The following is a 72,089-nucleotide window of genomic DNA, read 5'->3' as shown; positions in this document are numbered from 1 at the left end:
AATTTCATCAAAGGATTTTTTCTCACTTGGGTAACTTGTTCTAAGAAAGACTCCTGTGTTAATGGCGATCACAATATTTTTGTGTCGTTTAGTAAAACGTTCTTATTTCTGGTTAGATCTTAATATTATTTTTCGCTTTTAATTTTTTTCTCTGGACACTTTTAGAATTGTATAATATATTATATTACGATTATCTAATATTTGTATTGCATTGTCCTGATTTACTATAAATATTACACATCGCCTTTGTTAAATCTAGATAGGTATACTAATAAAATAAGCAAAATTATGAATATCAATCAATTTTATAGAATAATATGATTAGATTCAATAATTTCTTCACTCCCGTTGAATTATCAGTATTATTAACTCTTGTAAAATTATTTCATATATCCATCTGTAACAAAAAAAACCATCCATTTGTTCTGTTGGGTATTTACAATATATAATTAATTCGAAAAAAATAAGCCCGTATAAGGGCTTCCGGTCTCGTCACAAATTTGATTCTTGATACAAAAACGAGACTCGCAGATCATAAATCGAAATTTCGAGACTTTTCTTGACTTTTCGATACCAACTCGTGTAAAAAAATAGTACGTGTAGTAAATACATCACACCATAGCGTAATTTCCATTCAAATGAATACAAAATATACCAACCAACTATCATTATATCACCAAACATAAATCACAATATACCAGGGGCGAATCGTCTAAATAAGCGATCATGCACAGCTTATCATTTTATTTGACTTTCGATTATAATATTTTATAGTAACCATGTTTATGGGAAAGTAAATAAAATCATTGTTATTTATTATAAATCACTACAACCGTTTTTAACTTCCTACAGAAAAATTATATCTATAAAGTGCGTCCAGCGCCCAGCCCGTTCTCAGTGAACGATGAAAATATCCGACTACTTCAGCTTATTCCCCATACAAAAAAGTACACTTTATTTTACGTCTTTAATCCAGTCGCGTTTTTTGAGTACTAAAACAAGCTTGCAGATTACAAATATTATTTGAAGATTCTCCATTTGGAAACTAGTATTTTGAACATTATTTCCGAGGGACAATTTTAATATGTGGCATTTGCGGTGTCAATACATTTAAAAAAATCGTATTCCTATATAAGTGCGCCCCTGTTGATGAGAAGAGCGGCGTTTGACATTTCCAAAAAGAATTCTATTTTTGAAAAATACTTATTTCATGTTTTGGAATTCAACCATAAACTAGTACCTAGGTACCTACTTGAATTAAATATTTGAATGTTATATGTCTTTACATGTGATCATAGAATTATAATATACCAGAAGACGCGCATAACCAAGTTTGCATACATCGCACTGTGTCCAAAAGTTTCCAATATTACCCTTGCCCCCCCCTGCACGACATCCTGCGTAATGTTGCCAGACCGCAAAAAATACATTATCATAACACAAATTTAAGTTAATTTTGTTTTATGCTATGTTATGTTTTACGACAAAAAATATTTTACCAACTGGACAGCAAACATAAAACAAAACATTAAATAATCATATAGTAATGTAAATTAATACCGTTTAATATTATACTTAGGAAAACCGGGTAAAAAATTAGACTCCTGTGCAATACTAACAAAATGTCCACCTTGTTTTATTTATCAAACTCACAGACGGTAAAATAATCGAATTATTAAATTATGTTATTTGTAATTTAGCTACTTACTTATAAAATGTAGTCCCACCCTATTCCCTTTTAATCCCAGTAGTATTTTGACATTTGAAAACGACACATCACGGCATATTTGAATTTAAATTGGCAGTTGCGTACTAAGCTACGCCTATAGAGTAACTTATTATACTTATTTATGAGTACTTTAGTCGGCTTTAGTTTAGTAACTAAATAATTTAGTTATTAAATAAATATTTATTGTATTGGCGTTTGATATTATACTAAGGTTTATTAATAGAAAGCCGGGTAAAAAAATCGACTTCCCTGGCAAAACTAACGAAACGTCCACCTTGTTTTATTTAACAATCTGACAGACGGTCAAATAATCAAATTATTTAAAAATATCATTTGTGAATTCACTACTTACACACGAAATTATCCCACCGCATTCCCTTTCATACCAGCAGTGTTTTGACTCTTAAAAACGACACAATACGGCGTAGTTTAATTTCAATTAGCAGTTGCGTACTGAGCGACGTCAACAGAGTAATTAATGGGTAAAACGTAAAACTACACATTTATGAGTAGTTTTGTCAGCTTCAGTTTTGTGTACGTACGCAGTTTCTGGGCCATTATAATTCTATGTGTGTGATATTTGTAAATTGTAATATATTGAAACATAAGGTTACTTTCTGTAGCTCAATTTTTAAAATCTTATTTCATTATCAAGATACTTGTAATTTTAATGCACTTTTGTGATCTTTAAATAATATTATATAGTATTTTAAAATAATATGTACAACTGCTTATATTTATAATAGTATGGCGTATTTCAGTACAAATCTACGCGGCACAATAAAATTAGGAAGTTCAGTGATGCGGAAATTTGATAAAAAAATATTTTCTTGCACGCGGTAAAAATTCGTTATTTGTACGCCGAAGTTTCTCGAAAATGTATGAAAAAATTGAACAAAAATACCTTGTAATAAAACTAGCTACTTTAAAACGTCATAGGTTCTGGTGAACAGCTGTTTAGAATAGCCAATCAATTGTGTTGTGATACATTTTCCGTAATCCGGTAAGCCATTTTTAGCGTGTTTTCATACGTGCGGGGTTTTGTTTTTGCCAAACACAAAAGCCTTACTCTTTTTGGCAAGTTCAACCAGAATTGCTATTTTTTTTTAAGTATATTTTCATGCTAAATATGGTTGACTAATAAAAAAATGTCAAAACAACTCACCGACTTGAACTCGTGACGTCACGGGTGGTGTAATTTCAAAATCACAAAATTTAAAAAAAATCTTGGCAATGATAATACGATAAAGTAATTTTAAAAACCTTTGAACTTCCTAATAAAATCGAGTAGATTAACTTTTATTGTACTATTTTTATTTATTTATTTAATGGTCAGTAGGAACACCATGAGGCCGACGAATCGCCGCTCGATTTCCATATCGTCGCCTTAATTTGAAAACAACGTACGTCATTTTTTATGTACTACTTGTGATTATGATTGAATATTTTTTACCGTACAAAATAACATATATCTCTGTCAACAACGTGTTGAGTTTGTCCAAATTTTTTTAAACATGAACTGGATTCAAACCCCTAGGGAGCTGATAATATTAAAATACTACAACAGAGACAAATAACATTTTAGAGAAGGAAATTTATAAGTCTAGGCATCTACAAGGCTTATGACCTGTCATTGGCTGGTTTAAGTGGCCACTTTACACACTGTGTAACATTAATCATTCTGCCCATATTTGAACATATACATTCCTTCAATTCTTTCATCTGTTAACGTTTTTGAAGTTAAATAGCTCAAACCTTAATTTACGCGGGTGAGATTCATCTGATTGAAATATATCCCCTACATACTAGGCGCCGCCTGAAAATATATTTTTTTTCAATTTCTGTACTTCTTCATGGACCAGGTGGATTTATCGAAGGAATGTAGATGTTCAAATATGGGCAGAATAGTGATAGTTTCACAGTATGGAAAGTGCCCACTTAAACCAGCAAATGACAGGTCACAAGCCCTGTAGATGCCTAGACTTCTATATTACCTTTTCTATAATAAAAATACAAAACAAACATAGAAAGGATTGAAAATGTTCGACGAAAATTTTTTATATTCCTAGATTATAAAAACAATAAAACGATTTGTACTTACAGGCAATCTGCCAAACAAAATGGATTTTTTACCCTTGAAAATAGATGCACTGTATCTGAATTATTTTATTTACATAAATTATCAAATAATAAAGTAAACTCGTTTAACCTACTCTCCAAAATTTTTAATGCCCCCTTTCGCGTGACAAGAAATAAGTATTTATTCCATCTGGCAGTCTGTAGCACTAACTATGCACAACACTATTTTCTCTATCGTTCTTGCTCTAACTATAATGCTTTTTATTCATCTATTGATATATTTTACTTGCCCCTTAATTTATTTTTAGACTCATTCTTTCTGGCTGCGATACGATCCCACTTACTATTTTATGATGCTCACACTTACGCACACCTGAACACTTTCTCTCACACTAATACACATAAACACGCCTCTACACTTACTCTCATACAAATACACATAAACACACCCTTTTGTTGTAACATTATTTAATAAGATGTATGATTCTTATTTAGAAATTTTGCTGGTCTGTCTTCAAACCATATTTTTTTAATGGTAATATATCATTGTCAACTGTTTGTTGCTTTAAAAAAGAAGTATTTGCGTCTGCCGGTTTTCGCCTCCCTGAAAACTTATCAATTAATTATATTCAAATTAAGGCGACGATAGCCAGGATTTTTACCTGAGAAAAGTCACAGTAATATTAATGATAAATAATTTAGTATTTCTTAGTTTACGATATTTGATTATACGAATTGATTACATTATATAAAATAATTATGAATTTGATAATTTAAAAGAATAATAATTAGTACTTTTTAAATAATAAAAATTAATTATCTTAATACATGCACGAGACAATTGTAAAATACATTTTCACTTCCACAAAATATACTATTGATAATACAAAGATTTTACTCGAGTATAATATTTTAGCAATTGTATAACAAATCAAAATGATTCAATAAAATGTGAGATTTTAGTCTTTGGGAAAATTCCTAATGTAACAAAATAATTATATCCTTATACAAATAAATTAAATATTCAATTTAATCATTCATTTTCATTTTACTATGTAGCTATTTATTACAAATAGTTTTGTATTGTAAACTAAAATTAATTTAGATTTTGGTATAATATCATTTATGAATTGAATATTAATTAGCTAATTAAAAACTGTATTGTATAAATAAACTTTGATTTTCACTTGCCGCTTTGAACTAACAGCTTTAATGGTTTTTCAACAATGTTTTGAATATGTCCAAATCCAGCTAGTCTGCAAGCTTTTGGACATACTCAAACATTGTTGAATTAACTACCTGGTAAAAAAAGAAGTTTACAAAATCGGAAAATTGTTTTTAGGTGTTGCCTAGTAGGTGAATTGGTTCAGCCGGATGAATCTCACCCACATGATAAAGGTTTCAGCTCTTTTACTCTCAAAAGTTAACAGATGGAAGAGTTGAGGAAATTTGGATGTTCAGACATAGGCAGAATGGTGAATGTTACACAGTGAGTGAAGTGGCCACTTGAACCAGCCAATGACAGGTCATAAGCCCTGTAAGTGCCTAGACTCTCATATCCCCTTCCCAAAAATGTTTTCCTTCTCTTTTGCAACAAATTTTAATGGTTTTTCGTTATAAAATTCATCTTAAACTTTATTAATTATTCAATGTAAATTATAAAACAAAAATGAATTATTTTAGTTTTTAAAAATATAAAATCTCTTATGAATGAAATTCAAGCGTGTCATACTGCAGTGTAGTGGTTAAGACGCTTGCTTTAAGCGTGATTACCTACATTAGCTGTAATGTATCCCAAATTCCATGAGACCAAAAGTTATCTGTAGAGTTGTGATTTAACATAATGGAAGTAGTAATTAAAAAAACAACAAAAAAAATAAATATCTGAACATCACGCGGCATTACGTGTGAACCTTTCTTTCCTGTCATTCCTCAGTTCTGAGGGTCGTGATGATGATGAGTTATGGTACTTTTCCCAGCCATTCCATCGACAATGCGTCTCCAGCCTTTACGGCTCGGCGCCCTCTCCACAGCTCCATGGAGGGTCCCCGTGACATGGTTTTCACCTGGCCGATCGCTGGCTCTGTGACATGAACGCTATCTCCATCTTTACATATCGAGACGGTACACTTAACTTCTGTACTATCTCTATCTACCTCGGTATGTTCTACCGACTTGTCATTTCAACGTCATATGATCGAATCCAACCAATGAATAACCTCGAAAATTTAGTCCGCGTTCCTAACTTCGTTAACATTTAAAATAGTTTTCAGTTATATTTCAAATAGGCTTCTGCAATAAAAAGTGGCCACTTTAAAGCGATTATAAACTTCAATAAATCCCAAAAAAGCTCGCTTGAACACGATTTTATATGACTTTTAACAATTACCAAGACCGTATACTTAACGATCAGCTGTATTTATCTAATGAGCGATAGATGGAAAAAATTAAAAAACTAAATATTTTTTTATAGTAGCAACTTTCTTACGCCCAGATACTCTTATATGGTAACAGGGAAAAATCTAGCGACATTATTTTTTGCATCTAGGCATTCGTTTTACGAATTTAATTCGACTTCAAAATTTAAAAAGTAACTTTTACACTTTTACAAAATATTTTCTTTTATCTTTCTTATATTACACCAAAATATTATACCTGTCTATTTATTAAAGGAGCGAAAAATTTATAAATATTTCTTGTGTACCCACAAACGGGCCATGCCTTTGTGGAATTTTTTTAATTACTATTTTTACTGTTAATTTGTATTTCATTGATATATAATTATCCTAAATTTTTTTAACACTGTTTTACCTCTTCTGTATATTGTAAAAAATAACAAAATAATTCAAAAAATTAAAAAATTAAAATAAATTTGCGTACCAAGCTACGTCTACAGAGTCATTTAAAGCCAAAACGCAATTTAGTCGGCTTTAGTTTGATACGCGTACGCGGTTTCTGGACTTTTATAACTCTATGTTGGAGACCTTATTTTACGGACAGCCCTCGTTTTTATATTTAATTAGTGAAATCGTGATCGAACTAATGATCTAGCCCTCGACCTTGCAACTCTTGCCTTAGACTTGAGACCAAATTAAATTAATAAGCCTTAACTTTATCTCGAACTGTAAATACTCAAGTGGTCTTCTAAAATAGCTCTCTATCGTAATAAAATGTATGTAGATATAAAAAACACGATTTGTAATAAATTAGTTTGTTTTCTAAGGGTACGCCGAAAAAACCTGAATGTTTTAATCCTGAATAATAGTCAGAAAAAGTGACGACATCACTTTGTAGTAACGTCAAAGGAATTATTTATATTGATACACGAAAAATCATTTTTATCTGACGTGTTAATTTATTTTTTTAAATCAGCTTTAAAACTAAATTAAACCTAATTATTAACGACGTTCTTACAATGTTACATCATTTTGCAAAAACGTTGGAGATGGGACAAATTGATAAATATAAATTGATCGAATAAAAAATTATTCATTTGATGTTGTTCATGAAAAAAGTATAAATGTCTCATTTTTTGGTGAATAGTTGTGTTAAACACACTATAATAGGCTTATTGCGTTTTTTATATCAATTTTCGGAAACAGAGTTTCATAATTGCATGAAATAAGTGATAAAATCGATTTGATCAGTGATCAGTAATATCCCATCACTAGTGAAATTAGTTTGACAGCTGTCATTCTAATCAAGCTATATTTTAAGGACTATATTTCAATAGATTCCACTGTCAAAAATGTTAATACAGTATCTCTGTTTAAATCACGTCTGATAAAACATCTCCTTTCAACAGAAAAATTGCTTTGACAACAGTCAAAGCAATTTTTTTGTCAGAAGTATTCTTAAAAACGTTTTTTTATAACTATTGTATATAAAAACGTTTATTATATTATAACCTGTTTTACAAAATATAAAACCCTAGTGTCCCACAAACAAACAACAAACAAAAAATCGTCTTTTTGCTCTCCTGTGGAATTAATTATTTGTTTATGAGTGTTTTTTCCGTGTACCCTACAATTAATGTTTTTGATCCTATATAATATTTGTGGTATATGTCTCTGTTGACTAATTACTCGTCCCAATTAACGCAGGACTTTAGTCCCATGGAGTTGGGACTTATGTCTCAAAAAATGTGTAATAAACTGTTTCTAAGTAAATAAGTAAATAAATTGTGAAAGCGCATGGCAGTAAATAGTTATTTCAAAAGTATAAACAGTTAAAGAGGTCTATAAATACTTGACTACATTATTAATTCAGCTGACTTGCTTCTAGCAAAATTCTCTTTCTGATTGATATTTTCTCAATAATCTTTTAGGTATGTTTATTCTGTAGATATATTCTGGATGTTTCACTGGCGGCATTGAAATATCAATACTTATCTCATTATTATTATTAGGATTCCCTGACAAAACGCTTTCTTGTTTTCGATACAAAACTTATCTACAAAATTCAGATTTGTTTTTGTTGCATCAAAACAACATTCATCACGGTTCTCTTTCCGTACCTGATGGTGCATAGGGCACTGCATTGATACACCAACCGCACCGTATCTTGATCATTTTTGCTACATGAAAATAAGATGATCAGGCTTACGCTTCAGGTGCCAGGGACTGTGAAATGTTCTAATGTACAAACACCGCTTTAAGTAAATATTTTGTGTCGAACTATGCGGGAATTGAACCCAAAACTTCTTTCGTGGTAGGCAAACACGCTGACCACTACACTACGAGGCCGACAATAATAACATTATAAGTAAAAAAATATATTTAAGGCTTTTAGGATGGACATATCATACCAGGAACCCTAGGGCAATAGCTTGATATTATAAAGCCATAATACTGTCCAATAGTTCACTGATGTGAAAGATGTCGATCTCCGTGATCATGTTTAACTGCCCGACTACTTTTGCTGTCGACATGGTCAGAGTCAGGTCGGTTCCGGGAGCCAGAAGGTAGAACAGTTTGCGCTGACGTCGGAGATATCCGTCAGGAATAAAAAAATCAATACTCTTCAAATGGCCTCGATACAGCCATTATCATCAGCCGTTTCTTATCCAATTGTGAAAATAGGCCTCCCCCTTCAGTTTTCAGGCCCCCCTATCTTGAGCCAATCACATCCAACCGCTTCCCGCAACCTGTCTCATATCAGACCACCTTGTCTGAGGCCTGCCGACCCTTCTTCTGTCTGTTCTAGGTCACCGTACCAGGACGTTTTTAGCCTATCAGAGTCTGTGGTTCTGGCTATATGATCAGCCCAGCTCCATTTCCTGTTAGCAACTTTTTGGACCATATCGGTGATCTTTGATCTCGCTCTTATCTATGTGTTGCTTCTTCTGTCTCTCGACAAAATACCCTGCGTTCTTCTTTCTGTAGCTCTTTATGTCACTGAAAATTTGTGTTTTTTTTTCGTGAAACAAAAGTTTCACAGCCTCATCATTAATACAACGTGTATGGGGAGAACATCATCATTATCAGTGGCGCTACAGCCCGTTGTGGGCCCTGGCCTCCTCCGGAATCTGTCTCCATTCCTCCCTGCACTCTGCAGCTCTTCTTCACTTTGTCAGGCCGATTAGTCTAATGTCACATTCCACATTATCCAACCATCTTAATTTTGGTCTGCCTCTGCTTCGTCTGCCTTCCGGAGTGGTATAAATAATATTTTTTTGGGGTACGGTTATCATGTATTCTGTGCACGTGGCCCAACTATTGTAATCTTCTTATTTTTATGAATTGTGCATTGTAAGGTTCGCCATACAGTGCCTCTAATTCATAATTAATCCGTCTCCTCCACACTCCGTTTTGGTTGACTGCACCAAACACTTTTCCTAAATATTTTGTTGTTAAATGCTAAGACCATGTTTTCATCTCTTTTGGTCTTAACCCGACATTCGGCACAATACGCAAGGACCGGTCTGAAGAGATTTTTGTAAATAATGGTCTTAGTTTTTTTAGTGAGCAACAAATTGCTAGATCCAAAGATCTCAGGTGTTTAAACAAGCCATAATAACATCTGTTTGCTGCCGATAGCCGTGCTCTAATTTCGGTACTATAATTGTTATCACTAGTCATTTCAGCTCCTAAATATTTAAAGGAGTGAACATTGTCTATGTGGTTTGATCCAACGTCAATTGCCTGCAGTGCACAGTTTATTTGTGACTTTCTTGTTAACGTTTATTTAGTCTTAGATGAATTTATTTTAATGCAGTACAGGGAGAACGCAAGCTTCTAAAAGTTTATTTTTTAAGTCATTACTTCGGAGACTTCAGGATATACGAGACCTTACCAAAGGCAGCCTATGTTAGTCCTCGCCTTCTTTCCTACAATCATGTAAGCCTGAAAAAAATGGTCAGTTTGAACTTATAATGTAGATCGACTTCCTTAATAAAATTCAAATAAATACGGGATTGAGAACACTCAGATATTGAGATATATTTAAACTGCCTTCATTTTCAATCGATGCAACATACCATACATCTCTGGCCTGCATGTCTGGAATATAACGAAGACTGCCGAAACAGCGAGATAGACATAATTAAGGATCCTTTCCCAACTTTTTGGAATAATCTCTAAGAAGTCAATTTTAATTAACAATAGTGTACAACTTACTTTGCACTATTTATATTAAATTAGTCCAGCACACTTAAACTTGTCAAATGCCAAATGCAATTCTATGTATTCATATTTAAAACCTTCGCAGTACATTTACCCGGCGACGCAAGGAAAAAATAAAAATACCGTTACTATTGTAATTTTTTGCCTATTTAACAAATTAAAAGAAAAACTTGAAAATACCCTATTAATTAGTAATAAGAAATAAAGGTCTGCTAATTCTTTATTTGTAATAATTAATAATTAAAGACAAGTTTCATCGCTTCCTCGCGGAAGCTTCGACAATCTTTGTTATAAAATATAAATATTTATAAAATGTATATTTGGAGCGCTAACTTTGTGGTTATCCATTTTAATAAAATAAATAAAACAACTTTGTTTTTAACGACTTATTTTTTATGTTTTCTGACAACCGTTTTCAAAGATATACAAGCCTCTTTCTCAAGCTTTATGAGTACATTCAGGAATTCAATCCTATTTTGTTTTATCAATTTTTCTTAATATTACATATGGACTAAATAAATCAACTCTTTTGGTCTTGTAAGGATAGGAATCGTAATGTGAGATGGATACGATCTTTAAAACGAGACAAGGAAATATTGTTTGTTTGGTTATAAATTACTTTTTTCTTATTAGCGCTTGAAAAAGAGGCTTGTATAGCATTGAAACTGTTTGGGGGAAAAAAGGATTACAAACAAAGTTGTTTTATTCATTTACTATATAAATGTCATTTTAACAAAATAATTTGTAATAAAATGTTTAATCTTTTGAAAGTCCACCAAGGAAGTTTCTTGGTGGAATTGCATTAAAAATTCACATGCAATTCCACCAAGAAATTTTCTTTCCAAATTTTTAATCATTGTTAAAAAAGCAATTATTGAATTTTTTGAACGTGTAACTACAAATGAATACCTTGTATTATAAATATTATTATAATAAATATAGTTTTAAGTAAATGTATTCTTAACAACGTGAACTTATTAGTATTAACTGTGTTTAAGGCGTCCATATTTTCTTTACTAATGGACAGTATAGTAGATTTAAGCGTAGTTTTCTAGAAAATTCTAAACTTTGTATAATTCTTATATTACTCTTACATTCCCCGATGTTTTAATCATTCCCGAGCTGCAATTAAATCATAATTAATATTTCAAATAAATGCATGAAAATATTTTGATTCTGACTTTTCTTTCATTAATCGTTCTATTCTTATCCACATCCGTCGGTGCAGAGGCAACTGACAGGTCAGTGCCGACCGGAACTTCAGACGCTGCATATCTCGAGCACCTTCTACTCGAAGGTAAGAGAAGCACACCCTCGCCTACGCTTCAGGTGCCAATCCAGGGCCCCGATTACAATAGGAAGTTATCATTTATCTTCAATTGTATCTACAAAGTAAAAATTACGTTTTCTGTATGAAAAGCAGAATATGCGTACTATTTTTTCTTCAAAATATGTTCAATTATAGGTAACCGACGAAGATATTTTAACACTTTGAGCTCCGGCCGAATACACATAGAATTTACCCTGTGCCCGGACCATTTCTGTGAAATTTCATGTTTTGTGAAGGGTTTCTTAAACGTGTCATAATTATGAATATACTGGGTTAAATCAATTCTAACTTCTCATATTTATTTGAAACAATTTAATAAGTCATTTTTGTATAATAGTTTTGCCAACATTGGCCTTTATGGAGAGCCACATTGCAATGTTCGCACATATACCCACAGCGCCGCATTCCTTTTTTTGTGATTTGTATCCCGGAGCCGCGTAAACACGTGATATAATAACCACGCGTTGTGTCCCGGTCCCGTGTTTTCACGTAGTTCACCAGTGGTGAAAAAGTACTAATAAAAATCACTAGATGTCAATAAAATGCACTTTTTTGAATAACTGGTAAATCACGTAAAAACACGGGACCGGGACACAACGCGTGGTTATGTAATCACGTGTTTACACGGCTCCGGGATACAAAGTGTTAAATGTTTATGCAAATATACTCATTTTCGTACACAAATATCGGTTGTTCTTTAAAGACAGTCGAAGATAACTCTGTTAACTTCCCATGGTAATCGGGGCCCTGATAGGTCCATCGATTGGTTGTTCTTCCTCTCCCTCTCAGGACCTCCACACCACCGACCAGCATTTGTGCCAGTTGCATGCCAATAACCTTCCACGTTGTCATATTTTTGCAATTTTAAATGGAACTACAATCATTGGGCTCAGAAGCTTCTCGGGAGAAATATAAAAATTATTAGATGACGAGAAGCTGCCTATGGTTTTATTCACCTCAGTAGAATGCAAGCTACCTGGAGTCACTGATAAGAAAGACTTAAGCGCCGATCAGCTATACTTAATGGACTTTGTGAAGCTATCAACATTGGGCATTGCAATCAAAGTCGGTCGAAGAGAACCCCTAGAAAAAGTTGGCACTCGAGTTGGCCTTCAACCGCAAACAGGAATCATTAGCTGTATGCATCTCACAATAATCCACTCGAGATTTAAGTGACATTTACGGCTTTTATTATTAATGTTCATGTACTTATGAGGTTCAATATAAAAACAACCACATCAAACATTTATGTTGCGCAGCATTTGTACAAGTCACATCAGCAGCATTTGTACAAGTCATCACTTTATCTCGTTATTTGTCCAGTAAAATGAAATTAGTAATAATGACCCATTTTTTTCATTTTGATTATTTACTGACGATTCTTGATGGAATTCCATTGTAATGATGTATTAACTTGTAACGGAGAGTATTTTTCTTTATATTCCTAATGACTACCTTAGACAAGACAGCTTAAGCTGTTTTATCTTCCTGCTTGCAGAACCAACCTGCCGATGGTAATGCCAGTAGAAAGAGCAATGTCTTTACTCAACCGTATCTCTTCGGATAGTGACATCTTTCATATTAGTGAAAAAAAGTTCAGAGAGGATAGCATTCTGTCTCTATAATCGCTGGGTAATTTTATTTTAATTTTAGTATTAATTTTTTCGTGTTATGTATGCATTCAAATATTTTGCAATGTACATAAACGTTTATAAAATAAATAAATTGAAATTGAAACTTTTATTTACATATAAGTTATTAATTTAAAAAAATACTTGGTAGACTTCCACTTATTTATTTTGACCAATTAGCGCTTTCGCCCTCTAATGGGCATCTTCAGACTGGTGAATATTAAACAGTGTAAGGATAATTTATATAAAACTAAATATTATCTTAAGTGTAGGTAAATTTAAAAATAAGATGAAAAAGATACAATACGCAATATTTCAATGGAACAGAGTGAGACAAATTATTTAAACATGTGTTGGCGGTGTACTTTAAGAGAAGATTCTATTATATGAAAAATATTTATTGTTTTATTACAATGTACAGGGTCCAACTAAGGGGGCTAATAAGGGTGAGTTTTTGAATTATATCTGCTGATTTATTAAAATTCTATCGCTATTATTTCTTATCCTATTTATTTCTAAAATTTCCACTCTATCTAACTTTTGACCTTTATGTCCTACATGTAAAATTTTTATGTTTTTTATTTATTATTGGCGATGCGTGAGCTGGTTCTCGGCAGTAGGTATATAAAATTTTGCAAATGTCACAGCGCAAATGGATGCAAGGAAATGGAGTGAATGGACTGACCTTTTTAGTTGATTTTCTTGTTTTCTCCAAACTTAGCTGAGGCGGCGATAAGGCGGAGCGAGCGGCAAAACTTCAAACCGAACATGCACTTCGATCGCGGTCAAATCGGACACTGACCCCAGGTGGCAAAATCATCAACTCAATAGTTATTAGAACTATAAAGGTGCAAAAGGGACAGGATTCAAGTGGGCGAGAGAAAAGGAGACAGGCATAGGAATTTATTTACGCTGTGACACATTTTCAATCGGCCTAACCAATTATTTATTTATGCTTTATTAAGTTAGTTCATAACATCTTAAGAACTAATATAAACTTTTAATAATATCACAATTTTTTTATCAAAATTTCTCAATAACAAATTTTTTCAAATTAATTTTAAATATTTAAATTTTTTCTATTTCCTTAATTTCTTCAGGTAACTCATTGTACAGCTCCAATCCCTTGTACAATGAGTTTTGAGATTCTGTTTTTCTCCTCATTAGTAATCTTATCCTTTTTTTACTCTTGTTTCATATGTATGACATTTTTGGTTAAATTTTATTATTGTTTTTATTTTATTCATCCCCTTAATTATTTTATGTATAAAAATTGCCACATTATATTTAATTTGTTGCTTTACTGTGAGCAAGACAATTTTTTGTGCATTCTTTCTACATTAGAATAGATATTTCTTTTGAGTATTTTTTGATTTGTCAAAATTATGTTTTAATTCATTTAAATGTGATGCATAGTTTGATATGTCGTTATTTAATCTATGTGAAGCTAAGTGTTCTTTTAGTCTATATTTAATTTCCCTCCCGCTTTGTCCTATATATGAACCAGGACAAGTACATGTTAAGATGCCCATTTGAGGGTGAAAGCGCTAATTGGTTAAAATAAATAAGTGGAAGTGTACCAAGTATTTTTAAAATTAATAACTGATATGTAAATAATAATAATGGAAAACAAAATCCAATTCCGAAATAAATACTTTATACACCTGAACAATGTTAATCATGACGTCACAGTGGAGGTGGAAGGAAGAATAAAAATAAACATTTTTAATATTTACATAATTGTTTTATTATATTTATATTTTAATTAAAAAGATTGCACGCACTTAAAAGAGGAAACAGTAAAATTAAAGCTGTTAAAACACAGTTATTAACGTGTTATGCATTTTTATTGTATGAATATTATATGTAAATATAATTAGAGCCTATTTGATAATCAAGTCTTTGGCAGTGATTCTTACATTTTAACGAATTGAGTATTTAAAAATGAGTAAGCTCTTTACAAGTAAATGAAAATAGTAACCAAACAATCAATTTTAAAACTATTAATTTTTACGTTTACTCCGAAAAAGCTCTTTTATGGATTTTAATTATTTTTAACAATAAAGAAAGTGTCAATTATTTTGATAGTACATTTTATTAATTTGGCATTGACATTTTTAATGTGCAAATTTATCACAAAATGTTGATGTAAAATATTTGTTTACCATCTTAATAAATATCGTGGTTGCTTTTCTGTGCGATGGTTATATCCCACGTATATTTATGCGTGAAACTTTGATCTGAAAAACTTTTAAATTGGAAGAGGCGTGGACTCGTCAAGTTAATATTATAAACCGCCTTGAAGCATTTAAAATGTGGATTCACCGTAGAATGTTAAGAAAATCTTGGACCGATATGATAACTAACAATGAAGTATTACGTAGTACCAATAATAGATAACTATTCACTACTGTTAAGCTCCGTAAGATTTCATAATTTGGCCATGTGTTGAGAGGTGATAAATATGCCATACTTCAGCTTGTCACGAAGGGGAAGATCGAGGGACGTTGAGGGGTCGGAAGAAAACAGCTTTCTTGGCTTCGAAACATCCGAGCATGGACCAGGATTAGGACTGTGGGGAGCTGTTTCGCACTGCTCGGGATAGGGAAGCTTTCTGCCGAGTGATCGTCAACGTCGGGGGGACCCGACATGACAGTATTTCATTACTTGACAGTATTTCATACTTAAAAATTGTAATAAAAAAAGGTGATATTTATCTTTTGCTGGTTTAACAAAACGCTGTATTTTAAACGGTGAATTTGAGGTTCCTACGATATTTTTAGAAATATTTGGAAAGAACATTTGAGGTTCTCAGTATCAAAGATGGCCCAACGACCCCATATCTATTTTTAAGAAAATTTTAAAAATCTGAAAACTTTTTCATTGAAATATTTACAATTTTTTTAAAAATAATATTTGGTGCCATTAACACTTTGTAACAATTAACCTAAGGGTTAACATACCAAGAAACGCGATCATTAATAAGTATTCAATATGCAGTTGGCCGCTTTTGATACTATTTTTAGCGTTTGGCCATTGTTAAGTACTGATTTTACATTTTCTATACTGACAACTCAGATAAGACTGTAAATATTCCGTTTCTTCCCAAATTCTTCCTATTTCAAAACTCTTGTGCTTCTACCGTCCTGTGAGCAATTCACATGTGAAAAGTTGTCACTCTGATAAATTTTTATCATATACTGCGTCAGCATATTTCGTACAAAGTGAAGTGAGTGTTATATAAACAGCTAAATTATATAGTTCATCGTTATCTAAACGATACCGGTATCCATGCTACAGCAATAGTGAAGTGCTTTATATAAGAAAAATTTGGAAGAACTTTAAAAGTGAGTAACAATTTCCATACAGTCCACTAAACTCTAAATTCCGCTGTTTATCAGAATGCCGCATGCCTTTCAGGCATTGAACTAACCAAACAGCCACCTTTCATACTGAGGGCCTCAATTGTATGGGCGCACAGACAGAATAATTAGATCCAATAATATCATTTTTGATTTTTTCAGTGTTTTAAGAGCCAAGTCTTAAACTGATAGAGCTGACGAAAATGAGGTAACACTCTGAATGCAAGAATAAAAGGATTCGAGAGAAATCTATAATTTTTTTGATTTAACAACAGATTGCATAATTAAAATAAAATCATCTGGATGTAAGATAGCATATTACAATTATTTGCACAAATAACAGTTGATTAGAATTTAATTTTGCATTAAAAAATTTAATTAATCATAACCTTGTTATTAATTTTATATACAACACAATTGATTCAATTTTTTAAATAAATATTATTCTTAGGTTCTTAGATAAATTATTAAAATGTCTGATTTATGTACTTAATAAATGCATCATTTGATAAAGCAGAATATTTGATGTCCAGAAAATGTTGCATTAAAACGTACAGGTACACTTAAACCTATTTACCGATTTATAACCTGGAGCTCAATCACAGATGGCTATCGACATGCTAAAAAACGTGCTAAGTATTTGAGCAATCACCACGAACAATCATGAACACGCTGAAGTTAAAGCGGTCGCGTTGCAAAACGCCATAGATAAGTTCCTGTGCGAGATTCAACCAATCCTCTTGAACTGACCGAAGTTGAATTTCGTTTTGCAACGCGACCGCTTTAACTTCAGCCTGTTCATGATTGTTCGTGGTGATCGCTCAAATACTTAGCACGTTTTTTAGCATGTCGATAGTTATCTGTGATTGAGCTCCTGGAGGTGAAGGTATAAATCACATAAATTATAGCACCGTAAATTGTATAAATAAATGCACTTCGTCTAATTGTCTCGTCCTAACAAATAACTAATTGCACAGTCCTCACTACACTTGGCTATACTGCCCTCTTCACGGAGATCATAGAAATTGGCTCCTAGAAATAATGTCTTCAGCACGCGGTGGTGTCTATCGAGGCCAGTCCGCGTGCACGGGGGGCGAGGGCGTCGGGAGTCCCTGGCCTTGCGCGCCCTCGGGCTCCTGGATGGCCCCCGGGAGGTAGTCCTTCCAACTCCTGAACAGATATCTCGTGAATTTCCTCAACTGTCTGAACTTGCAGTACGTGGCCCCCTCCGCCGATTCCAGTTGCTGCGTCTGGATGAGGAACCCCTTTTCTTTGAACGTCTGCTCCAATTTTTCTCTCTGAAGGGACTTCCTCGACTTCCTCTTCTTGCGAGAGGGGTCCTCAGAGAGGTGCGCGGGGGCCGGGGAGGGGGCCGCGCCCCCTGCCCCGCCCCCCGCGCCCGCCCCTACCGACTGCTGCAAGCTCTCCCGCGGAAAAAACTCGTACCCGCGGTTTGCCTTGTCCCCCGTTCCGCTATAGTACCGGAAGTTGCCGCCGGAGTCGACGGACAGCATCTTCTTTTCCTGCAGACTCGGCCGCGCCCCGCCGGTAAACTTGAACTTGCAAATGCTGACTTCCGTCGCCGGACTGGAGCCGGCGTCGCTCGGCATGGGAGGGATAAAGATGGCGGAGCGCTTCCTTTTGGTCGGAGCTGACGCGCCGCGACTCGCCGCGAGACCTCTTTTCAGTCTAGTTCCCGCGGCGGAACTCTCCGAGCTCCCGCCCGGACTGGACCGCTGCTCGAACTCGGGGGGCAAAGGAGTATTCCTATCTAACCTTATTGAAAGGGGGCTCTCCGGAGATCCCGTATCGGGCGGAAGGGTGTAGGAGTTACCAGCCGCCAAGCCTTGATAGTAAAGAAGCTGTGACTGCAGAGCCAACGGATGGACGAATACTCCGGCATTGGGCCAATAAACGTATCCACCGGGTAAAGGACTCTCGGACCCTATTTCTGCCTTCCCTAAAGTACTTATATCACTCTCACCAGAAGACGTCGCATCCTGAAGCGCCTTTTTGAAATCCGGCATATTCATTCTCGGCGCTGGACTAACGGAATCTGCAACACTGGTACTCGGAAGCGAGTCGATATTTGGCTTGTCTTCAGTGCCATTCTCTGTTTCTTGGTCACTTTTGTCAGGCTCTGTTTTAGTTTCTACATTCGCCTTGGCATATACATTACCGTGTTTACGCAGTAGCCGTATTTTAAGGTTGTTCAAATCCCTGACGCATAGGTTGAGAGGTTCGGAAAGAGGAGTTGCGATTTCGGAAGCGGATGGTGAATCGGCATCTAAACTGGGCGGCATATTTGAAATTTCCTCATTTTTTTCAATTTGAATACTTTTGTGCTTTTTGACTTTACTGTCTTTCTGTTTCTTACTCTCTTGCGAGAGTCTTTTTTCTAGTAAACTGGAAATAATCCTATTTTGTAAATCTGTCTTTTGTTTGCTAGGAACAGAAAGGGATTCATTTTTTTCGCCCTTTTCTCTCTTAATTTGTACATTTTTATCAAACCCGGTATTCGTTCCGTTGAGCCGCTCATCTACCAGATGCCCCGGGGTTCCCGGAAAGATGGTGCCGTAGTTTTTATAAATTAAATGGCAGATGTCTGCCTTTTTTGGTTTGCGTCCTCTACGAGGTTTTGAATTATTAAGAGTCATTTCTCCCATGTAAGGAAGATCGCGGTAATTGACGACTTTGGGAGCTATAGGGATGACACTGGTTTCAGTTTGAACAGGTGGAGCTCTGCGGCGTTTGGATGCAGAGGAAAATGAGGTGTTTGGAGCGATTGGTGTGCTAGACCTTTCCAGGTCGTTTTGTAAGTTCGTTATTCTCTGCAACCAGTTTTGTATGGACTCGCTGGGGATGTTGTTGATGTCGTAGAACGGTGGAGGGGTGAGACAAGAATCTGTCTGCGCCGCGGAGGAGGTGGTGTGCGGGGGAGGGGCCGCCATGGGGCGCGCCTTGCTGAGGCTGGCCTCGTAGTGGTCCAGGTACTCGGGGGGCAGCGCCTGGTGGTGGAACTTGAGCTTCCACTGCGGCTTGCGACGGCCTCTGGCGGGCTTGGCGGCCTGCTCTCCGCTCGGCTCTCCGCTCGGCCTGTCGCCTCGGTCACTGTTCGGATCCGGTGTGAGGCAAACTACGCCCTTACCTTCGAGTAGAGTCGATCTGAAAATATCAAAATATGCATTTTAAAATACGTATTAAATAATCTAAATTTAGGTGTAATCAAATCAATGGATACAACTTTGGTTTGGAAAGTAACTTACTGCAGGAAGTGTTCTGGTGTCCAGGGCGGTGGAGAAGGGGCTGAGGGCTCCGGGGGGCCCTCTAGGGGGGGGCTCGCTGCCTCGCACTGCCGCTCCACACATGGCTCCTGCATACCTCCAACTGAAAACAATTCCTATCACATTAGTATATCTTAAATCGTAAACACATATGTCAGCGCTATGATTTTTTTAAGTTTGTATTTCTGAGATAACTCCGCGTGCGACGTCAGAGGTTCTTCTCTGTCAGTTATCCCGATTGGTTCGATTACGGTAAGCAAACCGGATATCCTTCACAGCTCTCATATCATTTGTTGGTTCATATGAACCAGTGACGTCTTTCAAAGTAGTGCGTTTTTAACATGATATTTTTTTCGTTCATTTTCAAGAAACTTTGCCAAAAAATTAAATGCTCAAATTTTTACCGAGCGCAAAAAAACCTTTTTGGTATTCAATTTCCCGATGCGAATTTGATAATACCTTAGTCAAGTAAGGTTAACAGTCGTACGCTTTAAGCCAGACCCTGGACAGTTCCTGAATAATTCAATATCGTGTAAGGCCACCTTTAAATTCAATATTTTACGTCCACCCCGGGGTACTATTATGTATCTTATCGCGGGAGTAGAGAAGATCTAAATTTCGGGATTTTTATTTTTGGCATGCGAATCACTTTGCTTCATATATGGCCACACTGATGATTAAATATTAAACGATGTTTATTTTTTTTTAAACGAATACGGTTTGGTCAATTAAACCTAATGAGGAACTTCAGTCCTACGAGGAATCGGAAACAAAAAATGTTTTCTTGCGCGGGGTAAAAATTAGAGCACTCAATTGTGCGGCAAAGTTTCTTGAAAATGTACGGAAAAATAATCAAAAATATTTTAATAAAAACGCACTCCTTTGAATGACGTCACTGGTTCATATGAATCAACCTATGATCTGAGAGCTATGGAAGATTTCCGGTCTGCTTGTCGCTTCTGGACCAATGGGAAGAACTGAATGAGAATAAGCGGAAATGAACCTCTGACGTTACACGTGGAGTTGTTTCAGAAACACAAAACTTTAAAAAATCGTTACGCTGATAAAACAATATATAAAAATAGAAAAAAAATATTTTGGCTTAGTTTAATAGTCTATTAACAAATAAAAAAACTACTGAACTTCGTCATTAAGTGTTTAGGGTAATGCTTAATGTGCAATAATGTTTTTAATTAAAATCATAATGTTTGATTATGTTTATATCTGTGCCATGGTCATAAAGGATAAAATACGGGTGTCCGTTTTTTGTCGTTTTAAAAATTGAAAAGGAAGAAATTATTGCAATAAGCTATTTTATATGTGAATCTGCGAAGGCCACAAAAAATGCCTTTTTAAGTTGAAATAAAAATGTGATGCCCACTATGTCGTAATACAAAAACATCAGTGGTCCCAGATATACTATTTTAATGTGTACTTTTATTATCAATGTAGAAATAAGATAACGGACGCAGCAAACTTCGGTGACAGCTGTCAACAAGTGGAGGCAATATACGGTTGGCCGGGCCATATTTATTTATTTATTTTAAAGATACAAACAGTTGACAATGATCTAATAACTTTTTTTTAAAATACAGTTTAAAGACAGACCAGCAAAGTTTCTAAATAAATATTTCAAACCAAGGAAAATTTCAATCTGTAAAGAATTTTCAGTATAAAATAATCATCATACATACTGCGGAAGCCTCCTGAGAGCCTTAACCACGCTTGCCTACTTTACAAGGCTTTAGGTTCTTGACGTCCTGGACATCCACTGCAGATTGTTTGTCGGCAGTTTATGTCAGAACTTCGGGACGACAACCTGAGTTGGGAGGACGCACAGGAGCTGGCAGCCGATAGAGATGCATGAAGGCTCTTTGCGGATACCATATGCTTCCAACTAGGGAGCACGCATGGAATAATGATGATGATTATTTTATACTGAAAATTCTTTGCAGATTGAAATTTTCTTTGGTTTGAAAATCTCATTTGGTTCAAAAGTTACGATGTTTTGGAAGGCGTCGAAATAAAACTTTAGTAAAAATATGAATAAAATCGCCTCGAATAACATGTTAAATTTTTAAAAAATTTTAAAAATACAAGTTAGCGTTCTTTTAATTTACTCAAATATTTCAATTTTGGTGACCATTTTCAACGAGTTGTAAATAACTCGCTATTAGAAAATGGAAATCAAGTTGGGGTAAAGTGGGGATCGAACTTCGGACCTCTGATCCGTGAGTCCACAATACTAGCCACGAGACCACAACCCGATTTAAATAAAATAGTAAAACTTAACAAAAGAGATTTTAACGATCGAAACATTATTTAGATTTAGCGAGTACTCTCGGGTAAAAATCCTGCAAAAGGAAGTCAGCTGGAGATTAATCAGTCGCGTTGTGTACTGGTTATTGCGTTTGCCTGGCATTAAATAAATAATAATTGTAAAACAATAAATATCAACCGTGTTGTATTTTATCGCGCAGTGTAGATTTTCGCCGTGGTGTGAATGGGTGGGCTCGTGGATTGCGCGTACACATCGCGCAGCGGTCCGGGCTCCGTGAATGTACGGTAGAACCCGCAGCGTGGTATGAAAACGCGCGCAGGGAAAATAAAGACGTCATACCTTCACCTTGACAATATAGTTGAAGATAAATTCCCTCTAGCGATTATAAAGATATACTACCGACCCCCCACCTTTAAGTTTTGGGTAGGTAGATCGATATGAATCAAGGGAAGCGCACGTCACGGTACACATATCTACGCTCTAAAATGACATAGCTTCCGTATGACGTCACAGTTGAATATAAAGGTCTCCCGACCGACTACAAAGGTATAGTATCGATACCCCCACCATCAAGTTGTGATGTAAGTACATCATTTTATACCGACGAGTCTAGAACCCCTCGATACGTTTATCTACGCATTAAAAGTGTCAAAAATATTGTTCCACCGAGCAATTTTTCCTTTCATTATGATTTTTTTTAAATTTTGATCGTTTTGAGGTTGGCACTTTTTTCTTCAAAGTTTTTTAAAAATATGCGAGAGAAATAAGTAAGTTTTGAATTTGAATTAAATTCTGACATAACTGTATGTCTGTCATAATATAACGAACACCTAGATGTGGAAATAATTGTATCGAGACGTTATAGGAGCCGGCTTTGTAGTCGATCAGTACAGATCGGTAGATGCATACAGACGATCGTTAAGTGTACCGTCTTGGTGATTTCCAAAAGTCACGCAAAATTCATGTTCAAGAGAGCATTTTTTGCTTGAATTGGGATTTATCGGAGTTTATAATCGCTTTGAAGCGAGCACTTTTTATTACAGAAGCCAATTTAAAATAAAAATGAGAACTTATTTAAATGTTAATGACGTAAGGAACGCGGACTAATTGTTTGCGGTCATTCCATTGGCTTGTTTCGATCATGCGATGTCGATATGACAAGTAGGTAGAACAAACCGAGGTAAGATACAGATAGTACAGAAGTTAAGTATACCGTCTCGATATATACAGATGAAGATAGTGTTCATAATCGAGGCACTGGGAAGGCTGACTGAAATATTTCATTGTCTTTGGAGCGGCGCGGCGCGGCACTCAGGCCCCAGTGATAATAATTTACCATAGCGGACGAATGAATGATAATCTAGTTGAATTATGCAGTCTTGTTTACAGTTCGCGGAGTGTTTTCCGCGATGTGTTCGGTCGGTATTACGCATAATGGCTGCACTTAATGTGGAGAAAACACATTTGTCTCAATCTAACGATAAATAACTCGGATTGGCTATTAAACTGACAAAGGCGGAACCCGCAGGTGAGGGCGGGTACTGAACAAACCAAAACTGCCGCCTACTTCTGGAATTTACCTACTAGGAGAATTTACAAAGCCGGCTTCTATAATGATTTTATTCTTTTTTTAAATTTTAAATTTCATTGATAAACCCTTACGGGTAAAAATTAACAAAATATTTTTACTTTTAAAATTCACATTCTACTGTTAAAGATAATATTGTTAACGTTTTTTGTAAAGGTTGGCTGAGTCTTTTGTTTAGTTTTGTCTGGTAGTTTATTGTATAATTTCAGTCCATGGTTTATTAGTCTCGACTGTCCTAATCTCGTTTTAGAAGGTTGTGTATAATATTTTTCTGATATTCTCGTATTATTTTTTTATTTAATTTTTTTAATTTTATTTTTTTTTGTTTTTTTTTACAATAAACATAAAAGGTAAAACAAAGTATTAAAAAAATAAACGATAATTACATAGCAATGAAATACATATAAATAGTAAAAATATTAAACAATAATCCGACAAAGGCATGGCCTGTTCGTGGGTATACAAAAAAATGACAAATAATTTTTGCTCCTATAATAAATAGACAGTTATAATATTTTTGTGTAACATAAGAAAGAGAGAATAAAATATTCTGTAAAAGATTATGTGGTATTTTTTTATAATAGTTAAAAAAGGAAATAAAAAATATTTTTCAAAAACATAAAAATATTCCTTAAAAGGGCAACAAAATATATCATAGAAAAAAAGAGTTCATTTCTTTAGTTTGTATCCAGGATAGAGCGTGTTTTTAAAAAAAGGAAAATTTTGAAAGTTTAGAATCAATGAAATATTATCAGTATTGTGTTCATGTTTACTACATTTTTTTTCAAGTTTTGGTTCTTCGTCTACAATTACATCAGTGGCTAATTTATGAATAAAATATATGGATTCTATTAACATATTACAACAGAGATGAAGAACATTTAAGATAAGGTAATATGGAAGTCCAGGCATCTACAGGGCTTATGACCTGTCATTGGCTGGTTTAAGTGACCAATGTACACACTGTGTAACATTCACAATTCTGCCCATACTTGAACATCTATATTCCTTCAATCCTTTCATCTGTTGATGTTTGTGAAGTTAAAGAGCTGAAACGTTTATTTATGCAGGTGAGATTCGTGTAATTGAATTATTTCACCTACATACTAGGCAACGCCTAAAAATCTTATTTTTTCAATTTCTATAATTCTTCATGGACCAGGTGGATTTATCAACAGTATTTTGAGTTTGTTTAAATTTTGTAGACAATGACTGGATTCAACTACCTGGGGAGCTGTTAATATTTACATATTACAACAGAGATGAAGAACATTTTAGCGAAGGTAATATAGCAGTCTAGGCATCTACAGGGCTTATGACCATTTTACACACTGTGTAACATTCACCATTCTGCCCATATTTCTTGCCTTTCCGCCTTGTCTAACAAAGTTTGGACAAACTAAAAACATTGTTGATAAATCCACCTGGTCCATGAAGAAGTATAAAAATTTAAAAAATAAGATTTTCAGGCGTTGCCTAGTATGTAGGTGAAATAATTATATTAGATGAATCTCACCCGCATTAATAAAGGTTTCTGCTCTTTAACTTCACAAACATCAACATATGAAAGGATTGAAGGAATATAGATGTTCAAGTATGGGCAGAATGGTGAATGTTACACAGTGTGTAAAGTGGCCACTTAAGCCAGCCAATGAAAGGTCATAAGCCCTGTGGATTCCTTGTCTTCTATATTCCCTTCTCTAAAGAGTTCTTCATCTCTGTTGAAATATGTTTTTATTAACAGCTCTCTAGGTGGTTGAATCCAGTCCTTGTCTACCAAAATTTGGACAAACTGTAAACACTGTTGAAAGTACATTTTGTTATACATATTAAAGTATGAGGAACGTGGAATCAGATAATGAGTTTGGAAGAAGAGAGATATAGGAACCAAGGGAAGAAAAGGGATTAAAATATATCTTTTAAAAAAAAACAGTAAAGTACGGGGAGTTCAGGATTCTGAGGATATATGTATAGTAATGATTCAGGCGTTTCTTAAAAAAAAAATGTTGTGCTATGTCGAGGAATGGAAATAGTTCTCTCCTGCAAAGAGCGAAGCGAAAGACCACGATCAGAAAGGTTAATAAAATTCTAACCAAGATATTTTGGAGCGCAAGGGTTGTGAAGAATATTATGAAGAAGTGAGAGAGGTTGAAAATTTATGCGCTGATAAAAAGGAAGCCACTTGAGTTCGGAGCAAAAGGATGATACATGGTCATACTTTTTGAGGTTGAAAATAAAGCGGATGCTCTGATTCTGCAAACGCTCCAGACGATCTATGAGTTCCGTATTGGCGTCAAGATAGCAAATATTAGCATAGCACGGGAAAAGCAATAGAATAGATTGGGACGGACTTTTTTGGTTGTGGTTGGAAGAAAATTTTGAAGGCTTTTCAGTGAATGGAGGGGGCGATAAAATTTTCTCCCGACATCTGTAATCTGTTTTTGCCACGTTAAGTGTTGGTCCATAACCATGCAAATTTTTTAACTGTTTTTGTGAAAGGATCCCATTTCGGTCGATCACTGAGGTATGAAAGGTTGAAAAATTTTGAAAGTAGATTTGTCAATGGCTACCGATTATAATCGCCTGGGATTTTTTCTAACTGATCAGTAAGCCGTTATCTTTGGACCAACAAGAAATCTAATTTAGATAGGAGTTTTAATAGCATTCCTGATATTTCCATATTAGTATGTACGTATGTAATTAGTATGTAAACTGGCAGTGCACAACAGAGTTTTAGTCCCAACACTTATGTATGGAAGTGAAACATGGAACTGGCAGAGGAAGGATGAAAGCCGAGTGAACGCGGTTGAAATGCGATCTCTTAGACGAATGTGTGGGAAATCAATGTATGACAGGGTTACGAATGATGAAATCAGGCGAGAGTGTTAATCTAAGATAAGTATAATTCATAAGATTAAGAAAGGGTCTCTGAGATTGTTCGGTCACGTAGAATGAATGGACGACGAAAGAATGGTAAAACAAGTAAATATGGCGAAAATGAACGGCAACGTTAGACGAGGACGACCAAGGAAGACGTGGCATGATCAGATAAACCAAAATCTTAAGTCTGGTCATGTCAAAAGCAGACAGAACCGAAGGGCATGTATGGCAAGATGTATGAATATGGAAGAGGCTAGGATTGTATGCCAGGATAGACGTGTGTGGCGCTCCATTCTCTCTGCCTAGTAGAAATGGCGTGATGGTAGTAGTAGTAGTAGTAGTAGTAGTATGTAAGTATATCTGGAGATCATCGGCATAGAGATGAAACAAACTATCTAAATGTGAAGATATTGAATTTATAAAGACGGAAAATAGATCTGGAGACAGTACATTACCCTGAGGAACTCCCATGCATGAAGGTACTCTTTTTTTAAATTTTTGTTTTTTAAAATATGTTTTGGTTTTTAAACGCCAAATGTAGCTACCATTTAGGAAAATATAAATCAAGTTATGGCACATAAGGAACCGGACCGCAAATCTCTGACAGCGTCAGTGATTGCATCATAGTCTTTTTTTGTAGAAGTAGTTTTGATAGGAGACTAAACGTCTCTTTAATTTTAGGCCGAGTTTTTAGGTACGTAATTTAGAAAGTATTTAATCAAATGTTTTGGGGTTTTTTTAAAACACATTCTGATGTATTCAAATATGATTCTACGCTCTTTCTGGACTATTCTTCTATTCCCTGATTCCCTCTCCTGACTTCCCAAAGGCAGGATTTTAGTCTGCTATAATTTGTTAGGCCGCAGACTGTTTTTATCTGCATCTACCGCGCACCGCATTTTTCTTACCCCGCAAAATAAACACAGATCAACAAATCTATCAAATAATCCCTCGCAAAATATAAATCGCCACCCCAACATTATCGACAATTTTTTTGTGTCTCTTCATTTCGAAAAAACGAAAAAAACTTATGATAACACCAAAATATTAAACAAAGTTGTTTCGACAAATAATATTGTTATTTTCTTGGCTAATTGTTTTCTGTGTGTGTAGTCACTATTTTTTCACCGCGCCGCGACACGAAGCAATAAATTGCGTTAATTTCGTGTTATTTTTCGCAGCGCAAGATTTGTCCTCACGAGATTACCTGTCCGTGTAAAGCCTCCCGAATCACGTCAAACACGGATCAGAAAACTAACCCAGAAATTAATCAGAATTATGACTATTTTGCAAACGTCACAAGTATTACACTAACCATTTCACACGTGTCGACGAAATCCGCACTGCACGGTAAAATTATGGTGGATTGACATGTATTATATATTTTTTAATATGTTTGAAACTCGTTTATTTATCGTAGCTGTTCCAGATTGAACTTACTTTGTCCCCATTTAGAAATTTTAAATGCAAAATTTTGTGAATTTTGAAACTTTTTGAAACACTGTAAAATCAAACATTTGTCAGTGTGTAATAAGTTTATATACCTTTAATTTTGTTCATGTTATTGTTTTATCAAAATTTTGAATCGGTCAACTATAATATGAAAATCCCTCTCCTCCACTCTATTTTCTCATCCCTTAACCTTCTTACGTGCTCTCTTTTGTCTTATATAATATGTATTTTATTTTTTTTACTGAGTAACATGTTCTCTCATTATATTTTTGAAAAACTTTAAATGGATGTTTTTACAATTTTTTATATTTTGTATTCTTCTTACATCACAACAGTGTTTTTCCAAAATAAATACAATAATATAATAAAATTAATTAGATATATTATTGTCTTATTTATTTATTTCATTTTATTTTAAAAGGTAATTTAACAAAAATATATACTTGAAAACATACTATTTATTCGTACAATTTCACAGGCACATAAATTCAACTATAAAATTACACAAAATAAACAATTACATTGAATTTTTTTTTCAAATGCATATATTCTTATTTCCCTCCAGTGGGTGAAGAATTCAGTTCTGAGGTGAAATAGAACCAGAACCCTGGCCTGCAGCCTTTACCTGGCATGCATGTCCCAGATTCGATTCCTGGTTGGGTAATCGTGAAATATTTGTTTATTTGATGGTTTCCACTGCAATATCTCACTGCCCTGAATTTGAATCTGAAGCGTGAGACTAATTGTCTTATTTCCCTATAAAACATGATCTAAAAAAAAACAATATTATTTCTTTGCATCCCCTTTTTAACTCTGCGTGTAATTTATGTATTTTTTTCGTAAAACTGTGTATAATGTCTTGGGCGTTTGCGGCGAACTGTAAAGGATTTTAATTCTATCACTACCCTCAAAGTACTATGTACTGCCATAGTTAGAAGTAATTTATTATTTCATTTAACAATTTGGTCACCTTATTAAGGTACATTGTTCATATGTTAAAGTTAGAAAGAGTACAACGTAAATTCTACACACTTAATATACCCACAGAAAATATTGATTACAATTACTTGTTGTGTACTAAATATGGCAACCCTTTACAAAAGAAGAATTATATATGATTTATTAAATTTATATAACATGGCAAATGGCGTATTGGACGTCCCGGAATCAACTAGTAATATCAGAATAAAAGCACCTGTTCAAAATACTCGGCAGCCAACGCAATTTTTTAATCTCCAATACCTAAACCACACCGGCTAGGTAACGAATATGGCGAAATTGATATGTTTCGTTTGACTTTATATAAGTATAGGTTAAATATTCTAAAGGATTAATTTCAAATTTATAATATATCTTAATACTATTCTTTATTTAGTAAATTTTACTCAATGTCTCTTTTTTTGTGTATGTATGTATATGTAAATATATTTTATATTTTACCGTATACTCAAATACCTATGTGGGCACATTTTCTTATTTTAACTTTCTTTTTTAGTCTTTCTTACGTTATTCTTACTTTTAACTTAATTTATATATTTATGTTACACTGCTGCACTTGAATGTATTGGTAATACGTGTCCAAGCCCATAAGACGTACAAATAAATAAATAATACGGTGATGGTAAATGTGAATGTGTATTTTAGTATTTGCATTTTGGTGTAGTGAGTGTCCTGACGAAGTGACGGGTGCGTCTCGAAACCGGTAGACATAAAATAGTCGGTAAGTGGTTATGTACTAATAATTAAAAATATTTGTTAAAACTTTTGACCACAAAGTTAATGCTTTGAAAATAAATAATATAAATATCCCACGGTAATATTTTCTGACCATTTTTCGGACCGGTTTTCTGATCCGTACAGAACGGCTTTAAGACTTGTGCATAGTATGGTCGATCAAGAGCAGGTCATCCCACGTGGAGTCTGTTTATTCCCAATAAGGACTTGTACAAAAATGCAGACACGTGGGTTGAAGCAAAGTCACATAAATTGTGGTGACGCCCTTCCATATTCCGTGTACCGTGTACCGTGCGCCATACTCACTTCTCCATACTTCTGTACTCCGGGCAATGGCAGGGCCGCCTGTACACATTTTATCAGTATACCACGCTTATCCGCACCCGATGGTGCATTGAACACTGCATTGGTAAATCATATGTTACAGGAAGGTTACGTCATCAGTGTGAACTAGCAGTATTTTGATGTTAAACTTACATGCTAAAACAAAAGTTACTATATACTGGTGGTTTAACTTAACACTTTGTATCCGGAGCCGTGTAAACACGTGATTATATAACCACGCGTTGTGTCCCGGTCCCGTGTTTTAACGTGATTTACCAGCAGTTCAAAAAAGTGCATTTTATTGACATCTAGTGACTTTTATTAGTACTTTTTCGCTGCTGATAAACTACGTGAAAACACGGGACCGGGACACAACGCGTGGTTATCATAATCACGTGTTTACACGGTTCCGGGATACAAAGCACAAAAAAAGGAGTGAGACGCTGTAGGTATATGTGCGAACATTGCAATGTGGCTCTCCATAAAGGCCAATGTTGGCAAAACTATTATACAAAAATTACTTATTAAATTGTTTCAAATAAATTTGAGAAGTAAGAATTGATTTCACCTAGTATTTTCATAATTATGACACATTTAAGAAACCCTTCACAAAGCATGTAATTTCACAAAAATGGGCCGGGCACGGGGTAAATTCTATGTGTATTCGGCCGGTACTCAAAGTGTTAAGCTGGCGCGTTCAGAATACTCACACTAACGCATTTGAAATATAAAGGATGTTGATTTAAAAAAATGTTGTATTGAATTTTAACCAAATGTGCTACTTTTTTTAAAATTCGGTTTTGGATTAGAGGGAGGTGTAAATAAAAAAAAAATACAATAGGTTAAGAAAATGTAATATTAATTAATTAAAATACTTTGTTTCTTTATTTTATATTTTTCAAATATTTTTTTTAAATGTTGCGTTTACATTATAGTCCTTTCAAAAACAAGTGGCCATTTAAATTTGAATTTATAAATATTTTTTTATGGTCTCTCTAGAACTTGAATGCGAAGTTGTGTAGATTGTTTTAAGTATATAAATAATGTGTGTATACATATTTTCTCCGATATAATTTGAAATGTACATTTTAATTACCTTCTATTAATTATTATTATGATGAACACAAAATATTAAATAAAAAACATGCTGGTTTAAAAATAAATACTTGTAAATATATGACATTTTCGTAAGTAATTGTTTTTTTTTCGCTCTAATCCAAAAGATATTTTTTATAACATCAAGATTTTTTAAATCAGCATACCGTACATTAAAAATGTTTTTGTGTAAGTTTTCCGAAAGCGCCATCACTACATAATCGACCAATTCATGATTTGATTTAATGAAATACCTACATATCTATAAACCAATGTTTTAAATCCATAACTTAATACTCGTACATATTATTATTTTTTTACTATTAAGAATCGCAGCGAAATTCAGACGAACGCAGAAGCATCCTGTGTATATTTCATTACCAAATCATTAGCAACTAACAAAGTAAAGTTGTCTATGTCACGTTCATAAGCGCGTCTGAGCGCGAGAGATACAAATACTTTTTTCATCCATTTTGAAATGGGTTAAGGGGGGGGCATATCGACCAACCCTCGAATAATTAATTCTTTGATTAAATTAAAATACTATTTTAATAATGTTTTTTTTAAACACATCTCAAGTCCGTCACTGCCCTGCGTCCCCGGGGCCCCGGCGCGTAGGAAGTTACAAACACTCGGCTTTTTATATTATAGTCCTTATACAGGACTAGTGGGGGGATTACAAATCCTTACAGAGCTAATACAAACCAGTCCTTGTTATCAACTATAAATCTAATAAATTAAAAGGACACGAGTATTATTATTGTGAGAATCGGAAGTACGCGTATCTTTTATCTGAATAATTATTTTCTCTTTTAAACATTTAATCTTTACTCTGTGCCGGGCGCATAAAGAATACAGTCCTGGATGTGAAATAGAACAGTAATTGCGGACGAGCACTTTCGGCTCGATGACTACTCTCAGTAGCTCAATCACAAAAAAACTATCAACGTGCTTAAAAACATGCTTAGCATTTGAGCGATCACAATAAACAATAATGAACATGCATAAGTCAACGCGTGTGTAATTTCTAAGTCAACGCTCGTGTCGGTTTGTTTTTAGTTTTCCTCGAAAATAAATACAGCTCACTGGCGAAAAATCGTTTCGGCGTTTACTATAAAAAATAATACAATATATTGCATTTGCAAAAGAGTAAGGAGTATCTAATACAAAAAAATGAAAATTACAATTACAATGAGGAAGTTCAGTGGTTTTTTTCAATTTTTTTATTTGTTAATAGACTGTTAAACTAAGTCAAAAAAATATTTTTTTAATTTTTACATATCGTATTATCGGCGCTACGATTTTTCAAAGTTTTGTATTTCTGAAATAACTCCGCGTGTGACGTCAGAGGTTCATTTCCGCTTATTCTCATTGAGTTCTTCCCATTGGTCCAGAAGCGACAAGCAGACCGGAAATCTTCCATAGCTCTCAGATCATAGGTTGATTCACATGAACCAGTGACGTCATTTAAAGTAGTGCGTTTTTATCAAAATATTTTTTATTATTTTTTCTGTACATTTTCAAGAATCTTTGCCGTACAATTTAATGCTCTAATTTTTACCCCGCGTAAGAAAACATTTTTTGTATCCAATTTCCCGTAGGGCTGAAGTTCCTCATTACTACGGCGACTGCTTTTCTTGATAAAAGGGTATTTTCATAAACTGGGGATATGATTTAAAATGCATTGAGTATTTAAAGAATATTTTTACGATTGCGAGCATTTTATTATAAAAATCTAAAACGAATGTTTTCATTTATAATTTCCTATTTAAAGTTTGATTGAAATAAAACGGCCCGTAACTGGCCAAAAGGGTTGATGACGTCACGTGTGACTTATAGATCTCACTCAAATCCTATACTGAGATACTCCGACGCGGGCGGCTTGCGGCTTTTTATTTGTTTTTTATAGTTAAATTTCGACTCTTCCTTTGCTTTTTTTTTGTTTTTATTTATAAACATCCATAGCATTATGACTGACAGGTTTTTTACAAGGAAAATCCGATAACTTGCCCAAAATAGATAGATTCATGATGGGTATTTTTTTCTCATCCAATACAATTTTTTTAAGTTCTGAGTATAGAAATGTAAAGGCCGCAAGGTAAGGAAATTATTATTAAGTTGTATTATTTGCATGTACAATAAATGTATTGTTTTGCGTACATTTTTATAGTCTATAGTCTACATCATAAAACGGTGACGGTGTACATCATTAAATTTAGTATTTTGTACTGAACAAGACCTACGGAAAAAAGTATATAGGTTGGTTTTTTTAACATCTCGTTTCATAACGTTCAAATGCGTTCAATAATTTTTTCATTCGGTACTAGGAATGGCCAAAAAAGCTTTATTTGGCGTCTTCACCATAGTGTTTGTGCACATCGGAACTAAACAGTACTTGTATCTTATAACTAAAGACATTTTATGCCCGTTAATTTGTTAAAACAATTGATTACAACAAAAACAACACGTAGGCTATACAAATTCGTATGAATTTGTTTGAACGGTCAGTCAAATTCGTAACGCGTGACGTCACAAGCCCATACGGCATCCGCATGGTCGTTTTGGCGCCAATTCAAAGTATACGTTTTTAAACCGCTCTGAAAAATTAACGCGTGGACATAAAAAAATAAAAACTGTACAGTTACCATCGTATTTTTTTTTCTATTTTTTCGCAAAATAAAAAAAAAAACGTGAAAAAACCCTCTATTGGCTTACCAACCGCCGGCTAAGTTCAATAAATAGCGTGATAAATAATTAACAAATAAACAAAAATAGCCGTTTTGGAATATTTTCTATATTTACGCCGGCGAAATTGAAATATGTGACTGGGCAGCAGGGTTATACATCGCGAAACGTAAATATTTTGACATTTAATATTAGGTGTTCACGGATGTTGCATTGTGATCGCGAATACGATAAACAACCATGGTGAGAAATTGTTATCACGTAGTTTAAAAGCACGTCGATAGTCATTTGTGATTGAGATAATGGGAGGGTCAAAATGAAATATTTGTTTTTTATATGAAATAGTGGTTTTCACTGCAATATTTCACTGTCCCTGGATTGACATCTGACGCGTGAGACTGATCACCTCCCCGTTAGGTAACAGATGATCGAGATACGCGGCATCTGGTGTCCCTATGCACCAGCAGGTGCGGATAAGTGTGTTATGATGCAACAAATACTATTCCATTCTCTACTAACCACTGATTTAATATATTATATTACAAGAGAAATGAAGAAAATTTTTAGAGAAGATAATACGGAAAAGTAACCATTATATTAAAAAATATATATATATTTAAAAAATATAAATAACAGCCATTATATCAACAAAAATAAATTCAGGTAAACGTCGTTTTGCGCCGGTTTACAACAACGCCGGTTGGCGCCGGCGTGGGATTCCCCGGTTCGGCCGACACCAGGAGCTCAATCACAGATGGCTATCGACATGCTAAAAAACGTGCTAAGTATTTGAGCAATCACCACGAACAATCATGAACACGCTGAAGTTATCGCGGTCGCGTTGCAAAACGAAATTCAACTTCGGTCAGTTCAAGAGGATTGGTTGAATCTCGCACACGCCTTCTTTCAATTTTTCTCGATGCATTTAGCCGGCGGTCGGCAAGCCAAATGTTAAGAAAAGCAGTCGCCATAGTAATTGTTTGTAACTTGAAAACGAAATAACAAACCGGCACGAGATTACACGCGTGTTGACTTTTTTGATTTGACGTTTGACCACGGACTACGGATACGGAACTTATCTATGGCGTTTTGCAACGCGACCGCGATAACTTCAGCGTGTTCATGATTGTTCGTGGTGATTGCTCAAATACTTAGCACGTTTTTTAGCATGTCGATAGCCATCTGTGATTGAGCTCCAGACGACAGTAGGCGCCGCGATTCTAATAGCAGACACACTTTTACACGTTGTTTTGTTCTATTACCGTGTACACGAGCAGCCCATTGTGTGTGTGAAAGTGTTTCCGAGTTAGTTTTCGTTTTGTTTTTATGATTATATATTTTTTATATTATTATGAAAATTAAAAGAATATTCAAATATATGAAGGATAGTGAAGGTGTTTTTAACTAAAATATTTAATATTCAGTGGCGCTTGAAGCGTAAGTTGTATTAATATCGCCTTAATATATATGCTATGATACGATGCCGTTGGGATAAGTACCAATGTGGTGCCCTATGCGCCATCGGTTTAGGATGTATATCCTGTTCAACGAGACTAGCCCTCGTCACACGAGCTCGCCATGAGCGCAATGCGTGAAATATGGTCCGTCTAGACATTCAAGGGTCCGTTTTACAGATTTAGCTAAGTGTGTAATATTGAAATAAAAAATATTTTGATGACTGGAAATAAATTAAATTATTAAAACTGTAATTTTCATATTATCAGTTAACATGATTTTTTTCCCATTCTTTGTGTTTGCAATTACCGCATACTTACATTTTTGTTTTTAAAAAAATATGAATATTTAATAATACCTACAAATATTTACTATAAACAATAAAGCTCTAACAATATTAAGTATAGGCCGAGAGGATAGAACGACACACCGCCAAAATAGAACAATTGGTCCATTCATGTATATTTTCTACATATACGTTTAAAATTAAAAATCAGTGACAAACTGTTGATTTCAAACGTATTTTTTATGAAAATTATCATCTTCAAAGCCTTATTCGCACCTGATGGAACATAAGGTGCTGTAAGATCAAATAAATGCAGTTTATCGCAACTATTTACTATAAAGTAAGGCAATCGATCTCACGCTTCAGGTACTAGTTTAATAATGATACAATATGATTACCCATTAAACAATTGTTTCATGTTGACCATCCCAGGAATTCAACCTGGAGCTTCTATCTAATGGCGAACGGTCCACATAAGCGATTATGCAGAGCTTCCCATTATATTATATTATCAAAATTAATGATTTATTCTAATAGTATTTATGGAAAAATAAAAATATTATTGCCAGCGATTGTATTTTACTAAAAAAAAAATACAAATATCTAAAAAGCGTGGCCAGCTCGTTCCCAGTAAAATAAAAAACCAGCCGATAATAACAACTTATTTCTCTTCACATAAGTCACTTTATTTTATATCTTAAACATTTGAATATTATTTAAAAACTAGCTTTTTTTTAAATAAAAGGAGTATTTTCCCTTGATAGAATACACAGTTGACATTTATGACCACCAGTTTTTTTCATTCGCCTGATTTAACGTAAAACGCGGCGCGGCATCTTTGACGTTTTCAGAAAAAATTTAACGGGATTTTGCATAATTGGTTTGCTTTAACTGGAATGTATCACTGTGATAGAATGTGGAATAACCGGTGAACGACCAATATTTATGTATAAATGTAAAGTGTAATGAAAAATATATCAAATATAAAATATATAAAATATATATCCAAGTCCAAAAATCTGGCTTAATTTTACACTGAAAACTGTAGTTTTCACCCGCCCGGATACAGACACTTCATGCTCACTAATATCATTTCTTTATTAATTCACCCATATTTATCGAATCGCTGTTTTAGTCCGGTATATTTAATTATGTAAAACATTATGCATTGCACTTGTACCTACTAACTTAAATCAACAAGTAATTTAATATTTTTGCTTCTTTTACATTGTATTTATTGGGGGTCGTTCAATGTAAAAGTTTTTGAAAAGGAGAGCAAAAGATATCAATAACCTGGATTGAAAAACTGGCCCCTACCGATCACGCATTTTGAGTGTTTATTTCGAGGAACTTTTAAAAATGTATTTACTTTAGTTACAATGATGATGATGATACGAAGAAACATAAAATTTTTAAAAAGTGTTTTCTGGCGTTGCCCAGTAGGTGAAATAATTCAGTCAGAATCTCACCCACGTCAACAAAGGTTTCAGCTCTTATTACTTCACAAAAGTCAAAAGTGAAAGTACATTCCTTCACATACTCGAAACAGTTTTGAAGACCGTGGGTCTTCCAATCGGTTACACTCGTGCAAATAAATAAAGCAATATTTTTTTATCAATTATCAAAATTTCAAATATCTCGATTTTAATTGAATTCAACTCTACGACTTTCACTGTGAGTTTGATCACAACAGATGGAAAAGTTGAGGAAATGTAGACGTTTAAACATAGGCTGGATGATGAATGTTACACAGTGTGTAAAGTGGCCAAGAAACCAGCCAACGACAGCTTGCCCATCACTTACCGCACACCGCGCCTGAGGACAAGTCTCCTTGGCGGTGCCCACGTACACGGAAAAATTTCTCACTGTCGAACGAGAAAAGCTGCCCGGAGGAGCTCCTTGTAATCTAGTAACCTTAGCATCTTTGTGCTGAAAGAAGGTAATACAGAAATATGCACTTCATTTGATTGTGGAAAAAAGGAAAGTGAATTATTCGCTATCTGGAATTAAATAGAAGTCAACCAATGACATGTTAAATATGTTAAATGGACATATTCCCTTCTCAAAAATGTTTTCCATCTCTGTTGCAATGAATTGAGAGCTTAACAATATTTTTATGTTTATTTTTTAATATGAATGCTGTAATATTTTTTTATAAATGTATATCGTCGGCCTCGTGGTGTAATGATCAGCGCGTTTGCCTTCCATACAAGAGGTCTAGGGTTCGATTCCCGACATGGTTGATATGAAATATTTAAAAGAGTACTTTTACACTACAATATTTCATAGTCCCTGGACTAGTACCTGAAGCGTAAGACTGATCATCTTACCTTCACGTAACAAAAATGAACAAGATACGCTGCAATTGGTGTATGCGCCATTAGGAGCGGAGAGAGAACGACGATGATGATGATATATTTTTTTAATAATTTTTATTTACATAATGTTCTTTATAGATTGAGTTTTTCTACTGACATTTCTTGGTGGAACTGCATTTTAATTACAATAATAAAAATACTATATAGTTTTATTCCACTTTTATTTATAATATTTTACCAGTGACCGGGTTTCGTCGTGACCGACATCGTCAGACTGGTGGGAGACTAAACAATGTTGTAAATGTAAATGATGATTTATATAATTATGAAAATAAAAGAGTTTAAATTAAAACTTCCCTGCTTGCACTTGTAAATAACATAGGAATTTATTTAGTCTCCCACCAGTCTGACGATGTCGGTCACGACGAAACCCGGTCACTGGTAAAAATTTATAAATAAAAGCGGAATAAAACTGCATACGTATTTTTATTATTTTAATTAATTCTTTACTTTATTTTTGTATTTTTTTTACTTTTTTTTTATAATATATTTTTTTATCACTTATCACCGAATTTTAAAAAAACTGTTAAAAACTCTACGGACATCTAAACAAATAGATAAAATATGAAGAAGGAGGAAGGACGTACATATAATATTATCGCTCATGATAGTAAATTACGATTTAAGTAACTAGTAAGAGCGCTACCAAGATCCACGTGGGATGTGAAATATTTTAATATGAAATAGATCACAACAGAATTAGGACGAAAGAGACAGGATAATTTAATGTCCCGCTAAAGTCAGTTGCTGGAAGAGCCATAACAAATAAAAAAAAAGATCACCTTATAAACTTTAATATGAAGATGACAATAGATTAATCATTCGAATCAGCTTTCTTTAGTAATTTCGACTTAATTTCTCGTTCTCAAAGAGACTCCAAGAAAATAATAAATCTTATCATAAGTGCATACGTAAATTGGTTTTAGATCTGATGATCTTTCTAAGATCACGCAATATTCTCGTAGATGTAATTTCTAATACCCGAACGCACTCTCGACGGAAACAAATGTTCCGTTATGGGCACAATTCCTAAAATAGCATCTTGGCAACCCTTTCAATTATCCGGCACTGCACATTCCGACTCACCGCCGGGTAACACGTGCGAACAGTGCACAACTCGACAATTTGCGAACACAAACACAGCACTGGAAGGGCCGGAAAACAAACGCGGAAATAATAACTATCGGCCCCGGTCGCAGGTTCGAGGGTTCGCGGGTCCGGTCAGGTAGCGCCGGCGGCGGCGCCCGACCTTGGGCGAGTTCCGGCGCTGTTTACCTGCTACTTCCGGCAACATGGCCGCGGTCCAGAGCAGCTACGGCCGTAGCAGCGTCTTCCGGGCGACTGGCCGCCCGAGGGAGTAAACTTCTTAATTTGGCACGCGCGGGAAACATGAGATTGGTCCTTATTTGGCCCGCGGACTATATTTATAGGATGGCGCGGGAGCGGTGCAGCTGACACGAAGACGTCTAAATTTGAATACAATACCCTCGCCCCGCGCGCCTAGACTTTCCTCCGCGACTCCCGGCCCGGCGACTCCCGAGGCACTCTGCAACAATCGCGCTTTCATACTCCGGGGTCTTCTGCGGCCCGATCGCCAGATTGTCTTTTTCGGCTTCGGGCGTCGTCTCGTTGCGCGCGCTCGGCCCGCGCGGATGGCCATTATCAGCTTTCGCGCCGAAAAGTTGGAGCTGAGGCGTCTCGGAGTTAGGAAGTGAAAGTCCGCCTGCTCATGGCGCGTTCCCGGTCCCCTGAACGTCTCAGCTGGAGAGATTTACTGTTACATAAAGTTATCTTATTTTTAGCGTTTCAGGCAAGGAGCTCGTCCCTTTTACGGAGTTAAGGCGATTTCCCCGGCGTTCCGCGTTCAATTCGACGTAATTGCGCTGCGTGCGGTACGAACACTTCTACTCTCGCCAATATTTCATCTAATGCTCGCTATTACAAACTATAAATCAAATCGTATGCGAAATCTCGGTTGAATCGAGTGTTGATATCAATTGTGCCCATTTTTTTTTCAAATTTATAAATGAGCACCAAAATTGAAATATAATTCCAATAGTACGTCATTTGAAAGTATCGTCAAAATAGTCATAGTACTGTAGGCAATGATACCTGTACCTCAAAAGATAAACCACAGGAGTCACATTGAACGCAATGTTCAAGAAACGAGATTTACATATTTGAATACATCGGACTACGTCAAAAATATCGTCGATCGCCCCCAACTTTCACCGCGCGCATTAGTGAAGTCGCCGCGTAATGTTGCCAAATGCGAACAATATTCTCAATGTAAGATAATTACCCAAATATTTTTAAAAAATCACTTTTCAATTTCTCTAAACTTTTATTGTGCACGCGAAAACATTGATTGACACAACAGGGTAGATAAGTAAAGGGTCATTTAATAAGAGTAATAATTGAACTTTGAACTTAAAAATAAAACAAATTTTATTTTACACAAGGCGGATATTTTTATGTCATGTTAAATAATATTTGATGCCATTATGTTTTGAATATGACGTCAGTCAAATGTCCACCAAGGCGTTATTTAATCTGTGAGGTTTGTTAGATCTCTCATTAGATGAGCAGAGTAGCGTAAAAAAATTGACAACCCAAGCAAAACTAAAAAAATGTCCACTTTCAGATCATCACTTTGCCAGATCGCAAACAATATTATCATAACACAAATGTAAGATAATCATATTTTTTTAAAGAGCTATTTTTTAATTTCTCCAAAATCTTATTGTACACGCGGAAACATTGATTGACATAACAGAGTAGATAAGTAAAGGGTCATTTAATAAGAGTAATTTGATTTATGAACTTTGAACTTAAAAAATAAAACTAATATTATTTTATTTTACATAAAACAAATATTTTTATGTCATGATGTTTTAAAGATAATGTCGGTCAAATTTCCACCACGGCGTTGTTTAATCCGAAAGGTCCAATTTTCATTAGTTCTCTCATTAGACAATCTGACAGATAATAAAATAATTCCAATTTTAAGTAATGCATTTGCTACTTACACATGAAATGTGATCCCATCCTGTTTCTTTTTGATCCCAGCAGTATTTTTACACTTTAAAACGACACAACACGGCATGGTTGAATTCAAATCAGTAGTTGCATACTGAGCGACGTTTACAAAAGAACTAATGGTCAAAATGTAAAATTACTCATATATGACTAGATTAGTCGCTTGCAGTGTGATGCGCGTGTGCGGTTTCTGGGCTATTCTTAATTCTTTAGTTATTCCGTAAAATAAGGTTCCTATAAAACGCATTAAATAATAATAAAATAACGTTTTAGAAATTAAATTGAGAATTTTAAAAAACCTAGGAAAAAAACTTGCATTCCACTGAACCATTATTTTTCAACATTTGCGCGGGGGAGTTCCGCACACTGCCCTAAACTGTTATTTTTAAACGTTTTTACGAAACAGCTTAATTTGTGAAACGGTAAATGCAACTGATAATTTTATAAAAAAACTCGAATGCCCATCTCTAATTTGAAATGCCGTACAGAATATTTATAAATTGTTAGAGACGGATTTTTTTTTTATTTGGTTTATGTAAATATATTAAATATTTTGATGAAGTGTATGAAAAACGCTGGTAAAAATAAGTTAATTTTTTTAATACGGGTAAACGTCGTTTTACGCCGGTTCGATTTACGCCGATTTACAATTACGCCGGTTGGTGCCGGCGCGGCGTGGGATTCCCCGGTCAGGCCGACGCCAGACGACAGTAGGCGCCGCGATTCTAATAGCAGAAACACTTTCCTTCTTCTTCTTTTTCTTTTGCACATCGGCTCCTAAGTGGAGCATGTGGACATCTCCAGGAGACCCTATCGCCAGCCAGCATTTTCGCCTCTTCCCACGTCAATGCAGCGCCCTTTTATTCAACGGAATAAATCGAAAGATCGTCATTAACGTCCTCCCAGGACGGCGTGAGCCCGCAGGTTTAAATAAAAACATACTTTTACACTTGTTATATTCTATTACCGTGTACGCGAGCAGCCTATTGTGGGTGTGAAATTGTTTCCGAGTAAGTTTTCGTTTTGTTTCTAAGAAAAATGAAAAGGTATGTTTTATTATTATTAAAATTAAAAGAATATTCAAATTTTCTTAGCTTACGCTATGATTCTGCAAGAAAGAAAGCAACAATCGAATCAAAAATAAATTGGTTGCTGTTTTCAAAAAAATGTGAGAATTATAAAAAAAAAAAAATTAAAAATGAATTATTAAAAACATTATTTATATCAAGAGATTATTATTTATTTCGCAAACGAATTATATAGGGGATGTATTAATTAAACATGTTAGATTGTTCTTAGAATTTCGACACGGAACCTAATCATATATTTTCTTATATTTGTGTTTATTTTGCGCCGATTTTTTTACGCCGGTGTCTCTCGTAACGGAACCCCGGCGTAAAACGATGTTTACCTGTAATGACAATTAATTACACATCTAAATGAACTTGCGTGGCTGTCGTCACAGAGGTCTTGAATATATGCAAGACTTGATATATAAGTACTTTTTAATACTCCTCTTTTTTAAAAAAATAATAATGTCGCATTTTGCTTAAACGGGCCTGAATGATTTTTTTTTCAAATATAAATAATGGAACTAAACAGTATAATATACTAAAGTAAATTAAAAAACAACCACTTTTTTTTTCAAAATCTTTTTTCATCATCATCAGTGGCGCTACAGCCCGTTGTGGGCCCTGGCCTCTTGGCTTTGAAGTCAATAAACATGTGGTAGGTCTCAACGTTATATTCCAGCATTCTTTCCAGTATGATCCTCAATGTAAATATTTGGTCAGTTGTTGATCTATCTGGTCTGAATCCAGTTTGGTATTGTCGTACTATATTTTTGACATGCGGGAGAAGTATTCTAAATAAAAATGCAGCAAAAACTTTATAAGCTGTGTCCCGCAGTGTTATACATCTGTAATTATCACAGTTCATGGCTTCAAAGCTTCTTTATCAAGGTATAATTAACTAATGAATGGTTCAGGTCCAATCGCTGGTTTCCAGATTAAGAAAGCTGCGTCATGTATTCTGCTCACTTAGGAACATCTTGGACATTGGCACTTTCAGAACTGTGTACTTTGCTCTTTTCCAGTCAGTGGCAACCTGTGGTATAGTGGGCTGGGGAGGTTGCACTGCGTCTATCATGAACCCCCTAATTAACTCACAAAAAATAAAACTAAGAGTGATGCTGCGTTGTCCCCCCCCCTTTCCCATCTGAGACATTGTTCCAATTCATGAAGGTACTGTATATTAGACATGTTTTTTTAAAAAGAGCCATTGACACATTGGTCATGCGGCTACAAGAGTAGATCCCAGCAGAATGCTCGTACGAAGTTTTCCTGTAATTTGAATTATTAAATTCCAAAAACACATACGAAGTTTGCTCAGAGGAATTTCTCTTTTTTGGCCCCAAGAATGTTCAATGTCCTGGATGAACATATTAAGCTCTCCAAAACGTAAGCTATTTTCAGAAAGAGTGTACAAGTCTGGATTTTGTCTAAGGGAAGAGACCATTGCAGGAGACTACTGCGAGATATTGCATAGATTTATATATTACAAAGCGTGATGTCCAGATGCCCTTTGAAATATTTATTTATTTTACAGATCCAAACAGTCAACAATGATTAAATAACATAAAAATGATAAGGTTTAAAGACAGACCAGCGAAGTTTCTAATTAAAAATCATACATATTAAATTGTGTTACAACAAAAGGGTGTGTTTGTGTGTATTTGTATAAGAGTAAGTGTAGAGTTATGAGGGTGTGTATTTGTGTGGGAGTAAGTGTTTAGATGCGTGTAAGCGTGAGCATCATTAAACAGTAAGTGGGAGCGTACTTGTATGTATGTTTATATAATAATATTTCATTTTTATTTTTGCTATTATTTAATTATGGGCGAGCTTCCACTTTCCATTATGTTGTATCCCAACTCAACACAGGGCCCTTGGCCTCATAGAGTTTGGGATACGTTATTATGATATTTTTTCGTAATATGTTTGTATTAATAAATGAATAATTCTATCCTATTTTATTTTATCAGTGTTTATTATTATTAACAATACAAATGGAGCTAATAAATCAAGTATTTTTATCTTGTAAGGATGGGAAGCGTAATGTGAGGTGGATACGATCTTTAAAACTAGACAGGAGTGGACTACAGGAAATATTGTTTATGGGGTCTTTATTATTTTTTTCTTATTATAAATCGCTTTTTTTATTTCTCAGATTTCCAAATCGCCTAATTTTAATATTTTATTTTCTTCATTGATCAAAAAATTTAATTCAGTGTCCTCATTGCAAATATGATTATTTTCAATCAGATGGTTTGCGAATTCAGAAAAATATTTTAATTTAGGCCGTGTGTGTTTTTTTACTCTAATATCAAAGTTTCTTTTAGTTTTTCCAATGTAGATTGAATCGCAATCATAACAGTTTAATTGATACTCGTATATGCCATGTAATATTTAGTAAACACTGTTTAAATAAAATACGACGCCGACGTCACTAGTTCTTCAGAATCAACCAAGGAAAGTGTTGTGATAGATTTCCGGTTAACGGAAAGCCAATTCACCAATCAGGAGTAATTACAAGACTTCAAAAAATCATAGCGCTGATAATACATTTATTTTGCATTGTGATTTTAAAATACGGTGTAATCGGATAAGGTGGTTTGAGTGACACAGTTTTAAATAGTGTATTTGTTGCACAAAAATCCATAATTAAAACATGTAAAAAAAGTCATAAAACAGACATCTACTGAAGAAATATTCCACAAATCACAACTAATGACACCAAAGCAATTATACGCTAAAACAATACTCACTGCAGATTCAAAATCTATTCTTACTCAAATGAAAGAAATAACTCCTACAATACATCACATACAAATAATATAATCACTAGATCCTCAACACAAATACAAACTAATACCACTTTCGGACAAAGGGATTTTGAGTATTATTCAATTTAAATCAATAACCTACTTCCACTATCTATTAAAACAATTAGTAACGAGAAAATGTTCAAAAAGGCTATAAAAATGTATAGTGGAGCTAGGTAGAAGTAAAATGGATTGTCTCATTCGCCCAAACGAAAATGTATGGCTTATGTTATGTTTTTGTTCTTACATTGTGCGTTTTGTAATATAAATAATATAGAAGTACATAAATTAATTATAAACATAAATACGTCGTGTTTAAGACTATTTGAACATTCTGTTAATTATCTCTGTTTATTAAGTCTTCTTTCTTTATTCTTACATGCTAAAAAAAAAAATTAAAAGCATATTCTTAAGTGTCCTCGGCACGGGTATTATTAATCATATTTTATAATGGAAAAAATATGAATAAATAAATACAAATATAATTTACTTTTTAAAAATAAAAATCGGTTTAGTTTGATAGCCTATTAACATTTTTTTTAAACCACTGAACTTCCTCTTTCAAAGTTAATGAATAGAAAGCAGATAGCCGCTAAACTGATGATATGTACTCAAATATATGTCCGTATTCAGCAAGTGATTTGCCCCATTTCTTGTTTTCCTTGATACGACGGGACCACAACAGATTTGATTCCCTTCTTAATGCTTGTGTGGCTGTGATGTCACACTAGTGAACATAGGACACAAGACTTGATATTATATCTCTCTTTTTTTTAAAACGATGGACTCGTATTTTTTATAATTTTCAAGTGGACATTTTCACACCGGATCAAGAAAGCAAAATTTATATAACTATGCTGGATTTTTATACAAAAAATATTTATCCTTGCTACGCGAAGAATGATGTTCGCTGATTCAGCAACACATCCGTATAAGAGAGAGGACGAAGATAGAACTCATAACAAAGAAGATAAAGACGCTGTTCTGTGGCAGGTATTGTGTAAAATAGATTCAGTCGGTTGGTGACAGTGATGGGGGCGCACGTGCGTAGTTATGATTTTTTCGTTGTTGCTAAAACAGGGTTAAATAATATGTTTATTTGCATAAATTAAAAAAACAATTAGTAAACAGTGTGTCTTCAGGTTTTTTTTCTTTCAAATGTCTGAACTTTAGAATATCCTATCGTTTACTAGTGGTAATACGATTTTACATCACCGCGCGGCGCAAAGGGATTATTTACTACAGTATTTTAAGAGTTAATAAACTTATCTGTGCCTGTCAAGATACTTATATATTGAAATCGAGTGTTCGTCGAGAAGTGTACGCTCGCATTCTGGTGTAAGATTTTATTCAGTTTAGTATTGAATCTATTTTGATAATTTGGCTCAGAATTCGGGTCCAAAATATAGGGTTACTCGTTCCATTTCTAGTTCCGAATGGGAACATTAGTCTACAAATACTTCCCTACGTTTTTTCTGCTTCACAACAACAATATCGCATATCGGACCAACTTACAATTTGCATCATCCTCATAACCATATCCGGCCTAATGGTGCCTGATAATGAAAAAAATGTTGATTATTTCTTTATTTTATTTATTAGTGTACACGGCACAAATGCCTTTCATAAACATAAACATAAATACATTTAAACATAACAGTGTTATATTACAAAATTATGAAATAATACAAAAACAATATAGTTATCATTGATATGTTTCTTTTTTGGGTGATACCGTGTGTGTTGGATCTTCAGGGTAAACTGAGTTTACCCTGAAGATGGCTCCTGCAATGGTAGCCGAAACGTCGGAACAAACCCAACACACACGGTATAATCCAAAAAAGAAACATATTGATAACAGTGACCGTGAAAACCTTCGCACCTATTTAGTTTTAATTGAGATATAATATACAGAGATGACACCACATGCAAATCCGAGCTAAAAAGTCGTCCCCAAAAGAAATCGAAATCTTCTCTCGCTAAATTGTAATAAAACACTGTTTATTCATTTTACAACTCAAAATCATCTTCCCCTTCTTCTTCCCTTAAAGAAATGTTTCATAATAAATATTGTAAAATGACATATGTAATAACTGTGAAAACATGAAGTCTGAAAGGTGCATAAAATACCTGGGAGTAATCATTGACTTTCAACTTAAATGGACTAATAATCTTGAAGTAATTGTTTATAAACTAAGATATTTAACCTATGTGTTCAAAAGACTAAGTATTTACGCCCAGCTAAATACGATAAAAATGGTATATTACGCACTTGTACAGTCATCGCTTTCCTATGGAATAATTGGATGAGAGGGAACTTACAACAATCATATTAAACCATTAGAAAATGTTCAAAAATTTGTATATTAAAAAAAATGCTTCACAAAAATCGCACTTTTCCCTCTTTACAGTTGTTCCAAGAAGCTAAACTTTCCGATCTAAGACAAATATATTGTTTTCAATGTTTAAAATATATATTTAAGAACCAAAATGTATTTACAAGTAATCCAAATAGATCAAGTCAAAGAAGGAATCGTGTGTTAGAAATACCACATTGTAAAACGAGGCTCGCACAGAGACATGCATATTTTATAGGCCCAAAAGTTTTTAATTCTTTTTTACTGATAATATTTTATTGATTACAAACTTTCAAAATGTTCCTTCTTTTAAAAAACATGCACTATCCTGGATTCAAACTTAAGATATGAACTATTTTTTCTATGATTTATTTTGTTGCCCTTTAATAATAAGGATTATTTTTGTGTTTTTTTAAATATTTTTTATTTCCTTTTTTAATTACTATATAAAAAAATACCATATTATCTTTTACAGAATATTTTATTTTTTCTTTCTTATGTTACATTAAAATATTATAATTGTCCATTATTTATTATAGGAGCAAAAATTCATTTACATTTTCTTGTATACCCACGAACAGGCCATGCCTTTGTGGGATTTTTTTAAAACTATTTTTACTATTAATATGTATTTCATTGCAATCTATTTATCCTTTATTTTTTTAACACTCTGTTTTATCTCTTATATTATAAAAAAACTTTAAAAAAATAAATAAATCCATAAATATTGCGATTATTGCATTTATTATACCGTGTGGTTGCGTGGGGCGTATAGAGATTTTCTCCACCATATTTGTCCCAACTTGTTACATATAATATTTTTTAGCTCAGCATTTGTTCCGAGACCTGTTTCGTGGTATCGAGAGGTTTGATATTCGGCCCACTCAGCCATTACAGGCTAACAACACCAACTATCGTACCACAACTGGTCAACACGTTATAGATCCAAATAATTATACGCCATTTTGCAATACTCGTAAATAATTTACTCACAACAGAGTAAAGAACATTTTTGAGAAGGAAATATGAAAGTCTAGGCATTTACAGAGTTTATTTATTCATTTTTTTTCCATTATGATAAACAATAAAAATAATGTGACCACACTGGGGTTACCAGTGCCGAAGACACACAATATTCTATTTTAAAATATTTTTACATTTGAGAATAAACAAAGAAGATTTAATAAACAGAAATAATTACCAAAATGTTCAGACAGTTTTAAACACTACGTATTTATGTTTATAGTTAATTTATGTACATCTATATTATTTATATTACAAAACGCACAATGAAAGAACAAAAACATAACATAAGCCATATATTTGTGGAGCAGTCGATTCAAGATTGGTTTGGGCAAATGAGACAATCCGTTTTACTTCTACCTAGCTCCACTGTCCATTTTTTTATAGCCTTTTTGAACATTTTATCGTTACTTATTGTTTTAATAGATAGTGGAAGTAGTATAAATTTTAATTGATTTTAATTTTTTGATTGTTTTAATTTTTTAATGACCTTTGATTGACTGGTTTACGTGATCACTATACACACTGTTGAACATTCCGTGTTATAATGAATTCAGTCAAAACGAAATGCCGATTATTTAACTCTTGCAATTATGCATTAGTCGGTACTCCCATAAGGGTGCGAAAGAAATTTGATTTTTTTTTTTTTTTGCATGCGACTACACTTTGCTTCATATATGACCACACTGATGATCAAACGTGAAATGACGTAAAATAAACTTTTTTATTTTTGACATTTAATAGTTCGATATTATAAAACGGTTTAAAAAACAGAAAAAAAGTAATACGGTTTTGTCAATTCAACGTAATTAAGTGTTGAAAAAGAAATTGAATTGAAAAACAAATTTTCAGGCGTTGCCGAGTATGTAGGTGAAATAATTCAATCGGATAAATGTCACCCGCAACAATAAAGGTTTCAGCTCTTTAACTTCACAAACATCAATAGACGAAAGAATTGAAGGAATATAGATGTTCGTATATGGGCAAAATTGTGAATGTTATACAGTATCATATTATGTAAATGTTATCAACTATCAAATATCTAAATTTAGTAAATGGGGTCTAGAATTTAAACCGCCCATGCACTCAGTAGCTGCGAGACTTGTTGTAATCTAACTTCTGTTTTTATAAATTTGTTTTTTATTTCTTTTTTTTTAATATCGCTTAAACTCTGTACTTCATTGTCAAATATTTTTAATTTTTAAAAGTAAAAGGGGCTAGATTTCTTACTGTCCACGCGCTCTGTAGCTGCAAGACGTGCTGTAATCTAGCTCCTATATATCATAATTGGAGACGTGGAACTAGAATCCCAACCGTCCATGGGCTCTGTAGCTACAAGACGTGCTGGGATATTTATTTTTATTGAGGTGATTTTCACAAAAATAGCGCTGTATAAATTATCCACACATGTATAGTGTGTAAAGTGGCCACTTACCAATGACAGGTTATAAGCCTTCTAGATGCCTAGAATTATATATCGCCCCTCTAAAATGTTCTTCATCTCTATTGTAATATGCTTATAATGTGTTTTGAGTAATGCTTAAGGTCGCAATAATGTTTTTATTTTTATTGTCCCGACTCGTTTGAAAATTCTGGGTGAGTCGGGACTCTTCTATACTAAAATCAATACATTTTTAAATATTATGGTACATCAATATACAAAATACATAATAAAAAGTATGCATGTCAAAAGATATGATACGGATAAGTTATTTAATACATTGTGTAGCAAAGTTAAGATCATGTATCAAAAATTTTTTTTTTCTTTAATAATTTCATAACTCAATTTATTAATTATCATGAACGATAAATGTACAAAAATTCATTCTTAGGGTGGATACTTCAATGTCCCCAACTTTCCAATCTGAGACATAGTTTTAATTTATGAGGGTACTGAACATAAGACAAATAAAAAAAAGAGGCATTGACACATTTCAGATCATGCGGTTACAAGAGGAGATCCCAGCCGAATGCTCGTACGAGGTTTTCGTGTAATTTGAATTATTTAATACCAAAAAGACGTCCGACTTTCGCTCAGAGAAATTCATTTTTATGGCCCCAGGAGAGTTCACTGTCCTGGATGAACATATTAAGTTCTCCGAAACGAAAGCCATATTAAAATAAAATCGGGTTGTGGTCCTGTGGCTAGTGTCTCGGACTCACGGACCAAAGGTCCGTGGTTCGAATCCCACTCTACCCCAACTTGATTCATTTTTTACATTTTTTTTTGCACCACAACAGGCCAGGAGGCCTAATTACAGTGGTGAATTACATCACAAAGCACCCAGGCTTGAGAAAAATCACATTTTAATTTTTGTGTTCTCACCGGGAATCGAACCCGGAACCTTCCGTGCGTGAGTCAAGCGTCTTGACCACTACACCACGGAGGCCGCCTTTTTCTAATAGTGAGTTATTTACAACTCGTTGAAAATGGCCCTCGAAATTAAATATTTGGGTTAATCATAAGAACGAAAATGTTTCTTTAAAAAAAAAAAAAAGAAAAAATATATATATATTCAGGAGAAGTGTACAAGTTTGGATTTTGTCTAAGGGATGAGACCATTGCAGGAGACTGCTGGGAGACATTGCATAGATTTATGAACTATTAAGCCTGTTATCCAGATGTTTAATAAAATTTATATGGATGTAGTAATTTTTATTTTTAGTTTTCTTTAATAGGAATTCTTTTTAGTATTCTCAAATTACAGAGGGGTAATTAATCCTATTTTGAAAAAAGCAATCTCTTAATTTGTCTTCATTGGAGAGACATAGAGCTGAGATGGACCTTAAATGCATTTTCAAAATACTTAATGCTGTAAGTGATGTCCCATCTATGTTGCAATCAATTTCATTTCATGTTCCTTACGTGTCATGTACAAGGAGTGCTCGGAGAAAAATCGTTTATCTTGGAAATGGGATTTTCGATCACTGATTTTGGTTTATTACCTTTTTGAGTCCAATCACCATTGTTGCAAAGTCCAAGAGCAATGGCGCGTGATAACTGCTTTTAATGACAGTGTGGATATCTGTTAAAGATATCCCATCTTTCCTGCATTCAGCTTCAAGATTATGGCGTTGTAAACTGAAAAATGGGCACTGAAATAACAGATGTTCGATACTCTGTGAAAAAATATCATCGCATGGACAATAGTCATCATTCCTTCATTTAAACCTATTTAGGTAACTTCTCATAGCTCCGAGTCCGGTAAAAATTTGGGTCGTTTCGAAAGTATGTACTTTGGTGATGACGACGGAAGTTTGCTGCATCAGCCAACATGGGAAAAAACCACATCAAACAAACCCAACCGTGTCACCAGAAGTCAAAATCTGCTATTTAAATCTTCTAAGAGCAACTTTTGTTTTTATGCCCCAATGTCCAGAATGTGTAGAATAGTCAATTCGTCACACGACTTGGAACTCTTTGGGATAGATCTTCCGGCTTTTCGTAGATCTCTTCGCGACTAAAACAGTGTGGGATGAAATTGGATTGGCATGGTTTAGCTCGTAGTCTTATGTTTTTCGTTTTTATGAATATATTGTATACCATTATTGTATTGGCCTTGTTTGTCTTTGCTACATAGTTGATGTTCTTTTTGTTCAATTTCTTGTATTAATGTTTCTTCATGTAACTGATGTAATGGGCTTAGGTCGTATATATTAAAAATAAATAAATAAATAATATGCATGTTTCCACTTTCTATTATGTTGTATCCCAACTCAACACAGGGCTCTAGGCCCCATAGAATTAGGATAAGTATTTTTTGTAATAATACAACAACAATGTATATTTAAATGAATTTTGATAGAAAAAATAATAATAAAATATTTCAATAAAACAATAATAATTAAACATTTATATGGTAAAATATATAATTTAGTAAATAGAATAAAAAAAAAAAATGTTTTGATTAACAATACTTAAAATAAATATTTACAAATTATTAAGCATCACTATTTAAACATTTTCTATGTGTAAAATTTTGATGGAAGATCATTGTAATTGTTTCACACAAACGCCCGGAGGGCTTTAACAAGTATAGTACATAGATAAAATATATAAAGTAAGACATAAAATATAGGATTTGGTACATTTAAATACATATTCCTACATATAACTAGTAAGAAAATAAAAATAATATTATCCACAAATATTGTAAAAAATTTAAACAAATCATTATCCCCAGAAATATTTTTTTTTTGTTTATTTTTACGATACGCTAATAAAAAAAAAATTATATGTGTTACCATAAATACACAGTTGTAAGCGGGTAGAAAAGAAAATTGTAAACAAATTATTAACATGATTTAAAATTATTAAAAATATACACCAATAATAAATTGAATTAACTGCTCCACAAGTAAATACCTAGCTTAAGTTAGGTTTTTGTTCTTTCATTGTGCGTTTTATAATATAAATAATAAATATGTACATAAATTAATAATAAACATAAATACGTAGTGTTTAAAACTGTCTGAACATTTTATTTATTTATTTATTAATTTACACGCCCTACGGGCTTTTACATATTTTAGAAATTACATTCAAGTGCAGCAGTGAAACATGAGTATGTAAATTTAGTTAAAATTAAAGATAACATAAGAAAAGCTAAAAGATACAATAATAAGTAAAAATCAGGAAATGTACCAACATAGGTATATGGCACATAGAAAAATATTTAATAAATTTACATTTGAAAATATACACGCATTCATATAAGTTTATACATTATTATAGAGATACATGAGAAAAAAAAATAGTAAATAAAGAACAATATTAAGAAATTTTATACAAATTAATTTATAACCTTTTGAATACTTAACCTATATTTATATAAAGACAGACGAAATATATCAACGTCGCCATACTCATTACCTAGCCGGTGTAGTCTAGGTATTGGTGAATTGTAATAATAATTGTGACTGCCAGGAGATTCAAAAAATAACGTTAGCTGCCGAGTATTTCGAACGGGTACTTTCAAGCTGATAACACTAGTTAATTAATTAATTAATTTTAAAATTATTTATGTTTATTAAGTTAGTCTTCTTTGTTTATTCTTAAATTTAAAAAAAAAGTATATTGGTAAGTGTCCTCGGTACGGGTAACCTCAGTGAGGTCACATTATTTTTATTATTAATTATAGTTTGTAAGACAAAAATATGAATGAATAAATAAATAAAAATAAAAGAGCTAAGCAAAACTTATTCAGATAAGACGAAAAAATGTATCTTTAAGAAATAATAAACAATAGCATACAATAATGCATCTCTATTAAGTTTATTAAAAAATGAAAAACAAATAAGGGTTATAATGAAGATGGCGTCGATACAATCAATTTATTGCCGGAACAATCTCGACCAGTGATCTCTTCCCCCGGACGAAATCCAGTTATGGATGTTCAAATATAGACGTTGCTTTGGCGAACTTAATATGTTCATCCGAGACGTTGAACACTCTTGGAGCTAAATACGAAAGCGTCTCCGAGAAAACATCTTGCGAGTTCTCGGTATTAAGTCATTTAGGTTATGCGAACAGATTGAACGGTGCACTTAAATCAGCCTTGGCAAATAAACGTTTGTCGAAAGAGGCAAAACAAGAAGTTTACAATGGAGTCCTGTTCCTTACCCTGATGTATGGGAGCGAAGTATGGACTTGGAAAAACAGGGATGAAAGTAGGCCGAATGCTGTAGAAATTCGATCTCTCAGATCTATTATGGGGAGCAGGATATCAAAATGACATAAACAGACTACAAAGACAACAAAATAAAATATTAAAGTTAGTGTATGACCTTCCCTATTTAACTGCAACTAGAGAACTTTTTAAACAAACTAAGCAATTAAATATAACTGAACTCTTTCAACTAGAATCATTAAAATTTATCCATAAATTAGCCACTAATGTAATTGTAGACGAAGAACTAAAACTAGTAAAAAATTGTAGTCAACATGGACATAATACGAGAATATCAGACAAATATCATATACAATTTTCTAAAACAAGACAAGGACAATCAAGACTAATGAACCAGGGACTGAAATTATATAATAAACTACCAGACAAAACTAAACAAAAGACTCAGACAAACTTTTCAAAAGATGTAAAAAATATTATATTGAACAACAGAGTATAAATGAAAAATGTATATATTATTTTATGTAATATTAATGTAATAATCCGTAAGGGTTTATAAATAAATTTTCAAATAAAAAAAAAAAATACATGGTAAAACTTGTACGATAGATGCACAAATGTCGAGATCCGTGAATTATTTAAGGCTGAGATAAGCATCATCGACGAAATCAAGAAAGGAGCTGTGCGTTGGCTTGGACATGTAGAGCGAATAGACAGCGAAAGAACGGCTAAGAATATCTTTTTTATTTTTTATTTTATTTATTGGGGATATCAACAGTAACACATGTAACAAAAATACAAAAAATAAAATATACAGAGAATAAAACCAATGACAGATATCCACAGATATACATTAAATGCACGTATAATACATACTAGTGTGTTTGAGTGAGTGTGGGTGTTATATTGGAATAAGGGTGGACATGTGTGTAAATATTGCACAAGTGTCAAGTGTAAAAAAATATATATATATATATTTAAAATATTAAGAATTAGAGATAAAATATAATAAAATAAAATTAAATAAGATAAAATAAGACTTTATTATTGAAACTAAGTATAAGACAAAAAAGTATGTTTTAAGACGCGCATTTTAAATGTTACTTTTTTACAATCAAATGGATCAATAAGGGGAAAGTTCAAATTATATTCACTAACAAAACGTATAAGTGGAGAGTTCTGGGCATAGTTCGTACGAACTGCTGGCAGATGAAATAGAGAGCTCGACGTGTGACGGGTGCGGTAGCCGGGGACATTTAATGATAACTCCGACAAAAGAGCCGGACTATCGAGGCGTCCACTAAGTATGCCATGAAGCACCCCCATGTCCAACAGTAGACGGCGATCTTCTAAAGTAAGCAAGTGGTGTTTTTTGCAGGAAGACATATAATTGAGATCGGTATACCTGCATCTCCAGTTAAGATGTCTAAGAAATGTCCATTGAATTTTCTCGAACTTTTCTTTGTGTGTGACGTATTGTGGAGACCAAACAGAAGAGGCATACTCGAGCAAACTGCGAACATGAGCACAGTAGACCATTTTAATACACGCGATATCTTTAAATACCTGATATGTACGAAGTACAAAACCTAGGTTTCTATGTGCGCGGGTCAGTATGTCATCGAAGTGATTCTCAAATGTAAGTTTGCTATCAAGAATAACACCCAGATCGCGTACGGTATCAACTCTCTGAATGGGTTGGTTTTCTAATATATAACGATATGGGATGGGATGTCGACCTCGCGAAAAAGAAATAAGCAAACACTTAATACATTGACGTTAATACGATTTTTCAAATAGTATTCTTTTACAATGCAAATGTTGATGGATGCAGAAATAAAGACCAAATCCAACAAATACTTGAAGTTTGACATGTCAAAAGTCGGAATAATCGGCGCGTATGCTGAGAAGATGTATGAATGCAGAAACAACGAGATCTGTATGCAAATATACAGTGATGTAGCGTTCTATCCTCTCTGCCTACCCTTACGGGGAAATGGCGTGATGATAAATATTTCTCAAAAATTCAAGTTTTTTCAACCTGTTGCAACAAATTTCTAATCTAAATCCAAAACATAAAATGGAAAGACCATATTTGTGAACTAGTTAAACGAATTAGAAAATGCATATACATATTTATTAGATTAAGGAATATTTAAAAAAACAACAATTTGAAAATAGCTTATTACTCAATTGTACAATCTTTGTTGCAACATGGTATTGTAGGATGGGGTGGTGCATATGTCAATATATTAAACCCTCTGAAAATAGTACAAAGATTAATTATTAAAGTAATTTTAAAGAAACCCTCAACATTCAATACTGTCAATATAAAATATTTAAGGTTCATCAAATAAATTCTATGATACAAATTTATAAAGTAGAAAAAATAGAAAAGAATTTGAGATGAATAAGTCACTCAGATACCAACATAATATTAAAATTCCTAAATTCCAAACAAGTCATGGTCAAAATAGCTTTGTCTTCAAAGGTGTAAAAAATTATAATAATCTTCCCAATGAACTAAAAACTATTGAAAATAATATATCAATCTAAGTAAATCTAAAGAAATTTTTTGAACACGTGTAAAAACAACATTAAATTTTAATTAGTATGAATGTATTATTGTTTTATGTTTTTTTCTTTATATATCCTATGTTTTTATTTTTTTATCATGTACTCGTATATTTAAAATTATATAAACTCTTATAAATAAACAACTACAACAGTTCAAGTCACTCTCCAAGCACAAGAGTTAGCCTCTTTTTTGAAGAGTTACAGTGATAACATTTACTAGATGTATAAAAGTAGATCTGTATAGATTTTTTTTAAACATGTAACTTTAAAAAAATATATTAATAAAAAATAAAAAATAATAAAAATGTTACCTATTTGTTAAAATAAATAAAACCTTTTAAAAAATATTTAAAAATAAGAAAAAAATCTCAAAATGTTTTCCACCCTGTTGCAACAAATTTAGATATAAATTATTCTCTGGGGAGGAAACCCCGCCAGTCGGCAAACATTTGGACGATAACAAAACATTGTTAAATATTTATATTTTTATTTATTTTCTCATCCATGTGGCAACTAGCCTAGTCACCGTTTTGCCGTTTCTTTCCTTCATTCAACCGACATTGTATTGTATTGTATGTATTTTAGTACAGTATTTATGCATTTTTTTTTTCTCATCTTCCCGGAGACTCCCGCGACTAGACATCTGTGTGTGCCATGTATTTATTTTGATCTTATTCTATTTTTTAAGTATATATTTTGTTGACATGCATGGACAATTCATGTCAAATTTTTATTTATTTATTTGGAAAAAAAACAACAGTTTTTACATATAATTCATACAGGAAATGAGAGTACATTGTAACGTAAATTGTAAAAACCGTCAATAAAATCATTTTCCACGGTTATGTAAGTTTTGAACCAAGTGTACACATTAGAATAACCTAGTAATAGAATAAAATTAATTTAAAAGTTAAGAAATGTAAATGATTCAGAAACTGCAAATTAAATGTGTCAATATAATAAATATTAACAAAAAAGTGAAATAAAAAGTAAAAATAAAAAGAATAATAAATTAAATACATAAATATGATAAATAAGTACATTTATAAATTTGTTTTTTTTTTTTTATTAAAAAATAAAAATAAAGTAATAAACTTATACTGAAGAAGGTACAAAACATAAACATGAATATATATTTTAAATGACATACTCATATAATTATACAAACGTATTATCAACGTCTATAAGTAAGCTTTTATATTTAGTCTGGGAAAGACGAAAAATTTCAATTTCTTTCAACAGAGAGGCAAAACATCTTTGAGAAGAGAATATGGAAGTCTAGGCATTTGCAGGGCCCATAACCTGTCATTGGCTGGTGCTTCTCCCTTTTCAAAAATATTTTCCCTCTCTGTTAAAGGAAATTTAAATATGAACAACTCCCTAGGGAGGAAATCCAGCCAGACTGCAAGCATTTGAACATACTCAGACATTGTTAAATTAACTACCTGGTAAAAGAAGAAGCATAAAAATTGGAGAATTGTTTTCAGGCGTTGCCTAGTAGATGATTAGGTTCAGCCAGATGAATCTCACCCACGTGATAGAGGTTTCAGCTCTTTTACTTCACAAAAGTCAACAGATGGAAGAGTTGAGGAAATGTGGATGTTCAAACATGGGTAGAATGGTGAATGTTACACAGTGTGTAAGATGGCCACTTAAACCAGCCAATGACAGGTCATGAGCCCTGTAAATGCCTAGACTTCCATATTTTCTTCTCAAAAATGTTTTCCCTCTCTGTTGAAAGAAATTTAAATATTAACTACTCCCTAGGGAGGAAATCCAGCCAGTCTACAAGCATTTGAACATACTCAAACATTGTTGAAGATGAAAAATGTCTGCGTGACCGGAGAACACGGTATTGTAATAATGACATGCTCTATATAAAAATAAAAAAAATCTTAATTTTTTCCTGAGTACCGGCAAATTGAATGTGGTTTGTATGTAATGTAATGTTAATTAGCAAAGTAGCGACATTATCGAGTATTTTTTCAAATCAAAAACTCCAATCCAAAACGGAAAAAATCCGAACTATGGGGAACAGGATATCAAAATGTCATAAACAGACTACAAAGACAGCGAAATAAAATATTTAAGTTAGTATATGACCTTCCCTATCTAACAGCAACTAAAAAACTCTTTAAATAAACTAAGAAATTGAATATAACTGAACTCTTTCAAATAGAATCCTTAAAATGTGTTCATAAATTAACCACTGATGTAATTAGAGACGACGAACTAAAAATTGTAGTAAGCGTGGACACAATACTAGAATATCAGAAAAATATCATATTCAACCTTCTAAAACGAGACAAGGACAGTCGAGACTAATAAACCAGTAGCTCAATCACAAATGACTACCGACGTGATAATAACTAATAAGCGACGTGATAACAAATTCTTACCATGGTTGTTTATCGTATTCGCGAACACAATGCAACTTCCGTGAACATCTAATATTAAATGTCAATTTTTTTACGTTTCGCGACGTATAATCCTGCTGCGCAATCGCATTTTTAAATTTTAAATGTAAATATGGAAAATATTCTAAAACTGCTATTTTTATTTATTTATTTAATATTTATCATGTTATTTGTTGCATTTAGCCGGCGGTTGGCAAGCCAAATGTCAAGAAAAGCAGTCCCCATAGTAATTGTAATTTAATTTTCACTTTTTTGTATTAGATACTCCTTACTATTTTGCAAATGTAATATATTGTATTATTTTTTATAGTAAACGCGGATTTTTCGCCAGTGAACTGTATTCATTTACGAGGAAAACAAAAAACAAACCGACACGAGCGTTGACTTAGAAATTACACACGCGTTGATTTATGACAGTGATAACTTAAGCATGTTCATTATTGTTCTTTGTGGTCGCTCAAATGCTTAGCATGTTTTTAAGCACGTCGATAATCATTTGCGAATGCGCTGCAGGGACTGAAATTATACAATAAACTACCAGACAAAACTAAACAAAACACTCAGACAACATTTACAAGAGATGTTAAAAATATCATGAATAATAGCAGAATATGAATTTTAAAAGTAAAAAAATAATGTATGTCACCCGTAAGGGTTTATAAATAAAATTTCAAATACAACAAATATATTTAAAAATGGTTCAATCATTATAAAGGTTTAAAATTATTTTCGAATTTGAACTTATATCATCCGTCCAGCCTTCCGTCGGGTATTATACCCAAAACAAAACAAATAAACCATTACGCCGTTTCCCCGTTAGGGTTGGCAGAGATGATAAAACACCACATCGCTCTATCTTTGCATGCAAATCTCGCTTCCCCTACATTTAGACATCTTATCATGCACGTGCGCAGATTATTCCGACTCCGTGAATTTGGTCATGCCATGTTTTTCTTGATCTTTCTCTATTCCTGCATCTATCAACATTCGCATAGTAAATATTCTTAACCGTTCTTTCGCTGTCCATTCGCTCTACATGTCCAAACCAGCGCAGAGCTCCTTCCTTGATTTTGTCGGTAATGCTTATCTTAGCATTACATAATGTACGGATCTCGACATTTCAGTTCAGTGCCGAATAAATCAGTGTTTATTATAAAGCATTGTATTGTAATGATCTGTTTGCAAATAGTAAGGTTTAAAAAATGTACAAATAAGCTCAATTAAAGTAAAATCAAGTAAATGAAAGTAAAATTAAAGTAAAATTAAAGTATAGGCAAACATATTGAGTACTGTCTATTCTCACTATAGTCCTTAAAATATAGCTTGATTAAATTGACAGCTGCCAAACTAATGTCACTAGTGATGTGAAATTACTGATCACTGATCATGTACCGATCAAATCGATTTTATCAGTATTTTTATGCAAACATGAAACTCTATTTCCGAAAATTGATATAAAAACGCAAAAGCAATCCTATTATAGTGTGCTTAAAACCACTATTCATCAAAAAATTAGACATTTATACTTTTTTTGTGAACAACATCAAATGAATTATTTTTTATTCGATCGATTTACATTGATCAATTAGTCCCATCTCTAACATTTTTGCAAAATGATGTAACCTTGTAAGAACGTCATTAATAATTAGGTTTATTTTAGTTTTAAAGCTGATTTTATATAATTATGTTGATTTATATGTCAAGCATTGTATTAAAATAATAAATGAACTTGCCAGATACGAATGATTTTTCGTGTGTCAATATTAATCACTCCTTATACCCGTATGCAGAGACAAAACTTATGGTGAGGAAAGTACATTCTAATCTCAAATGCGGAAAATAACCCGAAGGTAAAGACAATAGAATGTACTTTCCTCACCACAAGTTTTGTCTCAGCATACGGGTATTAGACTACAAACTACAACTACAGAGTTATGTCGTCACTATTGCTGACAACTGTCATTCTAATCAAGCTATATTTTAAGGGCTATAGGTAACGTAAATACCTGTTCACAGCATTTTTTTTTAAAAATACAGAAAACAAATAATACAAATAGTTTTTTTTTTAGATGTCTTAAGATAATTAATACAGAATTGATAATATATAAAAATATGAAATCTTACGAAAAATTGTGAAGCTAAAAAATCAAAACTAGTAACTGAAAAACAAAAATATAGAAAAAGAAATACTCATTAAAAGGTATAAACTGACAGAAAGTAATTAATAATTTGTAAATACATATTTTAACTATTGCCAATCGAAGAAACAACTATTTATTATTATGTTTTTTAAATTACATATTCGAGCATATAGATGTGTTACTATTATTACTTTATTGTATGATTTGGTTTTTATTTTTACTATCAATTAATTACCGAATTTAATTTTAAAATTACTTTAAATTATTAATTACATATTGCCATGTATTATTAAATAACTTTTCTGCATTCCATTTCTTGACACGTATAAATTTGTATTATTGATATATTTTTATTATCATTTTGTATATTGTTTTGATTATTTAGTAGGTATATTGTTTAATATGTTTTTCAATGTTTTTGATTTATATATACAAGAGTCCCGACTTAACACGGAATTTTCTTTCAAGTCGGGATATAAAAAAAATATAATTGTACTATGATAAAATTGTGTATTTTGTGCATTCAATAAAAAAAATATTTGTCAACTAACATTTAAAAATAAAAATAAAACAACACACTGACAAAAATACATATATATATCGCACAAAAAAAAAATAGCTGCTCTGACCGGCTCCTTCCCATTTTTAAAATCCACTCGTTTGAACCAATTTTTTTTTCCAACTAGGCATAATATTTCTTGTAGAAGCATTTTGTATACACGGGGGCCTATAAAAATTTGATGCGTTTGGGCAAAAAAAGTTTTCATATAAAAGGAATATTTATTTTCCCTTCAGTTTTAAATCTGGTATCTAAATTATCTGGTATTTTAATTTGTGCAACTATCGTACATAGTTTCACCACACATCCGCCTGAGACGTATAATCCTGCTGCGCAATCACATGTTTGAATTTCACCGGTGTAAATATGGAAAATATGTTAAAACTGCTATTTTCATTTATTATTTAACACGCTGTTCATTGCATTTAGCCGGCGGTTGGCAAGCCAAATGTCAAGAAAAGCAGTCGCCATAGAAATTGTAATTATTTTTTTATTTTTTTGTATTAGATACTCCTTACTATTTTGCAAATGCGGTATATATATTGTATTATTTTTATAGTAAACGCCGATTTTTCACCAATGAACTGTATTTATTTACGAGGAAAATAAAAAACAAACCGATACGAGCGTTGACTTAGAGATTACACACGCGTTGACTTATACTGCGATAACTTGGGCATTTCTATTATTGTTCATTATGATCGCTCAAATGCTTAGTATGTTCTTAGCACGTCAATAGTTATTTGTGATTGAGCTACTGATATAATAACAATAATTTGCGAATAATCTCTTGGAAATAAATCTTAGTTAATAAATACACACGTACAATATATTTTTAATTGTATTGTATACTGTACAGGATTTTTTTGAAATACAAAACTGTATGTTTTCTTATATGTATCTTTGTTGAATTACCTTATAAAATAAATATCCGCTGATATAAGTGATATAAGATTTTATAAACAGTATACCTACACCTTATCGAATTGGTTAATGTGCTTATAGAAATGTTTTAGTATTATTAAATCTATAACATAGTTTAAATAATAGGTATAATTTCTAAATAAGTTGTTCAAACCTCACAAATGAATGCTGTGCCATGTCGCACTGTTTTACCGCCGGATATGATACATTTTTAATGATCAATGCACATTGGTCCCCGTCGTCATTTCAATAATTATGTTATTTCTCACTATTACGTCACTTCCTCCGCACAATATCACCTGCTCACTCAAAATCAGTACAACTTTACTCGTCCGTCACTTAAAAACCCAGGAAAAATGATTGTTTTAAGTAACAACCCACGGTAATTAAGCACTTTTAAAACAATTTGAATCTTTCAAATTTTGATTCTTTTTCGCGTTTCGATTTTTCTGCGGATGGCAACATTTTATTTGAATTTTGAGCTCACGCGTAGTTCCAAATGACACGTTTGATTTTTCGACACATTCGACGGGGTTTTTGTCGCGTTTTGAGCGGTTTCCGAACGTTTCGTGTTGTTTATCTCGCGAACGATGTCTTTCGCCTGATGTTTTCTGCTGAACTAATTTATGGCCATGCATTAAGACAGTCCCGAGTTTACCTTATTATGGAAGCAAAACCCACTCATATTGGCCGCACGGGGGCGGATCAGCGCGGCGAGTTCCTGCCATAGGAATGTCGGATTTTACATTTTGTTCGACACTCGGTAAACCGTAAGTATAAGAGTACCTACATTATATGATTAGGTAGTGCGTTGTAGAAAATAAAATCGCTTACAATTTTTCATTTCTTAATATTAAAATTAGTTTTGGATTTTTTTACTGTAGATGGTTTAGTAATTTTTCTGAGTCTTACTCATAAACTAAGCGTAAAGTTACGCCTAAGTAAAGTGATATAATTCGAATGGAAACACCATCCTTATTCTACCACTATAATAAGGACGATATTCCCATCCGAGTTTTGCCACTATACTTAAGTGTAACTTTATGCCAAGTTTATGAGAATACAGGGGCAAACCGTGTATAGAAGCGATTATGCGCAGCTTACCATTATATTTGACTAGCCATAATAATGTTTTATTGTAACTTTATTAACAGAAAAACAAATAAATAATTAACATTTATTTTAAATCATTTCCACCGTTTGTATTTTTATCCTAATATAAATATAAAATTTAATAAAGCGCGCCCAGCGCCTGCGGTGAGCCAAGAAACTAGCCGATTATTCCAGCTTATTTTTTCATATAAATAAGTATACTGTATTTTGAATGTATTAACCCCAGTGCGGGTTTTTTCTCTTAGATTCAACTTGCAGATTACACAAATTATTTGAAGATTCTTGATTTGGAAAACAGTATTTCAAACATTGTTTCTTAAGGACTATTTTTCTTTGAGATGGTACTTTTGACATAAGACCATAATTTTTTTTTTTTATTATATTGAAAACATATTATACATAATTATATACAATATTCCCAAGGAGTTTTTTTAAAAAAAACTCATTTAGGGACATACAGATAATAATTTTTTTAGAGACGTTTTTAAATTTTAAACTATAATATTATTTAACAAAAGCAGAAAAATTAAAATTATGATATACTACAAATTAAAAAGGGTATGAAAAATACTTGAAAATAACAGAATAAACAGAATACTAGGCATGGAAATAAATTCAAAATAATGTTTACATTATGCAATCTGGGAAAGAAAATTGAAAAAGTTTAAAAATTACATGGATGTATATATACATACTGAACTAGTACAAAATAAAATCATTTTTTTTAATTAACAAAATATGCGCACACCCAATACAGGTTAATTTTTTTATCAAAAACGTTGAAAAAAATGAAATTATGTATACAAGCCAAAAAAAGTATATAAAAAGAAAAAAACACAAATAACATTTAAATAGTATTAAAAATTACATATACAAGCAAAAACGGTGAAATATTAAAAGGTATATGTTCAAGATGCGCATTCTCTATAAACTAACATTATTTATTCAAAGTACTTCTGGAAAAAATAATTCTTCAATTCGCACGTCCTGTTTCTATATTTTGAAATAGGTACTTTAAATTTTTGTGGCAATTTATTAAATTCCTTGAAACCTATGTATTGTAAAGATCTAGTACCAAACTTCGTAGACTTCACAGATCCAATATATATATTGTTTTTTGATCGAGTACTGTACCGATGGATGTCTCCAATGAAAGCTGGCTTTATGTTACTGTGCATTGAGCCGAGAGTAGTATTAATGATAGTGTCAGTTATCTCGAAATAGGAAAGCATGCTAAAAGGCATGATTTTTGTTTCAAAATAAATGTCCCTTACATGAGTATCATACGGTAGGTGAAACACATTTCTGATCGCTCTATTCTGAATAATCTGCACCTCAGAAATTTTGCTCTTAGTTGCTCTTAGGGCAGCTGTTGTTTGCGCGTTTATTGTATTTAAATCACCTGGAAACTTTTTTATTTAATTAATTTCATGCGTCGTATTGCGGGACATATAGCGCTCCACGCGGCCGTTTTTAGTACTATTAATTACTAAAATAATTTGGCCAGTTGACATTTCAATTGAATAACTAATATCGACTGAATTCTTAGTGGTATTTTTTATTTATTTATTACTTGACCTAATATCTGCACAGTAATTAAATGTGTGAGGTGAACTAATACTATAATGTTGTTTTCTTTTTCTTTCTTTTTTATTTTTTTTTTCTCTCTTACATCTGTGTGGATTTAAATGTGAATATGTAATATTTTATATGTATTATATATATATATATATTTAGACATTATAAGTATAATATATTAAATCATGTAAATGAATGCCTCGACACGGGTTGTGCCCAGTGAGGTATTCATATTAAAAAAAAAGTTTTATGTAAAACGTGAAATAATAAATAAATAAAATAAATTAACGAATTATGTATTAAGGTAATGGATAATATGTCTATATAATATAATATATCACGAAGTTACATCGTTTGAGTTTATTTCATGGATGAGAGTTGTTGTATCACACAGAAACAAAGAAAAATATCAATTTATAGTAAATATTACTTACATTATATTATGTACCTCCCATGTAGGTACAAATATATGATTTTTTTATAGCTTACCTGTAAATAAAATCACCATTCGCCACTGATAGAATAGCGCATAGAAAAGCGCATAGAATAGTCCAGAAAGAGCGTAGAAGCATTTTTGAATACATCGAACTGTGTCCAAAAATTTGCCCCACTTTCACCGCGCGTATGCTTGAAGTTGCCGAGTAATGTTGCCAGATCGCGAAAAATATAACCATAACACAAATGTACGATAATTAAATGTTTTTAAAAAAGCAATTTGAAAATCTTATTGGACACGCGGAAACATTGATTGACACACAGAGTAGATAAGTAAAGGGTCATTTAATAAGAGTAATTGAATCAATGAAATTTGAACTTAAATATTAAACAAATTTTATTTTACATTTTTTTTTCATAGTCTTTATTCAATAAAATATACACATTATTTCAGTATTAATACATTATAAAGAATACAAAGTATTAAAATATATTTTGTCCCGATAAACTAGTAAATAAAAGTTTATCATCGGGTGCTCAGACATTAGTTTTATTGATTTATTAATAATCCAATAAAAGAGTACAGACATAATACTGTATACGTATATACATAATACTCTATACGGATGTTTATGTCATTTTGTATATGGCGTTGTTTAATCCGAGAGGTCCAATATTCATTAGTTCTCTTATTAGATGAGCAAAGTACTAGCCCATGATTGGAAAGTTAAACTAAATTTTTGAACACGTGTAAAAACAACATTAAATTTTAATTAGTATGAATGCATTATTGTTTTATGTTTTTTCTTTATATATCCAATGTTTTTATTTTTTTCTCATGTACTCGTATTTAAAATTATATAAACTCTTATAAATAAACAACCACAACAGTTTAAGTCACTCTCCAAGCACAATAGTTAGTCTCTTTTTTGGCGAGTTACAGTGATAACATTTACTAGATGTTTAAAATTAGATATGTATGGAATTTTTAAAAAACATGTACCTCTTATGAAATTTATTATTAAAAAAAAAAAAAATTCTCAGATAGATACTGAGGTGCCGGGTTTCGAAGAATGTTGTATAAAAGATAAAGAAATTGAAAGTTTATGCCATGTCCAAAAGAAAGCTATTTTAATTATTTTCAAGAAAAAGACATCGACGATTTTTTTCGAATGATGAGTTCAGCAAAAAATTTTACCAATATCCTCATTCCTATAAACAATACCTTTTTAATAAGACCATATCAATACAGTCTACCGGGTTGTTTTAATTTCCCCTTTGTTGAGTAAGCTTTTTGTAATATTGTCTTTTAGAAACAGAACTAATCATTAGAGTTTTACATTTAGATAAAATACCTTTTGTGTCATAAAAACATTTCTCCTCAAAGTGCATTGAGCAAATTATGCTTCGCTTTGTTGGTTTCCAAAACTCATCTCGCCATACTCTTTGTACTATTTTTATCCACTCCGTTTTCCTTCTTTCACCAGCAAGGAAGTTGAAATTCCACTAAATCAATTAAAATCGATGTTCTTATTAATAAAAAGTAGCGTAAAAAAATTCACTACTCTGGCAACACTAACAAAATGTCTATTTTGTTTTCTTTGACCATCTAACAAGTGAAAAATTTTGAGCAATGCATTTGCTTCTTACTCGTGCATTTGCTACTTACACATGAAATGTGATCCCATCCTATTTCTTGTTGATCTCAGCAGCATGTCTACACTTTAAAACGACACAACACGGCATAGTTGAATTCAAATCGGGAGTTGCGTACTGAGCGACGTCTACAAAGTAACTAATGAGTCAAAAAACTAGATTAAATTTCAATTAGTATGAATGTATTATTGTTTTATTTTTTTTCTTAATATATCCTATGTTTTTATTTTTTTCTCATGTACTCGTATTTAAAATTATATAAATTCTTATAATAAACAACTACAACAGTGTAAGTCACTCTCCAAGCACAAAAGTTAGTCTCTTTTTTGGAGAGTTACAGTTATAACATTTACTAGATGTGTAAAAGTAGATATGTAAAGAATTTTAAAAAACATGTAGATACCTTCTATGAAATTTATTAATAAATAAAAAAACGTAAAACTACTCGTTTAAGAGTAGTTTAGTCGCCTTATGTTTAATGCGCGTATGCGGTTTCTGAACTATTTTTAATTCTATTGTTAAACGTTATATCTACAGAATATTTTTCAAAGAAATATTACAGTTTTTCGACTTATATAAAGTAAAATTATTGTAACAATGTTTTGAGTATGTCCAAATGCTTGCAGACTGGCTGGATTTTCTGAAAATATTTTTGAGAAGGGAATATGGAAGTCTAGGCATTTACAGGGCTTATGACCTGTCATTGGCTGGTTTGAGTGACCACTTTGCACACTGTGTAACATTCACCATTCTGCCTATGTTTGAAGATCCACACTTCCTTAACTCTTCCATCTGTTGACTTTTGTGAAGTAAAAGAGCTGAAACCTTTTCATTTTCGTACACAAATATCGCTTTTTCTTTATAGACAGTCGAATATAACTCTGTTAACTTCCCATTGTAATTGGGGCGCAGACGTTATCCGGATTCGCAGAAATCGTGATAGTTGGATTAATCATTAATAAAGCAATGTTTTAAAAGAAAACGCTTAATTTGCTCGAAGATCGTTTTTTTATTGCTTTTGAAATGATCTGTATCAGAATCACATTAACCTTTCCCTTACTGTCCTAAATACACCCGCGCGTTACGGTGCTGTGCAGTCACTACACATTAAAAAAATAAGAGATTAAAAAGGGAAAAGTGGAATATTTATAGGGAATCGCTTTAATTAACTATAATTTAATTCAAAGATGATAATATTTCAAATCTCACTGCTGAAAACATGAAAAATCCATTGAGTATCGCTAACGACTCGGGCGAAACGTGCACCCACGCCAACTTCCCGAGATCTACTAAGTAGCTATATAGTACTGGACTACGTGACCGACTGAGAGTATACTTTTTATGATATTTGAAATTTATCCCCGATTTCCGATAAAATGTTTTTTTGTGCCTAATAAGTACTTTTTATTTAATAACAAATTATTTCAGTCGACACGTAAATGTGTAATGAAAGAATACTGAAAATCTAAACCCAATATTTATTATATTTATAAAGATATTATAGTTATTAGACGCAATGTGTACTAGGCTGAAATATATATATTTTTTCCAAGTTTTGAAATAAAGAGGTCTAAAAAGTTGCCTTTTGGATTATTCGGAATGCAAAAATATTTTTAAAAAAGTGATACTACTTTTGGGCCTCAACCAGAACTAGAATTTTTCGAAAAAGTCCATTTAATTTTTTCGAAAAAGTCCATTTTTGCGCTAAACCGGCTGTCATTTCGTAATTAAGTAAGAAAATCAGTCAGTGCATTAAACCTTATTAAATAAGCATCTAAGGCCATGAGTCGCACTTTGTTTTGTAATAAATGTGTAGCATTGTTTTAGTGAGCCATTGTTTTCGTCAATATTAGCCAGGCGCTCTACGGAATCAGTTCCGCGGAGTGTAAACTTTTTGCATCACTGTAGTTTTAAAATGTGTTCGATTTTGTAATGTCCATTTATTATGCCATGATCCATTCACATCTTGCTTATTTATCCTGTATATGGGGATTCGCTACAAAAAAGCTAATTTCTGAGATTCAGGTTCTTCAAAATAGAAGTTTGAGGAACATTCTTGGTCTGCCTTGGGATACACATGTAAAAGATATTTACAGTCAAACAAAAATACTTCATTTTAAAGTAATACCTATGCATGATATCACAAACACCATTTCAAACATTTTGAATTCCTCAGCTCATTCAAATTTAAAGCAAATTTTTAATAGCGATATCCATAGCTCGAAAAACCTGCATATACCAAAATTTCATTCTACCAAGTTTGGTAAAAAGTCCTTGGAGAATATCTCTCGAACGCTGTATAATAAACTACCGACCAAAATTAAAGAAAATGAAATGCGTAAATTGCAAAGCGTGGCTCTCAAGGACTTCTACCTAAACCTTTTCTTGGAAGATCTGAGTGAAAATTATTTCTGAAAGTTTAATCTTCTTCTTCTTCTTCGCGGTTAATGTAGATTAATTTGGTATCAGCTAAAAGCTAACTCCTGAAACTTTGAGTTTCAGCTGTTCCCTCTCCTTGGTGGTCTTCCGGGCAGACGGCAGACGGCAAACGGCCGGGATTTCGTGGGCAATGGTATAGGGGATTTCAGAGCTGTCGATTAATGGAATTATTGGCGTAATCTCTCCATAATCTATTTACTAAGCAATGGGTATCGCAAATCCGTCTAACTTCTTAACTCTAGATTCTGTCATTTTTGGGTTTCCCTGCGATTGCCTTTAGTACTTTCATCTCTGACGTTCTGAGCAATTATTTGGTTTTTCTATTTAGTTTTTCTATTTAGTTTTTCGTATTTTTTTTATTTTCTCTCTATCTATCCTCGCCTCTGTTGTATACACCACGATTTAGTCTGACACACGTTTTGTATATCCGAAGTATGTTTCCAGTAATCATGTGTTCATTGTACTATACGACATTTCTTAGGCATCCAGATGTTTATTAACTGAAATGGATATGTTCTCATCATCACTATGGCAGCATCATCTGCATGGCATGTGATGTTAATGACCTTATCTCCCTTAGTAGATTCACTACTTTTTTATTCTTAAAAGCGTTTTTTTATATATATTTATTCTGCTCGTGTAAAAAAGGGTTTTGGGCGTATATATTGTTGTTGTTTATTTAGTTATAAAGGTGCTAAACTTGCTTTGTTTCTTTGTTGTTCTCAATATGTGTTATTTTCTAAAGTTAATATTATTTATGTCCCGAATTGAGTTGTTGTAACTACTGGGAATGTAATTCAACGTATTATACTTTGTATTATATGACTTATAAATAATAAAAAAAAAAAAAAATTAAAAAATGTCTTTACTAACAATTTTTTTTTTTATCAATATAGATAATTAACAAAATATTCAGATAGTTATAAACTTCAAACCTCGGTTGAGGGCCAAGAGTAGTATGGAATTATTATTTTTTAATTTATTTTATTTTATTTTATTTTATTTCATTTTATTTCATTTTATTTGGGATTTTTACAGCTATTACATAAACAAAATAATTAGAAAAATCTTAACAATACTAAAGCCAATTAAAAAAATCCACTGTAAATATAATGACACATAATATATAAGAAAAGAAGTTTAGTAATTGTATTTGTGTGACGTTTGTATTCATGTGTATGTGAATGTGTGTATGCGTGAATGAATGAGGGAGAGGATACATGTGCGTGTGGGAATAAAAGAGGGAGAGGGTGCGTGTGTATGGGTGCGTAAGTATGAAAATAATATATTTGCTTAAAACTTGTAAATTGTATTAAAAATGGTACAATAAAGAGCTTAGTAAAAAGTTAGAAACCTTTTTGTTAAAATTCAAATGACGAAATGATATAAATTGTTTTTTTTTATTTTTTTTAAGTATGTTAAATTTCAAAACCGTATTCTGAAAAAAAAAAGCATTTTATTTTTTAAATTAAACTGATACACATCGAATGAATAATGTGCGACGAGTCCTATACAATACAGTAGGTAACCACAAAATGCAGTAAATACGAAATAATGACAACAATAAAATAAGGTTTGACAATACGCGAACGTTGATTCAAAACGAACACACAAATGCATATTATATGCACCTACATAATATATAAATAAGAATAACATATAAGTTCAATAGAAATGATTCGGATTATAAAAAATCAGGTGTCACAAACAGTTGGCCCGCAGTACGGGGATACATAATTATATTAAAAGATCTTCTCACTATAAAACTTATATATGTTCAGGGATAGAGAGCAACGGAGAGGAGGATGCGGACATAGACAATTTATTACCTATGGCAGTTTTGATAAATTTAATATTTTTGGTAAATATATCTATTTCGTTAAATTTCCTGTTATACGTATCCATAATACGGTTAATCGTAGCGTTTTTTGACGAATTTGTTCTGCATTTAGGTATGTGGAAAAGTTGTGTATAACGCGTTTGTCTCTGTGGTACATTAATATGAATGCGGTTAACCGATTCGGGGGAATCTATTTTATCAGATATTATGTTGGTGAGTAACACTATACGTTCAATGTTATCCAAAATGCAACTTTTTAGACCCCCTTCACTTTGATGTCTA

At 33.0% G+C, this 72,089-nt stretch overlaps 1 protein-coding gene across 5 annotated transcripts; it reads right to left on the bottom strand.

Moving 5' to 3' along the window:
• Positions 1–15,114: 15,114 nt before the first annotated feature.
• LOC148282369 (uncharacterized) lies at positions 15,115–63,472 on the bottom strand. Of its 5 annotated transcripts, XR_015822107.1 has the most exons (4): positions 38,979–39,469; positions 20,021–20,141; positions 17,627–19,919; positions 15,115–17,342 (listed from the first exon to the last, which is right to left on the bottom strand). XR_015822107.1 is itself a non-coding variant. In XM_088225170.1 (3 exons), the coding sequence occupies exons 2-3, from the start codon at positions 20,131–20,133 to the stop codon at positions 17,819–17,821; spliced, it is 2,214 nt and encodes a 737-aa protein (XP_088081296.1). In that variant the 5' UTR covers positions 20,134–20,141; positions 62,901–63,472; the 3' UTR covers positions 15,115–17,818. The 5 variants fall into 5 exon arrangements, 4 of the variants coding, with proteins under 4 accessions (XP_088081296.1, XP_088081295.1, XP_088081297.1 ...); XM_088225170.1 differs by lacking the exon at positions 38,979–39,469 and adding an exon at positions 62,901–63,472 and having other exon boundaries at positions 15,115–19,919; XM_088225169.1 differs by lacking the exon at positions 38,979–39,469 and adding an exon at positions 39,472–40,130 and having other exon boundaries at positions 15,115–19,919.
• Positions 63,473–72,089: the final 8,617 nt, after the last annotated feature.

This window comes from Micrasema longulum, unplaced genomic scaffold (genome assembly GCF_059751315.1).
Source record: "Micrasema longulum isolate JH-2025_06_02 unplaced genomic scaffold, ASM5975131v1 h1tg000334l, whole genome shotgun sequence".
NCBI classification, from domain to species: Eukaryota; Metazoa; Arthropoda; class Insecta; order Trichoptera; family Brachycentridae; genus Micrasema; species Micrasema longulum.
The sequence above is the reverse complement of the archived record's forward strand: the minus strand, read 5'-3'. Positions and strand labels throughout refer to the sequence as shown.

Bases quoted from the DNA above. Each gene is read 5' to 3' on its own strand.
- LOC148282369 (XM_088225169.1), bottom strand. The intron at 19,920-20,020 runs GTAAGTTACTTT...TGATATTTTCAG, and splicing joins ACACCAGAACACTTCCTGCA to ATCGACTCTACTCGAAGGTA.